Source organism: Cebidichthys violaceus, unplaced genomic scaffold, assembly GCF_023349555.1.
Source record: "Cebidichthys violaceus isolate CVI_PGR_0920_01 unplaced genomic scaffold, fCebVio1.0.p SCAF_24, whole genome shotgun sequence".
Taxonomy (NCBI): domain Eukaryota; kingdom Metazoa; phylum Chordata; class Actinopteri; order Perciformes; family Stichaeidae; genus Cebidichthys; species Cebidichthys violaceus.
In genome coordinates, this window is record NW_027176417.1 from 7,801,529 (window position 1) to 7,861,528 (window position 60,000).

The window sequence follows — 60,000 nt, forward strand, 5'->3', positions numbered from 1 at the left end:
TTACAAATCAGGTATTTGTCACTTTTAATGAACGTTGCTTCACACCTGGCACCGGGACAATCTGCCGTACAGATGTACGGTGTTTCTGCTGCAGCTTGTGTTTGGAAGATTGAAAAAGGTGTTATTTTGTTAGAGCGGGATATATTTTTAACACCAACAGACCATCAATAAGCTGAAGATGTAAGAGTGAGAAGATGGGAGGAAAACAGTTACTGTATCAGATTCATCGGACGGAAACGTAATTAACTGCAAATGAACTGATGCCTGATGCTTCAAATACAACCAAAGCAGCACTTTGAAATCCTTACTTTGTTATCTGCCGTCTTTTCTGCTGATTATTCATTTAAAAAACTTATTTATTCAATTCATCTTTAAAAAGACAAAACATTTTCCTTTCAATACACATATTTTTAACTGGTATCAACATCCGATTGAAGCAACGGAAAAACATGTCAACAACAAAAACACGCCTCGACTGTCCTACTTTATGGCTCCTTTTTACAATTAAGGATAAATTATTTCACTCTATTGTGTTTTGCATTGCGGAGTCGGGTGAACTTCTTAACCACGGCGGTGAGATATCTAACGAGCATCGCATGGATTGCCGTAAAAATTTGGTCGGGATATTAATTAAGCAAAACCCAAATAACTTTATTGACCTATTTATTTTTGAAACGCAGCGGTAACGTTGACATGATGACGCTTGTTACCAATGGATTCATAAGGATTCAAACAAACCTTGGACCTCAACTTTTATTCATTTCTCCATTTGTTTTGCTCTGCTCTGAGAGTATCTAGACCTAATTACTCCACTTATTGCACTGTTCATCATTCTTGTTTGTAGGGGAACATTCATGGCGAACTGAAAACCTTGTCCAGAGCCACAGCAGTGAGCACCGGCGCTCAAAGCCCGCTCTGTGCCGGGGCGCGGGGGAGTTTCCTCTCCTGGAGCCAGAGGCGGAATACAAACAGCGGCCGTCCATCCATCAGTGCTGAGCGGATGAATCGGTCCGATTCTGGTGAAGGGTTTTGGGGGATAGGAGGTGGCGAGAGCCGGGCCTCTTTAGATTCTTTGATAACGTACGGCCGGCAGATTAAAACAAATAGACCCAAACGAGTAATCAGGCCCTCGCTTCCCCCTTTACGTCCCCCACAGAAGCACTGTTCCGCTGAGAGAGTGTGCAGACGCGGTAGTCTGGCTGTGAGGTAATGCGAGCTTGTTTTTGGGGGGTGGTGGGAGTGGGGGGGGGGGTGCTGGCTGTGTAATTTGTTCTGTCTGGCGGAGGTATGTCGTGTTGATGAGGATGGAGGCCTTTGTACACTTGCTCCCAGTACGGTTCCAGTCTGGGGTTTGCGGGGCCCCGGGTGACCGTAACATACCCACATCCCTCTCCCCTGTGAGCAGAGCGAGGCCTCCACCGGTAGTCCTGGGTGTGAGATGCATAGATAACACACACACACACACACACACACACACACACACACACACACACACACACACCCACCGAGCAAACAATGCTGCCTTCACTCACAGTTAAACATTTTTTTGTGACAAGTCGGAGAGGTATTCCCCACACCCCCCCTTCGCCTTTGCAACCTGGGCTATTTCCTCAAACCGGCCCCCGGCCCCCGGCCCCCGGCCCCCGGCCCCGGATGGTGTCAGTTATTTCACGGTGACGGGGGGAGTTAGGCCTCTGCCTCCCTGCAGTGGAGCCCGGCGGGGCTGCGGCTGATGAGAACAGACAGCCAAGGTAGATCCACAAGCACGATAGCAGGCGGCGGAGGATTTCTAGCTTCTCGGAGGGTTTCGTCAGTGGAGGATTTCTGGGTCCCTCAAAGTGTTACATCACCCCCACTGCAGTGATGTACAGCAATAGATTGAGTGCCCGTGTAGAGGTAATCAATACAGGTACAGGTTTTGTGTTGTATAGTACTGGATTTCTCTTTATTTGAACAATACTTTTGTTGATTAAAAGAAAGAGTTTTCTTTCAGTTTCAGGACAATAAAGATCCCTCAACATAGCTGTGACTCTTTAATGTAACCCTAACGTCCCGTATCGGTGACGTTCCCCATCACCGGCGCTGGTTGGCTCCACTTCCCTCCAAAGGACTAACGTCTGACTTCTCACAGAGGAATGAAATGATCCACAGAGAACAATCACACTCATGCTTGTATACGTTTCAGTGCACGTTCCATAGTTCGGTGCTTTTCCTTCCTCGTGTTGTTATGTGAGTCACGGCTGTTCAGTAGAATGTCTTGCAAGTGGACACATTTTGGAACATGAAGGGGGTCCAAAGGGGGGCTGGGAGGCTTGCAGGTGTGAACTCAAAGCAGGGCTTTGCTGGAGGAAAGTTCACCTTTGACTTTTCCTTGGATAAATAAAGGTTAAAAAGAAGTAGCGTGTGTGTTGTGTGTGTGTGTGTGTGTGTGTGGTGTGTGTGTGTGTGTGTGTGTTGTTGGTGCACTTGTCTGTTTGATGCGCTGTGTCTTTTGAAGGCGGCCTGCCTGTGAGCTGTCAGAGGGTCCCGGGGTGGGAGGCGGCAGGGACGAGGTTAAGTGCAGCGCTTTACGCGGCGAGGAAGAGGGAGAGGAAGAGGGCAGCGGTGGTGGCCCGGTGCCTAGGATGAACTGAAATGTGTCGTGTGTGTGTGTGTGTGGGGGGGGGGGGGGGGGGGGGGGGGTGTGTAGCCAGCAGCAAGGTTAATGCAGAGATCCTCTCACACACAGCTGCTTTTTCTTTGTCTGTCTCAAAGAGGTAGATGTAAAGAGACACACACACACACACCACACACACACACACACACACACACACACCATAGGTTCAAAGCTGAATCCTGTATTTGAAGTGAAGGCCGTATTCTGGGCTTCATTGGGCTGGACATTCAGTTTTCACTGTAGTGTGCCGCCTTTGTTACTTCAAAACTTTGACGGATCACATGGTGTCCATTTTGTCACATGTATGGTAAAAGCCCTCACACAGAGGCGGCTCTTTCATGCTAAACAAATGCATAAACACATTGTGTCTTGTTTTCAATGTCCATATCTGGTTCTGTATTACCATACCGCGCACCGACAGCTCGTCAAAACTTCCTTTACGCGTTTCACGGCACCGCAAGTTAAAGTGACACAGAAAAGAAATCACACGCTTATTGTTGCGTCTCATCAACACGCAACATTTGTCACGGAGTTGTGGGCCGGAGTGTCTGACGGCGTACAACAGGCGGTCCTTCAGGAAGCCATCTCCATCATCCCCGCTCGTCGTTAACAGCCTGTTCACCGAGAAGTCCGCACGCCGGCTCAGAGATGACACGGTCTTGATTGTCCCTGTGATTTGTGATATCATCGCTCTCGATGTCTCATCCGGCACCCTCCCCCGTCTGTGGGTGTGTGTGTGTGTGTGTGTTGTGTGTGTGTGTTTGTGGGTGCGTGGGTGTGCCGGAGAGATGCTGGGCTGCGCTGAACACACAGCTGTTGTTGGTGCCTTTTGCGTGTCTGCATCCAATTAGTTGTTTGGCGGTGTGTTTGTCTTCTTTCCGTGGAGATCAGGATGGATGATGTGACGGTTTTTTTGTCGGTGTTTAGGGCCATTCACCCAAACTCCAGCCAGGTCTTTTTGATGGATCTGCTGTAATCAATCCTTCGGTGCTCGAGCAGGCAAAGTGAATATGTGCCGAGTTCCATGTTGGTGTTTCTTCGACACAAATGTGAACTCTTTTTACAACTGGAATCCATGGGGGAGTCCAGGGGGTGTTGTGGTTTGTGCATCTTGTTTTGAATCAAGTTTAACTTACTGCAAACATTCACTGTGTCACCAAGTGTCTCCTACTCTACCTTTCTGACCCGCTGCTGTCTGTCTTCTGTTACAGCGCTCGTCTGTCCCACCCTGAGCTGACCGGGACGTCCTGTGGAAAGTAGGAAACACCAACTAAAGGTAACATGTCACAGAAAAACGCCGTGTCTTTATATTCATGTCCTGGTATGTGATACTTCAGTACACAGCGTCAGCCATCTCATCCCAGCAATGATTAGAACATTCATATCAATCTAAAATATTAAAAAAGGGACAAACAACAAGTGCAGTAAGGAAATAAACAATGCACACATTTAAAATCAACCTTGGCCTTGATGTGTCTTGTGCTTTTAGTGTGATTTGTGTCCTTTATGGATGTGCTTTTCAAGGAGATCAATTTCCCCACAAAGCCCTTTATTTAGCCATTCGGCTGGATTATGAACAATGTATTAATTAAAATAAGAGCCTTCTGGATGGCACCGCGTCACTTAAACAGATCAAAACATGATATTTATCGGTGACGCTCGCGCGGAACGCAGAAGATAAAGTTGATCTGACATCACCTTGATTGCAGGCGAAAACTCAAACGGATAAAGTTTGTGAGTTACGATCAAAGTCTTGATAGCGGCGCCATCAATCAGAGAGCCGACGGCTTCGCTTTCCGTCACCCGGCACAGCTGATGAGATGCTGACGTATTGGCGTCAAGGTGAGCTCTCTGCGCTGGCTGAGCCCGGCGTGCTCGCCGTCTGCAGTTGTGTATTTTATGTGTGACTAAGACAGATAGAAGCTCCTGGAAGAAGGAGGTTAAAAGTTTTTATATTACACTTCAGGGTGTGGAAAAATCATCTTTCATCTTCTGTTTGATTAGGAGAGCTTCAGCATGAGATGTTTTCTGATATACAAAAAGAAGGATTCCTGTTTCAGTCCAGCCTGACGCACACTTTCCTAAACACCGCTGGAGCAGCGAGTTTACTCTGAGCGTCTCATTTACAATGATTGATTAACGTTACAATTAAAATTCCTAGCTGAGGTTGTTTTGATTAATATTCCCTTCTTGTCTTGATTCTAAACCACCCATGATGACATGGAAATAAATAAACACACACCGGAGCAGGGGCGGCATTCTCCGAGAGACGAACAACATCTACCCAGGATCTTTGGAGAGAGGGAGGGGGAGAGAGAGGGGGAGAGAGAGGGGGAGAGAGAGAGAGCACTTCCCATATTTCTGCTGCTGATTGACAAGGCTGACATATGGAATAGTTCACCTATTCCCCAGTGAGGAGGAGATGGGGGAGAGGCGGGGAGCGGCGGGTAAACTTGCCTGCGAGGCTGAGCACATTTTCTTCCCTTTTTCAGTGCTGCTGATCAAAAGGACTCGTATCTCCCCGACTAAATTTAGCACCAGTGGCAATTAGTGGCGGAGTCACACAGCCACTCCAGGAGCAGCTGACAAATGGTACCTTAACAAGTCGGAGATGTACGCCACAGTTTGATGGATTTGTGTGTGCACAGCTGAGAGGAACATACTGCGGTGTTTTTCTTTCCGTGTGTGTGTGTGTGTGTGTGTGTGTGTGTGTGAGAGTGGGCTGGGTGGTGGAGACGTGCTCATCAGCTGCTCCTGTTGGTCCCTGAGCTTCAGCTCAATACATCTTTTAATGTGCGTTTGATTTGTCAATAGGCGGAATATTGATCAACAGCAATTTCGATAAATGCAAATTAGAGAGTTTATCTGGGATATTATGAGTTTGAGCTGTTTATTATGACGGCGTATTAGAATGATCCAGATTAATGGTTGTGAATTTACGAAAAACTTAAATTGGTAAATTTAGGAGAATTTGAATATCCTCTGAGATTATGAAGTCATACATCTGAATTGCGTTGCTCCTTAAGTGACGTTTTTCGTCTTTCTGTGTCCTCCTATGGACATGAATAAATACTACTACAGGTGATGTATTCTGCACTCGGCAGGCTCCTGTTGCTGCAGTGTCGTGGCACAAATGTGGTTCCTTGCCCAAAAACAACACTGTCTTTCTCGTGTATTTGTGACTTCATGATCTCAGAGAATATTTTTTATTTGTTCTGACTCTTCCCTCCATCCTCCGTCTCTGTATTTAGTACCACAGGCCCTGATACACCGCCGTGCTTTAGTATGAACACTTCCTGCTCCTCCTCTCTAAACGTGGACACGGCATGATGTCCTGAAGAAAACACAACGTCTGATTCCTGCTTAAACGTCCGTTTAAACAACAAAAACAACCCAAACCGGCACATCCACACCTGCATCCTCACTATGACGACTTCATAATTACAACAAATGATGCTGCTGTCAAAACACACAGATGTGATCACTTGAAACGGACGGAAACAGAAGGAGGGCCAGACAGACGGACAGACTCACCGAGAGACAGCCGGCTGAAGCAGACACCATATTGCTGACAGAGAGGACGGAATGACATCATGGCTCATTTGAGTCACTTCCCAGTTAATGCAGAGACGTGGTGATATCAACAGAGCAGCATTTCCTGCAAACTGACGGAACAACCACAAACATAAACACAGAACCGGGGCGGAGGAATTCACTTCCACCGCGCATTTGTTACCTATTTAAATTTGTATTTCCTGCAAATATCTGTGTTATTTACCTGAAAGAGCAGTTGTGTTCGCAATGAACTGTTCTTACATCATCCTCACTTACTCAGGAGAGTCTGCTGTCTCCAACACACACACACACACACACACACACACACACACACACACACACACACACACACACTCTCTCTTCACATGGCTAGCCAACCTCCTGAGAAGGAGAAGTCAGCTAACCGTCTCAGTAGAGGAAATGAGCTATCTGCTCCACTTCTCTGAGACACACACTTTCCTCAGCACACACACACACACACACACACACACACATGCAGTTCCCCCTGACATTTTTAGGCAATCTGTACTCCTTGCAGATCTTCAGTTTGTTTGTATCTGTTCGTGAATACATGCATGTGTGTGTGTGTGTGTGTGTGTGTGTGTGTGTGTGAGAGCGTTGAGTGAGTTTGACCTTAAGCTTCTCCTCCCTGTTTACAGTCTCAGCTCTTGTGTATGTTTCCTGGGCCCCCAAGATATGAGAGGGGAAAATATCTGCCGACAGCCCATCACAGTTCACGGCTCTTTGTTTATCCATTAATAATTGAGCATAGCTGAAGACAATACAAGGTGTGTGTGTGTGTGTGTGTGTGTGTGTGTGTGTGTGTGTGTGTGTGTGAGAGAGCAGGTGTGTTTTAGCTGGGATGGAGAAGGGTGTCTCTGAGGTGTGAGGGCGTGAGCATGCATGTGTGTTACTGCAGTTTGCCACAAGATAATGTGAAATGAATTATGATTTTTGTAAAGTGTGGGTGACCATCTAGACGTGACCCGTCATTTAAAACCTGAGTCAGACGAGTATCAGTCGGCAAGACCCTCCTTTAAAGAAGTAGTTATTTGTTTTTGGCCACTTGGGGGCAGCAAAACAAACACTGACATATTATCGCTGTATACAGTAGACATGGCTAACGCGTTAGCGAACAGCTGTCCTTTTTTATCTTCCATTCGATGTTCTTTGTGTTTCCATTAATAAGAAGAAATTGTCTTTACTTGAATCTTTTTTTTATCTCCTGGAGGAAATGTGTCTTTTTGACTGCTTAGTGTGGCACACCCAAACATGTGACCACATTGATGTTCATTTATGATTTAATTTGTCAGTTTATTTTGAATGATTTAATATGTTAACATGTTATTGAATTATTAAATGTAATTAGAACATATGGACCGTACAAAAGGACAGTTAAGCATTGCAGCGCCTCAGGAGGAACTGTTGACACCGGAGCAGTTGCGCGCAGGTTACTATAGGGTGTGACTCCCGCGCGATCCTCAGAGGTACTCTGGAGAAAGAACCGACGGCCTCTTGTCCTCATTTCTGCCGAACGTCACCTGTGTCCTACAGGTTAGTACTGGTGAAAACGGCCAATGTTCACTCTTGGGAAACAAGACTGTATGTGCGCGCTCATTGTGTACGGCTTTGTGACGTTATTGTGAAAGTGTAAATATGTAGCTTAGAAATCCGCGACGGTCTCGAGCCGTTAGCTTTAGCAGGTAAGCTAGCTGCTTGCCGCGCTAAAACAGGTTGTTTTTACCTGAGTATTGTCTTGCAGGGATGTCGCTAACGTGATCTACATTCACACAGTAATTATTTGGGCTCTCACACCGCTGTTAGTTACAGAAAGTGTTAATATGTTTCAGTGCCTTGTGAACAAGTATATTTTGAACAGTCAGTTAATATGAAATGTTACCTTGTGTATGTAGGAAAAATGAATGTTGTAGATTGAGAGTTTTGGTTACTACACTGAAGATGAGTTAAAAACGCGTGTGTACAATGTGAGTAATTTTAGTTCAGAACAAGTGCCTTGAGTCTCAGAACAGGGGTAAAGACAGAATTGCACATTAGTTAATGGTTAATGACAGTTAATAGAGCTTAAAGCTGAACATGCTGCTGTTTAAACGCTCTTTAGTGACATTGTTTTGTATCTGTGTGATGTGCAGGTCCATCATAAGTGTCCAGGTCAAATCTATTTTCAGACAGTTTAATATAGCTTGTTATAAATACAGTTTGCTGTAAATTGCACTGTATCTTTACAGTTGCCCTGAATCACTTGTGCACAGGTGATCGCACATAGTGGTGTTACATTGAATGTTGTTTTGAAGTAAAGAACGAGACGTACTCTGGAGAAAGAACCGACTGCCTCTTGTCCTCATTTCTGCCGAACGTTACCCGTGTCCTACAGGATATTCATTTTGTTGCTGTGGTACCATTCCTGGGACCCTGTAACATTAGCGCGCCGCTAACAGCTAGCGGCTAACTGTGTGTTTCTGTTGATTGATGCTCAGAAGCTCGTGGCTGTTTGTCTGAAAGCAGCAGCCTGTTGCATGAACAATGAGGTTGTGGGTTGTAAAACCAAAACAGTCACAGTGCACACTGCAGGTAATAACTCCCCACGACCAACTCTTGTTAATATAAGAATATTGATCAGTGAATCTTAAAATTCAGTAAGTGTGTCTCTGTCCTCCACTCGGCTCCAAACGCCTTGTGTATTCCACAACACAATCAATTGAGTCGACTGGAAATACAAGCCGTGGAGGTACAGGAGCCGGGATGTGCCGGAGGAATCGCTGTGTCTTCTGGGTATTGATCCTGAAAGAATGCACGGCGGCGGCGTCTCGTGGACTTGATGTTTGGGAAGGACGAGGCATAAAAATGTAAATGACCAAAGTTATTCCACCGTTTTAAAGGGGTAGGGTCGGGTCCAAAAGCACTGGAGCCTACACTTCCCATCATGCAACCCGCTATTGCTCCTGCTCAAACGCAATTGGTCGATACGACTCGGACTACAAACAGAAATCAGATACCAGTCTTGTTTCCGGGGTGCTGGCGTCGATACGTGGCAGTGAAAAGTGATGCTGACTTGATTTACAGGATCTGTCTTTACCTCTCACTCCCTCCTCTAATTACGAGGGCCTTTTCAGACGTCCCCCCCCCCCCCCTCAGAGAGCTCAACACCAGAACAAAGTCTAAAATGTTTCCCCCTCTGAGGCGGGCCCTCGAGTGAGAGTCTCCCGACGAGAGGCGAAGGCTCCGGTCCTCTGGGGGATTCCAGCATGGATGTGAATCTACAAAAAAAAAAGACGCACGGAGAGAAATGAGAGTAATGAACGAGAGATTGCCGCGGATACCGCTCCATATGTGGTGGCACGTATGATGGGAGAAATAAAAAATGTAGGCTTGTGATCAGACAACACTGTAACACCGGGAGTGAATCCCCTCTGGTCATGAAAACGAGCATGTTGGTCCCAGGAAGCGAGGTCCCCTCCTTCTCTGTTTTCTGACAAGTAGGTAAAGTGTTGATTAGCATATCGCACTTAGGTTGAGAACGTGTCCATTACAGAGACCTGTACATCTCTGGACCGAACAACAAGTCACTACGCAGTGTCCGTCTACACGGCTCACAGTCGCGTAAAAGTCAAGCAGATGTGAGGAAGTAGTCGTCGGTGTGAGACTCCAAGCTATCAGTAGACCAGATCGTCTCTGGCCGGCGCTAAATTGAGCGAGGGGTGTGAGCGCTGAGCTGATAAACAAACAGAAGGGGGGGGGGGGGCGTCCACTGCACCTCATTACACCGTGCCGCTGGGCTGCCTGTCACCTGCCGGCACAGAAATAGGAGGCGGGATCAGCTGATGATCAGACAGCAGCAAGTGGAGGGAACACTTCTAAAAACTCTCTGTGTTTTATCATGCTGTGGTCTTATTCTGACTTTAGTCGCCACATTGAAGTAGGGCTGCACAATTATGGCTAAAACAATAATCACGACTATTATTATTCATAATTTTTAGGGACAGTTTTTCTTGCACGTTGACATTTAAATGAACGGAGCTCCATGTTTCGCTTGGCGGGTGACTGTGTCAGTTTAGGAAGCGCTTGATTTGATATGGCGGAGAACGTGGGTCTGACACACTTCCACAAACACTGCTGTTTGTTCGGCTGCATGTGACGGTCGGCGCCTAAAACAGACAGATAACGTTGAGGAATCCTCGGGTTGTAAGAGAACTCTCCTCTCTCTTTCTACAGCTGCTGCTGAGCAGATGAGCTGCTGCAATGGAGCTGCTGCTCAGCGTGTCAACACACACGTGTGTGTAAGTATCTGGTTCTGTCAGCAAGATGCACAAAGACCATGATGTAAATGTGACTATAGTTGAAAAAGTAATGCGCTCTTTCATCTGAAATGTGTTCCTATAAGTCCTTCCTTAGCTAACATGCCTACATGTATTATAATGCAGTGTCATCTTGTCTGTACTGCTTGTACTTTTTTGTTCTGTTTATTGTCTGTGAGTATTCACCGTCTCTGTCTTCCTCTGTGCAGCTTCTCCAACCGTCCATCACGTGTCTATAGAAGTCCACCCATCGACATGCCGGTAGACAGCCGTGGATGCCACTTCCTTTGATATGGTAAAGCAATATTGCACTTCATCTTTCGTTTTTATTTGCCCACTTGCGAATGAGATGCCATTAGCGGCGTATTGTGCTCCTCTGGCGCGGGGAGAAAAAAAACCAAAAAAAAAAAACCTTCTCCAAAACGATAGTCGGCGGCGGCGGCTGCTCGCATCCTGCAACGCCTCATTAGTGCATTGCCTTCGAACAAACGTATCAACAATGTTCTGAGCTAATAAGCTTTTATATTCCCGGGCTATATGATGTAGAAAGAGGCAGAGCTGAAGGTCACGGGTGCGTTTGAACGCATCAAGTGGCTCCGCGAGGGAACGATTTATCTGGAATTATTGCCGCGCTTTGCTCTAGAGAGTTGGCTTTTGATGTGTGCGGTTGAAATGGCTTCTTGAAGAGGGGAGATAGGGAGCTGTCATCGGCTGGACACAGGCTCTCCCCTGTTCTCCATCAGACGTGTAGCACACACACACACACACGCGCATGGAAAGGCAGCGTATACGTTACAGAAAACTGTCCTGCGACCGCAACGTTGTGCGGTCAAGGTGTACTTTACAGCAACAATACGCCCTGAAACACAGACAATGTCACATTGAGACATCTACCATGGATTATTCTTTCAAATATCAAAAACATCGTTAGATTTAGATCAAATTTCCCTTTAGTATGAAAGAGCAAGGGCACCTTTGGCCGTTTCCCAGTGATGTTTAACTATTATAAAGGCACTAATTCATCATAGAGGAGGAAGAGTTACCGGTCTCACCGTCAGCCGGCCATAATTAAATCCAGCCACAGCACATGTTGCATTTTGACAGTGCAGCGCCTGGAAAAATGTGCATCGCTATCGCTCTCCCCCGCCTACACATTTAACCCCCCCGGCTGACAGCAACAAGTCTACGTCCATTCTCTGGAAGTTGTCGAAAAGGCACGCTGGAAAATGTATAAAATCATTAACCGGAGTAGATTTAGATATTTCACCACGGATGGGGGGGGGGAATCCGGCTTCCAAAAATGCAAATTGTTCTACAAAATAACTGTTGGAATACGTTCAAAACACCCACAGATTAATGCCGTTCTATTCTGTGAGCATTTTGTTTTCCATAAGAGTTACTGTGTGTTTGAGTAAGTTCCTGTAACTCTACCTCCTCGCTCAATGCAAGCCACTGTAAATAAGGCAGCTTCTATAAATATATAATGTGTATAATATACATGTCTACATGCATGAAGCGACATAGAGGCACACATAAACATAACAAACATGCTCCCGATCGTTTGGAATCCACATTAAAATGCAATAACGAGCGAGGTAACAAACTAATTATCCCAATTAGCTCACTGTTCATGCAAGCGAGCTCAACTGTATTTGTTATCATCCCACCATTCCAAAGGCGTCCTCTGGGGACTGCAGACTGCCGGTGCACACGCCCCACACAGTCATGACCACTTTCCCAGAAAACATCTGGCCAAAATGTTCCTGTTTCTTATTCTCTGTCTTTATAGTTTTGAGAGGTTTACCTCAGCGCTTGCTTCTCTCTGCTACCAGGAGCTCTGTTTTCTTGAAGTTGTGTCGGCTTTCAGGCATCTCCCCCCCCCCCCCCCCTTGTGTTGATTTGAGTGTTTGAATCCTGGTGGGATTGTGGGAGTCGGAGTACTGTCAGATCTAATTGCCGTGTGGTGTTTGGTAGGGAGACGGGCCTGATTAGGGAGGAGGTGAGGGAAAACATCATGTCCCCACTCTCTTCTCTCAGTGTCTCACCCGTTTTCTGTCTTCCCAGCTCCTTCCGTCCCCCTTTTCTCCCCCCTCTCTGACTCTCTACATGACTACACAGAATGATGGCGGTCCTGCATGGCTCATTAACGGGCAGAGAGAGAGAGACGGACAGACACAAAAGGATAGGAAAAGAGAGAGGGGATGTAGAGAGGGCAGCTCACAGACTTCTCAAACACAGGTTACCACGGCGCTCGCCTGGCGTCTGCCGACTACACCAAAGCCTTTGGATGCCAGTCGAGGGGCAACGCGAGCTGCCAAATGAGCTCGGAGTACAGAAGGATCAGTGGGAGGAGGTTCTTGCAAGGACTAAATGAGTTTTATATGTTTAATTTCTCTCATTCTTTTAACCTTTTGTCTGTTTTACAGCCTCTGCTTTTAATTTTCTAAATTTGCCAGTGATTTGTTACAGCAGGAGCCCAGTTGCTCCGTGTTCATTTAGGGCAGTCAACTAATAACAGAACAGCTGTAGTTGTTACCAAAACATCACTTCGTGAAGATGCTTCACAATAAATTAGGTTTATTGTGATGTTAGTGGAGGGCTTTAAACACAGGAAGTATGGACGATGCTTTTAAGGGTTGCAAACAAACGCTTGCGTCATTTTATTGCCTTCTATGCAGATGATACAACACTGTTTTCCATATTGAAAGGCTACTAATAGTTGTTCAATAGGCTTCACGGTGAGGATGCCCTGGAGAGACAAAGCAGCTTCCTGTCCAGTGCTTTGTAAACCTCTTCCTAGATGAGAAGAAGCAAGAGAACCCGCGAAGATGATATCAGCACACTCGTGAAATAATCATCACAAGATCTTTTCCTGTTCTGAGTCACGGGGTGAAGGATAACGAGAGAGAGAGAGAGAGAGAGAGAGAGAGAGAGAGAGAGAGAGAGAGAGAGAGAGAGAGAGAGAGAGAGAGAGAGAGAGAGAGAGAGAGAGAGAGAGAGAGAGAGAGAGAGAGAGAGAGAGAGAGAGAGCAGGGACTAAGGGTGAAAGTCTAAATCTTTCATCCCTGCTCTGGGTTCAGAACGAGAGGAGAATTGTAGGTTGGATTATTGATGCTAAGCTGCAAAAATAGCTTAACTTCAGCTCTTCTCCTATGTCCTGAAGACAGCCAGGCTATCTACCTGACTCACTGCCAGACAGAGGAATCTGCACTCATGACTCACCGGCCTCTGAATGGAGTTATTGTGGACCCCAGGGTCATCTAATTTGCCATTTCATTTCCTCCTTGAATATAATAATACTGAGTCAATTCCTCCTGATGACCAACAGCAGCATCGCTAACGCTGACCTCAGTCAGACAAGCATTTGTAGAAGCTGATCATCTGATTTTTTTTTTTTTTGTGCAGTACATTCCAACTGGCTGCCATCTCCGCTCCTTCAGCCCCTTCCCGTCTCCGCCGGCTCGTTATTCAGTTGGGAGATTCAACACGAGTCCCGGAGAAAACACTTGAAACGCTATTAAGCCTGTAGTGGGTCTTGTGTGTGCCAGTTGTAAGCCTCCTCTTGTCAACACGACTGTAGGATGCAGACAAGTGCACTGACTGGATGGAGAGGGAGATACTCTGCAAAAAATACCAGTTCCAACAAGCCGCTTAGTCACACGATCGGTCTTCAAATCACATTTTTCTTTAATCGAGTGAGAAATTGAGTAAATAGTTTTGTTCTTACCACTGAAAATTTTATTATTTCTTTATTTTAGGAGAAAAATTGGCAGTTTTAGGGCAATAATGTTCAATGATATCGTGAAAAAAAGCAGATTGTCATGTTGTTATCAAGATATTTGTGCTTTCTTGATAATACATCATTTAAACATTTACATTAAAGTGACCTTTGCTCACTTTGTAGGCAGGTTTCCTGCTCGTTTTGAAGAAAATCATGAATCTGTTACCCAGTGCTGGATGCAATGATTGCCGTGCTGGATCTTTCTTGCAGTGGTGGTGGGTGAGATTGAGTTAGAGATTGCTTGTCAGGGCCCTGATTTCACCGTTCTCCGCTGATGACGATAATAATAACCATTCGCAGGAGTGGCAGCAAATGGGGAAGAGAGAGAGCATGGACGTCTTTTTAAAGAGGCGTACACGCAGTTACTTTCTGCAATCAAAACACAGATTTCTGAAGACGAGTTGGAGCAGAAAGCACACACACACACACACACACACACACACACACACACACACAGAACCCAGCCATAGATTGCAGTGCACACATCCTGTTGTTTGCCATCGACAGAGAATATTAGCCTGGTATTTGTGCACAGTAATCAGTAGGCCCTTGACAGACTAGTCTCTGAACAGAGACATCTGAGGACGGATTGTCTGGTAATCAGGGTATGCGGTTTCAGGCGGGGGACTTGTGGAGGAAAACCTCGTAACTCCAATTACGCCGATCGTTGTGTTTCAGCGTTGTGAGGTGAAGCAGCCGGCAGTTGGGGAAACCTTTTTGATATACGTCTAAAAAAATGTTTAATACTTTTAGTTTCTATGTGGCAACAGCGATATGCAATTACCAGCCAGGACGGTTGTATACAGTGTGGTGTTTACTGCCCCCCCCCCTCTCTGTGCAGTCCATATGTCACCAATCATCATGTTGTCTGCTGGAGGGAAACAACACCCTGTTATTATCTGTCAAGCAGCAACGAATGTGGGTTTCTACCTGTGTCTGCTCTGTGCTGCATGTGTGTGTTTTCATGTCCGGTGTGTGTAACTGTACAGCACAAACTGCATCTTTACCTTCATCCTGTTGCCTTCAGATACCCCCCCCTCCCCCTCTCCTCCTCTCTTGATTTTTTTCTTCCCCCGACATTGTCATATGCGTGATCACTCCCTCCCCCTTCTCTCCTGCTCACTCTGCATCCCTCTCCTCCCGCTATTCCCCCTCGACGCTTTTAATCTCGGGTTGATGGTACTTGGTGGAAGCACTTAAGTTCCTGCGCCAGGTGTCTCCCCGTGCTTAACATCCCGGGCTTAGCCCCTCGTGTCTCCGGCTCCTTCGCCTCTTTCCCCTGACTCCTACACACACACACACACACACACATACATAGTGTGTGTGTGTGTGTGTGTGTGTGTGTGTGTGTGTGTGTGTGTGTGTGTGTGTGTGTGTGCACGTACCGGGTGTGTGCTGTACATACACGTGCATGCGTGGAAGCACACACACAGATACATGCATGCATTCAAACATGCGGACAGCAAGCTTTTGCACGCTTTTTCTAAAACGCACTCGTATCTCTGAAATATTGGCATATTCAAGTCTTTAAATTGTATAAAACTGGATGAAATAGTGTGACTCCGGTGTCAGATTTCACTTGTTTTAAGGATTCAATGAGACGTTTTAGTGTCGGGGTCTCGAGGGTGTCTTTATAAACACGATACTCTCAAAAAGTTTAGCTGCACATTGAAGCGTTTGTAATGACAGTGCAGTGACATGGATACATCAAATCCCCGAGCTACAGTAACGCTCGCTGAGTCATATGGATCTCGATTTGCATCGACTGTACAAAATGCTGTTTTGCGGCCGCCGTGCCGTCATTGAGATGTAGGCGATGTGTGGAGAACTCGTGTGCTGAAGGAGTTTGCTTAGCGTTGCTTTGTTCTTTAAAGACACCAGAGGAGAGGAAGGAGACGGAGGAATGAAACGGAGGAGGCAGAAAGATAAAGAGAGAGATAGCTCTCATGTGTTTATCATATGTTTGTTTGTGTTGCCGCGGGGACCTCCTTTCTTCACCCCCCCGCTTCCTCTCCCTCTTTTTTTTTTTTTTAGTCACCGTCTGAATGTTTTTTTTTCTCTTTCCGTCATGTATCTGCCGCCTGTCCAGGCAGCGCTCTCTGTTTCACTCTCGTCTGATGTCTCAATTAAAATTAATGTGTTCAGTCTGCTCAGATAAAGAAGAAAGAGGAGGAAAAAGCCTTTCCGCGAACAATGGCAGCTCCTTGCACATTGGTAACCAATCCTTCCTCGTCTGGGCCCACGCTAACGCTTCACAATATTGACAGCTCTGACGGCGCGGCTCCTCTGAAGGGCGTTTCTTTAAACCAGAGGCCAAAGGCATTGGATTGCGTACTGATTTCAGGTGGAGTTTTACTCTGAGGTAGACGGTTTTGGGTAGTCGGACGGACTGGCGGGTTGTGTGTGGTCATCCTAGGGAGTAGATGCCCCCCCCCCCCCCCCCCCCCCCCCCCCACCCTTCTCCATCCTCCTCCCCACGTTTCCTTGTCCTTGAGACGTCTTCATCCCCGGGCTTGGCGGTGGCTCTCCTCTGCCCCTTCATCAGTACAGAATGCCGGTGTCAGCACTGCCGCTCCTTTCCCCCTCCCCCTCTTTCTCTCCCGACCTCCTCCACCTTTGCCTTTATCTGTCGCTTCTTCTAAAGATGCTCTCTCCATCCCCGGTACCCCAGGGGTCAACTTGGTGGAAGAACGGGGGGGGAGGGAGAAAAAAAAGAAAGGGGGGAGGGAGGGAGGGGAGCACCTGACTCGAAGGCAGAGAGATAATTTCGGCCGGGCGGCTCTGTTTAAGGTTAAAGCCTGATTTGCATTTCAAAAGCGGCGGCCGGCCGCGTCGCCACCTCAGGGACGCCGTCGGACCAACCGGCGTGTCATTTAATGTCAGCAGGCACCGGGGCCTTGATGAAATTAATAGAGCAGCCTGTGATTGATAACGGCGCCGCTCGTCAACGCCGCCGCCACGACTGTCCGCCCGTTCCCCCCCGTCCCCCCGTCGTCTCAGGTGTCCACCACGGCACTTTTCAAAGGTCCTATCAGATGCAGCCCTTCCCCTCTCACATCTGAGCGCTCCTCGTCTCCCGGCGGCGTCTCGGCGGAGAGATCCTCTTCTTCTGTTCCCCAACAGGACAATGTAAAAATAAATATCTGAGCGCTGCGGTGCTTTAAGGTAACCAGGGCAACCTCAGCAGCTGTCATGGCTGGATTACCTCCAGTGGATGAAGCGAATCTGCCTTAAGGCACCAGATGACCATGAGCCCCGAAAGCTCCGGCTCTGTGAAGAAATGTTTAAAATCTCACCGTACAGAGAAAACCATGTGAGTCTAGAGAACATCGAGAAACCTCGCACTGGAACAACATGATGTGTTGACAGTACGAAAGGTGTAGGTGAACAAATCGGGTCATACCGACCCGATACCAGCGTTCAAGCTCCACTCAGGTACTAAGACACTTTGACATTTGATTTGAAACAAAATTAATTTGGACATAAGGGGACTGTTTGAATAGTACTTTGGAAAATACTTATTTATTTTGAACGCTGCTTTAAATACTCACATTAAAATTAAAATAAAACCTCTAGGAGAGATCGGATGATAAGTCACATTGAAATGACCAGAATCACCTCAACCTATAACTGTAGACACGCCCCTTTATTCTGGATGTCAGTCACAGCAGTCTCCCCTGACACTGGGAGTGTTTCACAGCGATAAAGACGTGAACCTGAAGCGCAGAGAGTTGCGATTCAAGGCCGTCTGGAAAGGGGGGGGGGGGTCGGAGATGGAGAGGCCCAGCGGGAGGTGTCGGCGCTGGGCAGGGATGAAGCCGTTGGCTCCCACTAATGGATGTCCTGATCCTGGAGGTTGGTGGTCACCGGGGTCAGACTCGGCACACATTACACCTTCTAGACGAGCCTCCCAGGCCTCTGAGTGTGGACAGAAGACGGACAAATGAAGAGATGAAAGAAGACAAATAGAAAGGCAAGATTGGGAGTGTTTTCAAAAGAAAGGCCCAGGCGAGAGAGACGAGAGTGAGAGATCTGCTGGTCCTGAAACGACTTGATGTGTTCTTGTCGGTCTTAATCTCTGGGTGTTGTGGAGGAACGGGTGCGAGGGAGGCGCTCAGTAATCTCCTTCACAAGCGACGGACAGAGCTTCGCCGTTTCCACAGCCCGCATTCACTTCCACCGTTATTTCCAATCCACTTCACAAGAGCCCGTTATTTTGCACACATCTCTGTTCTAGAGCGGCGGCGTGCACTTGAAAAGAGAAAAGAAGAAGCCGAGGAAGAGGGTGATTCACATCCTCTCTCTCTATTCCCCTTTCTCTCATTCACTCATTTACATCAGCCATTATCTGTGTATATTGAAAGCGGCGAGATAAAGAGACGGGGAGAAAAAAAACAAGTGCCAGGAGGAGAAAAAAGAACAATAAAAGGAGGCAGTGGAGGCGCAGCGACGTTTGAATCAATTACATCCTAAAGAATCTTTCATTTGCATCCGTATCTGTTCAAAACCTGAACAAATGCCAGATGCCTTTGTGTGTCCAGTTATTTATAGTGGGTGTTTTTTCCTCCCGTAATTGTGCAGGAAATATCAAATTTGCATAGAGTGATTATTGTTGATTGTTTATCTAGCCGTCAGGACGTTTCAATATTCGAAGGCTGACAGGTTGTCAAGTACTTAAAACTCATTTATTTGGGGAAATTTGCATGTAATTTGGCGGTAATGAGGGGGACGTCTGTGGTCATGGATTAGATGCCGGAGATGCTGCAGGGAAAAGAGGGATTCTGGCTGACTGGCATTCCTCCACTTGAAACACACGCTTTATCCTCGGCTCGGCTGCCGGGGTGATGCTAACGCTACCTAGCGCTGCGCACCCAAAACAACAGAGGATTGTGCACAAGCGCTTGGCATGGCTGTGGACTTAATAACAGAAGCAGGAGCGAGCCAGCAGTACAAGAAGAACTGTGTTCAGTGCTGTTCCGTCACCCTGCAGGCCCGCTGTCTCCGGCGAATAAAACGCGCTTGTAAACAGAGTACTTACAGTATTTCTCAGCACAGCAGATGCTAGCTTGTCTTGCCCATGCATATATTTTCTTATGCTTAAAATGCTCAAATAAAAGGCTTTTTCAAAAGAGTCCCAAGCAGCAGAAACCTAAGAACAGCAGGTAAAAGACAAAAGAGGCGAGTGAATGGTGCACACTCAGCGTAATATGAGAATACAGAATACTATACATATTAGCTTTACTGTACAGTGTTGTTACACTGTAAGCAAGGCGATGTATTGACATTTTTAAAGTCTAATTTTAGGAAAACTGTGATAAAGGACACACCAACGTATGCATAAAGTCTGCAAAACAAAGTCATGTTTTTGTCTGCAATCAGGACAAACCACCTACATTGACACAAACCTGCAGAAACAGTTGGTCTCCCCCAAACCGCCCAGCTGATCCCATCTGAAAGTCTGATTCACAGTGTGGTAAAGACGAGCACAGAGCAGACTCCACCCGTTCCAGCGCCGAGGACCAGGGGACCGGGCTCCCGGCGGGGCTTTGTGCGCGCCGTTTGTTGCCGTTAACTGCATTGTCTTTCATTATCTGTCCTCGGCTTCGTCTTTCATCCGGCGAGGTGCTGGACGCGGCCAGCTAATGAGTAAACATAGCTGGGGGGCGAACCGGGAAAACACAAACGCAGAAGCCCGACTTTGATGAGTCGCCTGTTTGTTTCTCTCCGCTTGAATTCTGAATTCCGCCGGTCTGGTTCACCTGTCGCAGAGAGGCTCAGACCTTGAGAGGACCGGCTCTCCGACTGGGAGGAGATACAAGGCTCCAATGTCATCTTCAAAAAGAAGACTCGGCAAAGCCGTCCCTTAGTTCTCGGCTCACTGACTCACTGGCAGAGAGAACATACAGCAGAAAAGAGCTCGCCGGCACCCACAAAAGCAGCTCCCACACCTCCGTGACTCACTCAGAGTCACCTCAGCTGCAAGGTTAAACGCTCGCTGCATCCCCTCTTAAATATAGATCTGTCCCTGAGTCGGGGCTGTAGCCTCTGCAAATACGAGCCTCTTGGCGGATGTATCTAGTGTGTGTGTGTGTGTGTGTGTGTGTGTGTGTGTGTGTGTGTGTGTGTGTGTGTGTGTGTGTGTGTGTGTGTGTGTGTGTGTGTGTGTGTGTGTGTGTGTGTGTGTGTGTGTGTGTGCCACTCTCTCACTCTCTAATGCGCTTATATCTCTATGTGAGTGTGTGTGTGTGTGTTCGTATGACTTTTTTAAAAGGGTGAGTGAGGATAATCGGCCCCCTAGCGCACCGGACTAAAAGGCCGGGTCAGAGTTTTAAAGAGAAGCTATGTATTTCCCATCCCTGGATAACGGCGATGAAGTGGGCCCTTGTGACTCAACCTGAGAGCGTGGAAAGGGCCTCAGAGGGGACCCGCCATCGCCGGCCCTCTCTTTATTGTCCTAACGGCTGCCTGAGCTCTCTCCCCCAACCGAGGAGAGAGACAGAGCGGAGTGGTGGAGGGCTCTCAGTGCTCTACCTACCCGGCAGCCACTCTCCGCCATGAAAGCCCAGGTAATGTCCCCTGTTTCATAGAACACCAACCTTGGTGTGTGTGTGTGTGTGTGTGTGTGTGTGTGTGTGTGTGTGTGTGTGTGTGTGTGTGTGTGTGTGTGTGTGTGTGTGTGTGTGTGTGTGTGTGAGACCTGTTATATGCTGCCATTATTGCTGTGAAGTCGGAGCTTCATGTGTTAAAGCTGCATTCTCTCTAGTGTCCACCAGGGGGCGACTCCTCTGGTCGTATAGAAGTCTAGTCTAAAGTGACTCTACTTCTCTCTTGATGTATTCCCTCAGTAAACATTGTGAACATGAGTTTATGCTCTGAATCTCTAGTAAATAATAGAAACGGGTTTGCAGACGAGGACTGTTTGTTTGTCTTCAGCTTCTGTGTCTTTGCTGTGCAACTGTTGCTAATAATCTAATCCCGCTGCCGTTTGTGTCTGTGGGGAGTTTATGGTAAAATAACATTGTGCTTTATTCTTAATCTGCTTGTCATCTGGCGAGTCCCGTTGAATCTCATTTCAGCACCAGGAGCTGTCCGCGGTGTGAACCGTTAATCACCACAGAGGGCTTTGAATGGGTTTAAGGCAACGATACGACGTCAGTCGCTCCAGATAAAGGAACCGCTGTAACTCAAGGAGCCACTTTGTTTTTGTAAAGGACGGGATTTGGCTCATATGTGGCTGATTTGTTGTCCCCAGCAAGTGCAGACCAACTGTGTCCTGCTGCTGTGGACGGTGAAATACCAGCATCACCATGCATACTGATGAGCAACCAGGTGTTCTGTCGCTGTATATCCAGGTAGCAGCTATCCAAACCCAGGCCTTTTGGAAAACAATGCTCCGCGGTGTTGTTTCATGTCTTTTTATAAAATGTGATTATTGTCAGTTTCCCTTTCTTGTCCCGTAAAACGCACTCAGCGGCTATCTGGGCTCTCGTGGGACAGTCGGCCGAGTCAGTAGAACGCTGCTACCGGTCGGTCCGTCTCGGCGCTTGTCAGCGTCACGGCGTTATTAATTCTCATCGCCGTACAGTGTGTTGACAGCAGAGACAGCAAAATATGTAAAAGTTGACATGGCTGACATCGTGACAGGCTGACAGACATATGAAGCAGAGGTTTATATGTGCTTCACAGATGATCTATAAATAAGTGGTTTGGATGGGATCTATAAAGAGTGTGTACCCCATTAGTTTGTTCCCTCGTTTTCTTATTTTCTGGGTTCTGCCTTGCTATTTATTGTATCACCTCTTCTCATTTTTGACTACACCTCCCTCCCTCCCTCCCTCCCTCCCTCCCTCCCCCAGCATCTCTCTCTCTCTCTGGATGGCTGCCTACCTCTGTGCCTGTGTCTGGGAGTTGGCTGGGGCAGAAATAAACCACAGTAATGGCTTTGCTTTGCTGCTAATCTTGTCATAAGAAGGTGCGGCCCTGAGAGGATAGCTCCTCGCGTGTGATATCCTAATTTAAACATCAAAAGATTCCATCATTAGGAAGCGTGCGTCTAGCCCCAGTTTTCAAGGGGAATTATTACATCTCGCCGCCGCAAAAGTGTAATGCAGGAAGACGTTTCTGTCAAGCACACACACACACACACACACACACACACACACACACACACACACACACACACAGAAACCTCACCGGACTGGATGTTTGTGCACTTGAAGAAAAACATCATCATTAGCAGCTTTCTCCTGTGATAGACGGAGCGATGGCTTCTTGTGTCACAGCGCACCGTGGGCTCTGAAGATGGCCTTCATTTGGAGTCGCTGCCTGCCGTTAGAGATTTGAGACGGGGACGGGATCCGCTAAGTGGGATCCGGCCCGGCCCGGCTTCTGACAGCTCCTCTGGTGGGTCTCCCAGTGCTTCAGAGCCGTCGCGCTGAATCTGATGTATGTCGTGCAACACGGGGCCATCGGGAACTACCGCAGCTGGCTAATATTGTCATAGACTGCGTGGCAGCTGCAAATCCACACGGGAGAGAAGTGTGTGTGTGTGTGGAGACACAGCATACCTGCAGAGACACTCGGGTCATGACTTTGTGTTTATGGGACATTGCTGGAGTTCTGTGTTTGAATACAAATGTACAGAAGTGATGAAATGTCGTCTGCAGGCCCGGACTGAACACCTCTTCAGCTTCATATGTTGGAGAACGATTAAACGTGCATCTTCTGAAAGAATCCACACTGTCTCACTTTTAACAAGCTTTCCTTTTGCACTGTTTCAACTAAATATGCGCGGCCCCACCATATCAAACGTAATCTGTTAATTTGAGACGTTCTAGCAATAAAATCGGCACTTTGAATCAAAGTCTGGAGTCGGTTAATAGGCTCTCCAACTGTTTGGCTCCCGTAATTTGAGTGCTCACGGGGGACGGCGCCGGGTGCATGTGATCTATCGCTTCACAGCGAGCACTTACGTCGAGTTATTAGCTTGACTGATGATGGATTTAAGAGTGAATCAAGAAATACCATGTTCCATAAGAGAGCGCCATCAAAAGACCAAAGAGGTGTTTGCTCTCTCCGTTTCACTTTCAACTCGCTTTAAGTCTCTCGCTCTCCTCGGCGCCGTCTCTGCGTCTTTGTCTCTCTCTCTCTCCCTTCCTCTTCAGGAACAGCACTACAGTAGGTTTCAGTTGCCGTATGATTTATTCATTGTTGTGTTTTTCCCCTTCTCCTTGAATGTTTGGTGGAGAGGACAGGAAACTTTGAACCAGAGTACAAAGCAATGTATATTTGGGTCACACATTTCTTCTGAGAGCTGCGTGTGCGCGCTCTCTCTCTCCTTACTTTGTCTCCTTCCCTCTCTTGTCTGGTGACTGGGTCGACTCCTCTCCTCTCCGCCACGTTCGTCCTTGAAGTGAGAATCAGCGGGGTGCCCCCGATCCGAGGGGAGGCTGGCAGCGAGGGAGGGAGGGAGGGAGGGAGGGAGGGAGGCGAACAGGGCAGAGAGGTTGGGAGCTAAATAATGGATGATTTCTTATTGAAATAAGGCCTGGTGAAAACAGAGGGAGCGAGCGTGTCATTACCGGGGAAACGGAGCCGAATGCTTAATCCTACGCACCACGCAGAGAACCGGGCCACGCCGAAGCCCGGAGATGTGAGATTCACTGTGATACGGTGTGCTAGGTGTCATCACAAGCACTGCAACACCTCGCAGCGCTACGTCACCACGTCGGTGTGAAGGAGGAGCAGCATGACCGCCCCCTCCCTTTTATCTTTTATGTACCCCCCCCCACACACACACACACCGTGACTTTGACCTAACACCATCTCGTCTTGCGCTGATTGACTCAGCAGTCATTATCTCCCCCCCCCCCCCTCGTCCCCTCCACCACACCCAGACAAAACTTGTCTGGCCCTCAGCCAAGCTGGTAAAATACGAGGCGGCGCTGAACCCACGACACCGCTTCTTCTTCCCAGATACATTAGCAGCGCTTCCCGAGCCTCACCGTCAAACCTCGAGCACGAAATCAACGTGTTCACACCTGAGGGGAGCGGTGCGTTGGTCTCAGGTGTGAAAGTTGATCAATTCCGGCGTCTAGGAAGTCAAATGAAATCTTCAGTCGGATCGGGATCGGACTGTTTTTGCCAAAAGCTAACGAAGGCTTCTTTTTTGAATTTATGCCGTTCCAGTGTCAGATGTGTGAATTTTTTTTTCCCGTTGCAGTGACTTAATTATTCCAGCCCCACATTTTCTGACGGTATTTTGAATTATGAATTCAGAAAAAAGCAGGAAACGGCAAAACAAAATCAGGCTAACGATGTTAGCTGTAATTAAAATGGAGAAGTAGCAGGCTGCCACGCTATTGGCTTGGAGAGAGATGTATTAGCCAGGCATATGGTTATGATAATTAATCCCAGGACTACAGAGAAACAAATAAACACACGCTAAACAAACAGGGGGGACCAGCTGAGGGCTGCAGGAATGGATTCTTCTGGGGAGGAACCCAAAAAGAAAAAAAACGCAGATCCTTATCGTCATTGCAAGAGCATGAGTCACACACACACACACACACACACACACACACACACACACACACACACACACACACACACACAGATGATGGAGCAGAAAGAGGAGGAGAAAAGAGAGCTGGGATGAAGACCACGAGATCAGCCCCTTAAGGAACGCCCTCGCATTAGAATTCATCTCACATCTCATCTGTTTCCCCTTAAATAAAAAAGTCCTGGACGACACCGTGCACAACGTTTATCTCTTAAGCTGTAGCGGGAAACTTAACCTTTGCAATAATGTGCCACTTCACGCCAATGGCGTATCATTGAGTCACTAATGTGAAGCTATCGGTGTTGACGACATTATCCCTGTTTTTGCTTTCCACAATACAAACGAGCACAAAAGAGCCTCATCTTCTTACAGGCTCTGAAATTAACAGCCAGCCCTTTGAATGGGCTTATAAATAACTGGAAATGCTTTCCTGTTTTGTCCCCCGTCTTCTTAGTGTGATTCAGGGCTAAGACTGTGAAAGAAGAGGAAGGGAGAGGAGACGGAGAAGTGGGGCCATCCAGGCCCAGTGGCGTGTGAATAGACATGGCGAGGGTTTGTGGCGGAGCGGAAGAAGAGGCGCTGGGATAAAGCTCTCTCTCTCTCCTTCTATCTGCTCCCAGTTGGAGGATGAGGGAGACAGAAGGGAATAGCTGCTAATAAGGCGTTGGGTGAAAGGCTTTGGGAAAGCTCCCCGCGGTGCCGGTCTGTAATGGAGATAAGCGTCGCCGTGTTGTTGTCTCACAAAAATCAACAAAGGGAACATGCGATGGCAGATTTGCGGCCGCGTCCCCAGTGGAAAGCGGGGCTTTCACGGCGCCGTAATGTTTAGCGGCATTAGAAATCATTAGGCCCAACACCGAGGGGAGAGCGCGCCAGACGCCCCGTGCCCCAGTTAACGCGGTTTTCAAAAGCCCCTAATCCATTCCTTAAACTTGCTGCGCCCCATTCACCTTCAGATGTGGGCAAATCTGATGGGAGGCAAAAAAAAAGGACGAGCTCTCTGTGTTTGTTTGTTTGTTTGAGGTGAAGATTCAGCCAATCTACATCCCTGCGCCTTGTGATCTGCAGCAGCGATAAGGCCGCGGCCAGGCTTTAGTTAGGCTAGCAGCAGGTGCCTTGCCAGGCCGTGGGGGGGGGGGGGGGGGGATACGGAGGATGCTGATAAATGGGGCCAGTTTCCCCCGCATAAAGCAACGGCGCCCTATGGAGGGAGGAGAGATAATATATGCAGAGTTCACAGGCGCTGTGGGTTGCTGCTGCGGGGCGGGCGGACATCTTTGGAGCAAAATGATAGCGGCGTAGAGATGAGGAGACTTCCAGGAGGTTATTTCGGCCGAGTTGTGCACTCGCTGGGAATGGACTCCTGTGGTCTGCGGCGCCATGGCTGCACGTCTGCTTTGCTCTGATGAGAGGAGGCGGAGCGAGACGGGAGTGGTCAGGAATAGCAGCGTTTTTCTCCATAACATGTAAAGGCCAGTATTGTAGAGTGTGGTCCTAAAGGAGGAAACCGGTCAGGTTTATCCAGGGTTTACCTCGTTTATTTACAACGGCTTCAAAGCTGTTCATCGTCCGGCAGTGTCACTTGTATTCTGTAGCTGGTCCCAGCGTCTCATTGAAGCTCTATGACGTTTCCACCGAGTACAATCCTCAGAAGCGACGACTCGCGTCTTCTGATGGCTGCAACGTTCCATAATGGAGACATCTTACATGTGCACAGTTGCAGACGCATGCGCCTCAAAGGTTGGTGTCTTTGGGATCGTGTTGTGTTCATTTGGAGAATATTTGGACCGTCAATGAGGTCCAATCAAACTATTTCTCTATTTGCATGCATTGTCCATGTTCCTAATACCTTGTTGCTCCTGCAGTGTGCATTGTCTCAAACAGCAGCAGCAGTAATGAAATCTAACAGAGGTCTTTAAGCTTTAACCTCTAACCGCCGTTAACTAGCCAGAGCTAGCCGCGCTAGCACTAGCTGCTAACCAGCTGATAATGAATGCACTGAGCCTGTGAGGTCAAGCCTGGTAGTCTGGGGACCCATTAGCGAGGCGAGTGAGCCCCCTCCCCCCCCCAGCCCCGCGCCCTCTCCTTCCCTCCCTCCCTGCACGGGCCCTCTGGCCTGCAGGCTCCAGCCAGGGGCCAGGCCAAGCTCTGCCCAGGGACCCCACCTCCGTGAACTGTCATTTGTCTCGGCCGTCCTGCCGGCACCGCGGGCTACATTAAGCCTTGATCTATGGGGCGGGCCAGACTGCTTGGCCCCGGGATTCAAACCGCCGTATCTGCTGCAAAACCTGCACGGAGTCGGACTCGCGTTCGGTGGTATCTTCCGCATGGTGTGTCGATGTGGACTTGTTTAAAAAAATACCACTTTTTCTCTCCCTAATCACAGTCATTTTTCATGAAAGCGCTCCGCTACATTTCACCCTCGGCACAACAGTATCTTGTGAATCTGACAAAGCTGTCGAGTGAAGGCCTTTCTCTGCCTGCTGGTTACTGTATCTCCGATCTACTGTGTGCTGGCTCTGGTGTTAAGTGTCTCTCCAAAGGGTCTGTGTTGCTGTCGGCACTCACACGTTCACTTTTCAGCGCCGGACTCCTTCAGATGGCCTCCTCGCTCTCCCTCCCCTTTCGCCTTATCGCGGGGCTTCTTAACACGGCTGTTAAGCTGCGTGTGATGAAATGAGATCCGGGGTTTGGCCCGGCTTGACCGCACCCCTTCTCGAGTTGTCGGCGGCGACTGCTTTGCTTCCCTGTACCTGGACTGCGGCGGTGTACGCGTCTCTTCGCGTACAGCGTCCCTGGAGCCCGGCCGATCGCCAGGCCTCGACGAGAGCTGTCAAACCCAATTCTGCCAATGGCGGGTGTTGAAAGCTGGCATGGTAGACATTGAAGAAAAGCCGGCGTGCTGCTGTCACATTACTCCTCAGTTGTGTGTGTGTGTGTGAGTGGGGGGGGGGGGGGAGTTGCAGAAACACATCAAGATGAGGGACCGCAGTTTCTGGAAATAGGCAGTGGGCATTTGCATGTTTCTTTCTAAGGCAGTCTATTCATTAGATTAGTGTTGTGCTAATGTGAAGACTAGCCAGACTTAAATGCAGGATGTCATAAATCATAATGTTCATTTTAAGCTCATCCGCATACAAACACCCGCACACACACACACACACACACACACACAATAATCGCACACTCACGCAATTACACACTTAAAACCAGCCCAGTGTTTGTGTTGGGCACATGTCGGAGGTGGACATCTTCCCGTCTCTGCAGCTTTTCTGTGGGGCTCCCATGAATCATTGCCTCTTATTCCTTTCTCAGCGCGGGGGAAATCACATTAAGTGGAGCGCCGTGTTTGGCTCACACCAGTCTTGTCTTAATAGCTGTAATTTGGAGAGGAGAGAAAGAAAGGGAAAGAATGGAGAAGAAAGCTCGCTCACAACACTAATTCCAGTCAACAAAAACACCCCTCTCCGATCCCACCACATTCATTTGCATTAAAATATCCAACAGCTAAATATGTAAAGACAAAATAGTGGCGTGCTATTTATACCCGGGCAACATCTCTGTGGCAGCAGCTGTGTGTGTGTGTGTGTGTGTGTGTGTGTGTGTGTGTGTGTGTGTGTGTGTGTGTGTGTGTGTGTGTGTGTGTGTGTGTGTGTGTGTGTGTGTGTGTGTGTGTGTGTGTGTGTGTGTGCGAACAGACCTCCCACACCAGCACGGTTTACCAGTCCACCTTCACACAAGTCTGCAGGAGTGAGAAACGCCGTGCGGAAAGGGAAACATTCCGGCCACCTGTTCTTTCTGTGAGAGGAATTGTCCGGCTGAATCGACTGGAAAGGAATAGATGCAGTACAAGAGGATCTGTCTGTGTATTTGAATGCCGTGGTGACGGCCGCAGTGTTCCTGCAGCGTGATGTCATGCATGTTTAGGACCTGAGGCGTCGTAGTTTGAAGCATACCAAGCATCGGTATTTGACAAGCCTCCACCTTCATGTGTGGCCAGTAGATATCGCATCTACTCACACCTATAGGAACGAACCAAACACCATCTAAGGACGTGTAATGTGGAATGCATGGAGGGGGAGAGCGTTGTCTGGCGCTGCCGTGTTTCTACGTGTTTGATCATCCTCTGTTAAATACCTGTTTACCCGACAAGACGGGAAAACGTGATGACTTATAATTCGAAGATTTACCGTCAACTTTTGAGTCTCTCTATCTGGATCTCATCTCTTTGGGTATAATGCAATGATTTTATGGCGATTCTCCGCTGCCGAATCCGTGGAATTATCCATGCTAATGCTTCTTTCTATCACACTGATAATAGCGTTATCTAATCCTGCCGGTGAGCGTTTGCACCTCTAGCTGTTGCAGCCGTGATCCACATAATTCCACTAACTAATGCTCCAGTCACGTCCCGACCGCTCCGCTGCACAGACGAGCACCGCTCCTGATCGCGAGTTCTCCCACAGCACCCGGAATCAATAGCCGGGCCCCCGTTCACGGTCTGGCTGCAGGGCGCTCTCTCGCTTTATCTTCACGATAAAATATGAAATGCATCGCAACGAAAGATGGAACAACAGACAAATTAAAATCAATGACATTACGTTGAAAAATGTCCCCTGTTGAGTCTGTAGCAAAGAGACACATTCATACGGTTTTGCTGGATCTGGAACACTTATAAACTCCACTGGAAACATTCAGTACCACAACTGGCACAGTGGTTCGTTGATAGCACACACCTACCCCACCCGAACCTCCGCTTCCCTGTGACTGCCACCCACCTCCAGCGTGTCCACGGCGGCTGCAGTAATCGCTGGCTTCCCTCGTCGGCGGTCGGCTGTGCAAACAGCACAATCTTGGACAGAGGCTCCCCTCTCTCTTATGTACGGAGGTGAGGGAAGGTGAGAGAGATGGGTGGGATCGGAGAGGAGGAGGGTCTGGACGTCCCGTTCAGATTAACCGAGGCAGCTAAATCAACAACACAATAGTTAGTCTGTGTTGAGGTGAAGCACCTTCAGTACAATGTCCCTCATACTGGGCCCACGGGGAAGACAGGATCTTAGCTTTTCTCTTGCTCATTGAACGCAACACTTCTTTAGTGATTTCCGTGGCCTTGTTTGGAGCAGACGTCCTCATCTTTCACTCCTGTTCATCTGTTTTAAACCTGCTGCTGATCCAATACATTCTAGCACAGGTAACGTCATGTTTTATAGATGAAGAGCGAGCGATTCCTGTTAACTCCATTTAGGAGATGTCCTTTCAGTACATAAAGGCCTCTATAGTCACGCAGGACGCCTGGGGACTGCATGGAGAAGTCCTTCCCCTCTGCCAGCCCTGGATCCATGGCCCTACGTGTTTGGCTAGCCATTTCCTGGTGCAGCACTTGCTATTTGATTTGGCCCGCTTCAGCCTCAAGGATAGGGGGACGGTTGTCTCCCCCCCCCCCCCCTCCCACCCCCCCGCCACTGCAGAGCCCGGAGAATTTCCTTGCTTACTTTTCCTCTGCTCTGTGGGAGGAGAAAGTCCGAATGAGGAGAGGTTTTGAGTTATTAGTGAAGAGTAGGAGGCAGGGAGATGAAGAGGAGTAGAGGCTGAACGGGAGGGAACCGCCTTGTGTTTGGTTTGTTTTCTGCTTCCTCTCCTCTGCACACCGAGTTCTCACCTCTCAATACTTCTTGTACCGGCAGCATTTGGCTGACACCAGCGATCCATCCCAAAAAAAAAAGGCCCTGCAATCTAAACAGACCCATACACCCACACAATATTTACCCACAAAGCTTTCTATGCGGCAGCATTCGATGGGAAGACGAGCTGAAAGAAATTGCAGGGCGAAGGACAAAACTATCTTGTGGGGGTGGGGGGGGGGGGGGGGGGGCACTGAAGGAGGCGCAGTCTGCAGGTGGAATTGCAAGGCAGAGACACATTCTCACATTATGCTCAGGTGTTTGTTTGCTTTTGGCCCCGGACGAGTAAAGTGTGTGTAATTTCTGTGCTCTCCGGCCCGTGGCCCATTCGCAGCGATAGTTTTGGCTGAGTTCCCTCCAGGTGGACGGGAGGACACTCAGAAAGACATAGAGGGAGAGACGCACCTGGCTCTCCACCGCACCTGGGAGCAGAGCGCGACATTGCGGGCCGACGGTGTGGGTTTAAAGCTGGCTAAACACGGCGAGCAGCACGCCCTGTCCCTGGATGGCCTGTGGGTGGTGGGTCCACGCCGCAGAATATTCCAGAGACGCCTTCGTCTCCTCCGCTGGAATGAAACGTCCACACGCACACACATTCCCAGACATCTGAAGCTGTCGCGTGGAGAATTTTAACCCCCAATGAATTAAAAAAAAAACACATTTTGGGGGACATCAGTACACAGCGTTACTCTGTGGTTTGTGGAGCAGAGAGAAAGAAGCCTCTGTTCTCCCAGAGCATGTCCAGCTATCCCTGAGAAAGTCTTTTCAAAATAAGATCCTCTGAGGAACAGAAAACAGCAGGGTTTGTGGGAAATGTAGTGCTAAATGTCCCGGTCTTAAAAGTCTAAGCTACGGTCTTTGACGATGATGAATCCAGACGCTAGTGATCAGACTTCTATCAAAACAATAATGATCGTGATTCTCGTTTATGCTCGTTTATCTACACATGGCAGCTACAGTGACGTGTGCCGTTAGGAACTGTTGGGAAAGATCATGGTTCCAAACTAGCCTCATGCATGAAGGTCCTTGTTCTCCGCCTCACTGCATATAGTTCAGACTACTTTCTGCATCGCCGCTGAACTAATTCCTGTGAAGCTGGGCTGGTGGGGGAATCTCTCATTGAGCGTTTCTTTCATTAATCTTAATGAACAAGTGAAAGATGCATTTTACTAGATATTCTAAGACGCTTTGGTACCGAGGGCTTTCATTAGAATCTGATAAAGCTGCAGCTCCCCTATTAGGTCTGCCACTAACGGGGGACTCTCTGAGGTCCCAGGTAGTTTTTGTGACTAAATTGTGGACTTTACCGCCATCGACAGAGGAGATACAGATACTGAGATGTTAAACTGCCCACTGCTGTTTGACGGACGCGCGATCGGAGGACGATGGCGCTAAAAAGCTTAGCGCTCGATGTCAACACGCACTGGAATCCTGCAAACGATCACTCTAAAAGTCAAATTTAGCAATAAAAGCCTTTCCATTTCCACGCATAAGTCCGTTTTACACATTTGCGCTTTTTATAAGTCGGCAGTGTACAGTAGCTCCTTCTCTCCTCACCCTCATCCAGCTTTACCACAGCGTTCCTTATCCCTGTCTAATGTAGCTGATCCCCCCCCCCCCCCACACTCCCTCTCCCTCTCTCCATCCTTCCTCCCTGGCTTTTGTGAGAAGGAGAGGTGAGGGGATATGTGTCTTTAACTGAGCTGGAGCTCTGCTGCAGCTTACCTCTTACTGCTAAGATAGGATATGTGCTCTGCTTTGTTACTGCTAACCTGCTTGTTTGGGGGGGTGAGGTGTGTGTGTGTGTGTGTGTGTGTGTGTGTGTGTGTGTGTGTGTGTGTGTGTGTGTGTGTGTGTGTGTGTGTGTGTGTGTGTGTGTGTGTGTGTGTGTGTGTGAGCAGAGTAGGAGTACTGAGAAATCCCATTATGGAGCCAAGTTGCTGCCACGCTTTCCCCGTACACACTGTGAACCCGGTGTAATCCACTCACACACTCACCATGCATCCTTGTTTGTGTGTGTGTGTGTGTGTGTGTGTGTGTGTGTTGTGTGTGTGTGTGTGTGTGTGTGTGTGTGTGTGTGTGCGCGCTCACACACAAACACATTTCCCCCGTAGACTCGGCGGTGAGCCGTGTATCCCTATGCACTGTTGTGTTACCCACCGTGAAACATGACAGCTAATGATATCCAAGGCTTTTTTTAAAGGTGTGTGTGTGTGTGTGTGTGAGAGAGAGTGTGAGAGAGAGAGAGAGAGAGAAAGCGAGAGAGAGAGAGAGACAGAGAGAGAGAGAGAGCTGGATTTCTTCCAGACTGACATCGATTAGCAGTGAAAGAGCATTGGCTCAGAGTGAAAGCTACAAAGTCAAAAGCTATGCTTTCATGTATTCAATTAATTGAATTCTACGCCTTTTTTTACCCTCATATACCTATATGTCACTTTTCAAAAGCTCATATTTACTGATATATCTGATCATTCTCTTTGGTGGAATCTATCCAATAAAGCTAGAGGTATTTAAAGTTAACCGGGAGACCTGGGGACGTTGTTGAAACCACACCAATGTGTCAAACAATGAACTCTTCCCGTATTTGGGCCTCAACAAACACAGTCTGTGTTCGTCACGAAGGAGCTTGTTGTTAAGCAGTGTGGCTCATATGTGTTAAATATCAACAGCAGGGTCGAGATTACGACGTATCGGGCTCTGACTTCACAGACGATACTTGTCAGGAGCGTCGATGCTCATGGGATTTGTGAAGATCTACAATTTGAGGGGAAACAATGGCCACATGTGACCACAACCTGCTTTAACCTAGATGAGTAGATCCACTCGCTATATATGTTTGGCTAAAGATTATGTGGCTTATTCCCTGTTTTGTTTTTTTTGCAAATGTCATTATAGGTGAACACTAGTGCACCCACTGAGGGGTTTTCCGCTCTTCTCCTATAACTTCCTCCAGGCCGAGCGTAGGGGGCGCTGCACACACTGCATTGCACCTGTGAGACGGGCACAGAGGGGAGCCTATTTGTCACCAGCTCTCTGCCTTCCATTGAGTGCTCACTCACTCTGTGTGTGTGTGTGTGTGTGTGTGTGTGTGTGTGTGTGTGTGTGTGTGTGTGTGTGTGTGTGTGTGTGTGAGACACACACACACACACACACACACACACTCTCTCTCTCCATCCTGTCCTCCTCGACTCTCTCCTTCTCTCTCCCCCCTGACCCCAGCGCCATCTTCTCTGTCTCATCCTTTATGCATACTGACAGCGAGCCCCTCCGTTTATGGCACTGCATAACGCTCCCTCATTACCGCCCAGGACTCAGAAACCCAAACGAAGCGAGGAGGGAGAGGAGGGGGAGGAGGGAGGGAGGAGGGAGAGAGGAGGGAGAGGAGGGGGAGGAGGGAGAGAGGAGGGGGAGACGGGGAGGGGAGTGATATAGAGAGGTGGAGGAAGATGGGAGAAGTACCAATGATGACATTCGCTTTGGCTAATATTAATCTGATTCATTTGGCATGCCAGGAAGCATCACTTTAACTGTTTCTTTGCTGCTGGGCCGCTTCTCCATGCACACTGATGATGGGTGTGTGTGTGTGTGTGTGTGTGTGTGTGTGTGGGTGTGGGTGTGTGTGTCAGTCAGCAAAGAGGGCACACATGCAACCTGCAATTAAAAAAACATACACTTTGAGATTGAAAGCAGATGCAGACGAACAGAAAAGATGCACTCATCGAGCAATTTGTTGCACAAAATAGGCATACATTTGACATGTGCACACGGACGCATGATTACACACTACATGCCCACGTGTTGCAGTAACACATGCACACACACACACACTAGATACATTTATTATGTTGTTAATGCTAACACATAATTACATGCACACACGTCACTTAGTCTCCTGATACATAAATCCCTACAGTACACACACACACACACACACACACACACACACACACACACACACACACACACACAGAGCGCTGGTATACACATCAGCTGGTGCAGAGCGGCCAGGGTGCAGCAGCTTGTGTTGGCTGTAAACAGCGGTGCAGTCGCTGTGGAGAGCGGCGGCGTGAGCCGGGCCGGCCAGCCAATCAACCCCTGGATCTCCTGTCCCTGCCCTTCCATTGATCCCCATTAAAATGCTTAGCAGATGCTTGGCTTGAGAGAGACGGAGCTATTTTCATTTGTATGCTCCTTACCGCCGGCCCACAGTCTGGAATAGTCATTTTGCCAACTGGGATACCGGCCCACTCTAGACAGTACAGTAGCATCCATTCAGACACAGCAGACTGTTCTGAACCAGCAGACGTTTCAATGTGGAATGTTTGACGGACTGACGGATAAACACCTGCGTTGTTTTTGTCTCGTCGGAACGTCGCTATCGTTCATTCATGATTCATTTGATTCCAGTTTCATATCATTTGGACCTTGTCTCTGCAGTGGTAGCCAGTCATGATATTGGTAATAAGAACGTTGTAGTCGCTGAGTTTATCGCCTGTCATCAAATTATTTCCCAAACTTTTCTGTCCCCGTCACACAACAGTTTTGACTACTTTGTGTGAATTTAGTGTTGAATAATGGCTGGTGAGGCACACTCATATACACATACATGTACATAATACTACTGTAGGCCATTCCCCCTCTCTCTCACCCTTGGACACACTCTCACACACACACACACACACACACACACACACACACACACACACACACACTGTAAACGTCTCATTTGTGACATAATCCTGTAAGCAGCGCGTGTCTGGTGATGTGGGGCAAAGTATACCAGGATCAGGACTGGCTTGTGTTGTTATGCCAGCAAGTCAAAGAAAGCAGCTAGTGTGTGTGTGTGTGTGTGTGTGTGTGTGTGTGTGTGTGTGTGTGTGTGTGTGTGTGTGTGTGTGTGTGTGTGTGTGCATGTATGTGTGCATCCTACTCCACAGCATGCGTCTGTCTTGTGCAGAGGACGAGCGTCTTTTGTTTTTGCACCTCGGACGTTGTGCGTCTTTTCGAGAAGCCGCGCGGTAACTGAACCCGCCGTCTTCCTGTTACTGTGTCTGTGTGTGGCACTGGCCTCTGAGTACAGGCGGCGTACACTAGCGGGCTTTGTCTGTGCACCGGGGGGGGGGGGGCTGCCGTGCGTCCGTGGAAGAAGCCCTCCGCTTCGGGCCGCGGCTATGAAAGAGAGGCTCTGTTCTCGCGGCCTGCCAATCACTCCCCGGCTCGTCGAAGGGGAGGAGAGGATGTCCAGGCCTCCTTCAAGCGTGGAGGAAATGCAGATTTTCTATCCCGACCTGTCTCGTGTGATGACAAAGCAGGACAGAGCGGAAAAACAGGGAGAAACCGCACCGCTTTGGTTCAGGAAGCCGACTGGAAAGTTGAGTTAGGAAGGATTTGAAGGATGGTTGTACGTCATGAAAACAACCTGATGAGGTCAATACCATCCAGACAGACATCCATCCATCCATTCAGACAGACAGACAGACAGACAGACAGACAGACAGACAGACAGACAGACAGACAGGCTCAAGGAGTGCCAAGACAGTAGAGGGGCTCTGAAATGATACAGGAAAGAAATAGAAAACATGTTCTGACTTTGACATCTAAAAACTGTTGATATGAAACGATGTGAAAAGGAACTGAAGTGCTCACAGCCACAACCATCCAGTAGATGGACCGGAGCAACAGAAACTTGAAGCGCCACACAGCCAACAGTTAAAATGAAGAATGCAGACCACATACGAATCTCATCAAGAAGAGCCAAAACAACTAGAAAAATAAATGAAACCGGTTGCGAACAAAGAGGGAAGCTGTGACTTTAAAATGATCTTCAGGCAAATTTAATTAATTTTTCAACATATCAAACAAACAATTAATGAATAAACTTTCTCCTGAATGAAATAAGTGTTCTATAAAACCTCCTCTGCCTTACCTTAGCAGACACACACACAAATACAGTGCAAGTAACACACACACACACACACACACACACACACACACACACTTCTCTGTTCCCATAACCGTCACAGTGAAGAGACACATTGACAGCGCTCCATTTAGTCGACAGGACACCTCTGACAACAACAGCTCCAAACGGTGCGCTGGGAGTTGCAGAGACGCACAGACGATACGATAAGGGGTGAGGAATGCTCGGTGGGGAGAGGGGAGGGAGGAGGGAGGGGGGGGAGGCAGGAGCTGAATTTGCGATGTCATGCGGCCGATTAGGCAGCTAGTCTATCTCGCCGGCGTCAGGGGGCCTCTGACGGCAGCTATACGCCGTCCCGCCAGCACATCGTATCCATCACCCTCCCTCCTCACACACACACACACACACACACACACACACACACACACACACACACACACACCTTCCCTGTTCGCGTCAGGATACATCATTCCCTTCTGTGTCACCTGCTCGGACCAGGAGCATGAAAAATGGCTGTCACGCCGACGCCCAAAAATGATTGCTGAAAACAAGAGGAGAGGGAAAATAAAAGTGGAGGGAAAGCGGGGGAGGATGGGGCGGCGGGGAAGGTGAAATTGGAGGAAACTCTTGCCAGATTAGGTGCGGGTTAAGAGAATATTGATCTGTGTGCCGAGGACTGTTGATCTCTCTTAGCAGCACAAGACAAATGGCAGCAAACAGAAAATCGAGCGCTCGCCTCCTCTCCAAGGACGGGCTCAGCCTCCCTCTGCCGCTCTCTTCTTCTTCCTCCCATTCCTCCCTCCCGATTTGGAGCACTCCTTAAAACCCAGCGTCACGGAACATGAGAGTGAAATGTTTAAATGAAGTATTGCATTTTGCAAGCCAATCGTAGATAATCTACCAAACGGAATGACGACGTCTTTGCTTGTATCTTAGATTCGCTGGGGGATTTTCCCTCCAGCACCGGCACACAACCTCGTTACAGAACCAGACACACACCTATCAGCAACGCGGTAAGAAGCAGGAGTTTGTGTCAATGTTAGATGCCGCTGAGTGATTCTGAAGGTTGCCTCGATAATTAGTCTTTTTCTCCCATTTGGAGTGTACGAGGGGGTCCGTGGAGGAACCGTGTTTGATTAGGGCCACAGCCTTGGCCCGGCACCCCAGCCGGGGTGTTTGATGATGGGGAGCGAACTCTGGGCGGGGGCTGAGGTTCATCGGCGCCGGCTCAACATCAAACAGCCGGGAGCAAAGGACTCCAGCCCTGGGGGACCCCTCCAGCACCGCTGCCTGGATAGGTAGATGCACTCCCAGTCGGATGAAGAGGGGGGAAGGAGGGAGAAGGAAGGTAAAAAGAAAATCAAGAAAGGGAAAGGGAAAGGGAAAGGGGGGTGTGGGAGGAGGGGGGGAGGCGCAGAGGTAGATGAAGAAAGAGGAAGACGGAGGGAGAAGTTGCAATGTATCACTGTGGAAAAGCTGAGAGGAAACCAAGTATTTCCTCAAAAGTTTGTACACTATAGGTGCAGAAAGGAGGTTCCAGTGCCTCTCCTCCCCTCTCTTGCCTCTCTTGCTCTGAGGTGGAAGGGGGTGTGTGTGTGGGCGGGGGGTGGGGGGTGGGGGGGTCTCACCCTTCACCAGTCATTTTTCATTACAAGGCTTCGGTCTGCCTGTCTATCTCGATGTGTGTGACGCTACAAGGTTAACCCGGGCAGGGCGTTCAGCGGCAGTTGAAGGGTTAACGTGTCATCGTTCTGATCATGGGGGTTCAGAGGGAAGCTTTATGTGATGTGGCAACACACACAACTCCAGATGCAAAGTCCTCTGTTTGTATGCTACACCAGCAGGAATGTTTCTCCTTTGAAAGCCATGAGCTCTGCTCTGCTGCTGTCACAGCCTCTCTGCTCTTCTAGAGACTCTCTGCACACTTTGTGGAACTCGGCTGCAGGGATTTAGTCCCATTCAGCCACGAGCACATGTTTTAGTGAGCTTTAACGCTGGCTTGTAGTCGGCTCATCCCAAAGGTGTTGGATGGGGTGAGGGCTCTGTGCAGGCTGGGAAAGTTCTTCCACACCAAACTTTAGTTGGGTGTCTTCTTCAGCATGTTGTCAGCCTGACGGACGATATTTGTCTTATTTTTAAGTAGGAATAAAACACACGGTTATGTGAACATACTTTTGTCCATCCAGTGCATCACTTTCATATCTCTAATTGCAATATTTTAAGATGTTTGGCGATCTTAGTGTTCATCAAAGCAAAAGAAAAAGCACAAAAAAAAAAAGAAATCAATGCTGGCAGGGATGTGCTGCAGCTAAGACAGTAGCCCACGTAATGAGATGCACCGGGCTGGATGCTCCTCAATTAGCAGAGCAAAACTCTGGAGGATATTTACAGTAATCAATGTACAATCGTCAAGTCAACATTTTATAATTAATTCTCTTCAGCAATTAACTCCCTCAATGAAAGAGAACACCCACAAAAGAAGACCTCTCTTTGTGACACGGGTCGTCTCATTACCCTTCTTGGCTGAAACAAACGACTGTGTGTTTTCAGCCTGTCGGCACTCGTGGCTAAAAAAAAAACAACAACTTTTCTCTTCTCGGTGTGTATTCGCTATTCGCTCACCGCCGATGGATTCCTGAGATAAAATGGGTCAAACTCGATATTAAGTTTTCGACTGCAGGGATCGCGTCGCCTACCTCTCCTCCCACCGTCCATATGGGCTCATGCATATTCATGCTCTGGACAGGTACGGCCCAAAAATGTGATTTTTTTTTTTTTCTTCTTCTTCTTCTTCTCTTTGTTATCCTAGATTCACCGTCTTTTGACTCTCGCGGTAATGAATTCCACGGCGGCGGCAGAGGGAGACGTGGGAGACGCTCGCCATATTCTGTGGACGGCGGGAACAAATGGAATCATATCAGGAGTTCATATCAGTCGGAGGGAAACAATAATCCGGGGCTACATTTGTCGTCGCCCCGCAAATGATCGTAGCAATTACGCTCACATTGTGCAGCAAGCAAACAGAATTACAGAGAGATTTTCTGTGTGATTGGGGTGTCACCCCCCCCCCCCCCCCCCCCATTATTGTTGTGCCTCCTGATTGATCCTCTCTCTCTCTCAAATACTCTCCTCCCTGCCTGTCTTGTTTCATCTTTTCCTTTGTCTCTCTCTCTCCCTCCACCTCTCTCTCTCTCTCTCTCTCTCTCTCTCTCCGGCTCGTTCCCCCGGCTAATGAATCTGAAGCCGGGGGGGAATAGTCTGGCCCGGTGAGACCTCCGGCCTTATTTCCTCCTCCGCGATGTCTTCCCAGCCCGGTCAGCCGGGGGAATGCAGCTGTCCATCACTCTTCCTCAGTTCCCCCAGCTAACACTTTTACTACCTTTTTAAATTAGCCGCTGTCACCGCCAACCATGCCTCGGCGTCCCGCGTATCCAGATGTTGCGGGCTGCTTTTTTACAAAGGCTGCCGCTGTAAATCTTTCCTCGGAAAAAAAGTGGAAAGGCAGGCGAAGAATGGCCTGGAGGACGAGCACGGCTCACCCACCCCCCCACCCCCCATCTGTTGGCTCAGGCAGCCGTCGCACAAAGTCTCCCTCGTTTCCAGCGGTGCGTCAGACGGTGCATGTACTGTGCTCCTGACATTCAGCAGGTCTGTCCCTGTGCGTATGTGTGAAACTGAGCCCTGGACTCCCGACTGCTGGTTCAAACATCTTAAACCAAACATCTGGGGGGAGACGTCAAAGAGCATTTATCAGCGCCTTTATTCCTGTTTACAATCGTTCACATGCTGTGTGAAGACGTGAGGAACGGAGAGAATAGGTAGAGGTCTGTGCTGGTGCCCCTAGATGACAAAAGTTAGACTCACCAGTGCAACCAAATGCAGAAGTTGGTCTGGAGCCCTGCCAGGTTCTTGTTCTTTAAGTCTGCTATAATTCAACTCGGCTCAACTTTCATTATCTGCTGCTTGGTTTGTTTTTTTTCTCCCAAAATAAGTAAAATAAACAGATTCTTAAGAAAAGAAAGCTTCATCTCCTCCATGGCGAGGACGGATTGTGACCCGCCTGCTCTTCGGACTGATATCCACCTACTGGTGTTCTTGGTTGGAGGCCGGTTCATAGGTTATCCTACGCCTCGGCGCTGTATTAGGAGCCGCCGCTCTCTACGCGGTTGCATTGGGAGATTTATTGTTTTTTTTGGCAGTGAACAAAACATAATGTACCACCGCGATGGATGGCTGCGAGGGTCGGAAAGAAGCAGCCATGCCGTCGGGGCTGCTCTTCCCAGATGCAGCCCATCAGCTGGGCAGTTCCCACTTGTTGCTGCAACGCCGCCGTGTTCTACAGAGATGAAGCCATCAACTCAACGTGTCAGCGTAGCTGTGGGCGCCCGACATGAGGTCGGCGTCTGTACGTACCGCAGGGAGCGTCTCGCGTGCTTTCTAGATTATCATCCCAGGAATGTGCCCAAATTAACAGCCTCTGTCTAAAGTCTTATCATCTGAATGGAAAGTGACTTTTCTAAAGGAGCATGTATGGACAAGAGGTTTAAAGTAACCCATCGAATGACCTCATAACGCTCATCTGCATCTCCTTTTCTTTCTTATCTCCTTTCCTTCTCCCTTCATCCTCATTCTCTTCCGTCCTCGTGTTCCTGCCTCTCTCTCCTCTGAAGCTCCTTCCCTCCCCTGCGTCCATTCATCCAATTAACAACAGCCCTTCAGTTGTGTGTAATTTAGAACAGAACGCAGCGGTTGTGGACGTTATTAGAAGCAGCATCAATCAGTCCCGGGACAGTAAGGAGACATCCCTAATGCCCCGTCGCAGAGCTCGGCTCCCGTATTTACGACCAGGGGCCTCTACTGCACGGCTGGCATCACCCAGCCATCATATAATAAAATAAATCAAAACATAAGAGTTTTGTCTATTTGCAATTTCCTTTCGGGGGTCTTTCAAATATGAAACCAGATGTTTCCGGTATCCTGAAGATTCTTTTCATCCGCTCTTCTTTTCCTTTCTTTCCTCTGTCTGTCTCTCTCTCTCTCTCTCTCTCTCTCTCTCTCTCTCTCTGTCTCTCTCTCTCTCTCTCTCTCTCTCTCTCTCTCTCTCTCTCTCTCTCTCTCTGTCTCTGCCTCCCCTCTGCTTTCAAAATTAATGTAAGCCCACAAAAAAAAAAAAAAAAACTGTCCTCTTTGCCCAAGGAAGTAGTCTGTTTTGCATTGATAGAGAGGCGCAGGCAGCCCCTGGCCATCTGAGCCTGAGCCTGTTTTTCCTCTGCGATATCCTGCCGCCACATCTCTGCCTCTCGAGTGCACCTCCGAGTAAAACGGGCGGGTCAAAGCAACAGCGCTCAGCCGCCTCCCTCCCTCCCTACCTACCCACCCCCCCTTTCTCCAATCCTCTAATTGGAGGTGCTCAGGTTAAAGAATGTCCCGGTTATCGCAAAGCCAGCAGAGAAACACAATTCAGCACTATAATTCCGCTGATGAGTGACTTGCATTTTCAAACATTTAGCGCGGCTGTTTACACAAGCCGTGTGTCATTATCTCATTCATGCACATTCAAACGTTGACATGAGTTTATACAGGAGAATTAATTCCAATGGGATTTTGAATAGATTCTGGTTCTGTGTATGGGAGTTGGTGAGCGTCTCCATTGACGGCGTGTCGGTGCAGTGAGTGTGCTCCCGGTCATCTCCGTGTCTGTGTTGTGCTTCTGGCCTCTGTTCATTTAGACAAACCCTGCATGCTTTCTGCCAGTCACTTCCAGGCAACCACAGTTACAATAAACACCGGCAGCCATTTTATTTTTTTTCCTTTCTTTCTCCAGCTCGAGGTCCACGTTTGATCCCGAGCAGAACCCAAGCCAGCTCACTTCCTCCTGGGGCTTGAAAGAAGGGGGCCGAGCCCCAAACCAAACAGGAAGTCCAGCATGCACGGCGGCTCCCCGTGAGCCCTGCACCTGCATAGTGTTACGCCGGACTTAACGGCTCCAGGTTTAGCCGGTCAGCGTTTTTCTGTTTGCAAGCCGCCGAGATGATTCACAGGCCATCGCTACGGCGGTGCTGTTGGTTTTTGAATTCCTGTTTTGAAGAGAGACCCAGGTGACTGTCCCAGCAGAAACACTCCTGAATAAAAGGAGCTCAGCTGTGTTCTTTTAATCTTCTGCGACGGTGTCTTGAATGCCAGCACAGGCAGAAGGGAAGAGAAAAGACTTTGATTAGTAACGATCCTTAGTGCCTCGTTTGCTGTGCGAGCGGGTCTTAAAAGTCTTGACATTTCCACTCAGCTACTAAAGGCGACAAAAACATCCCTTAAGTCCACAGAAATGAAAAGAACTCCTTTTCAGGGAAAATGTAACCGCTGACAACCAACAGCGTTTTACGCCTACTGTTAAATACACCAGTCCAATTACGGTCGTCCTCGTTAACGTGACAGGATGTCAAACAAGCACTTCCTGTTAACTGCCTCTTATCTTAATTGGTCTAGTCTCTGTGCCGGCTCTGGCCACAGAGCCTGCCTCTCGTCTGGCTCAACCTAACACAGTCTCATTTTGTTGTCATCCAAAGCACTTCGAAACGTCTGACTTTAAACCCGTGTGCCAGGTGTGCAAACATCAGGAGGTATCTGGGCCGGAGTTTTGATTTTAACTGCAGGGAAAGTCAAATCATTTTCAGACATAAGGATGCTGCGGCACACATCTGAAAATCATAACGTAATGACAGTTACCCGTTAAAAATGGTATAAAGTCCGACGCCTCTGTCCTCTGCGTTCACTGCTAACCGTCACTCAGACTAAGCCCCGCCTCCTCTTTGGGGTTCTTCACTACGACCGAGAGCAGCGCTCTTAATAACACCCAAACGCAATCTCCCTCTAACCCCAACGAGATGGAGGGGTCTGCTCGGCTCCCCCATAATGCACTATTCATGCTTTTTATTAATCTCCTTTTCCTCCAGCCGTTTTTCAAATCACTTCTTTTGTTTACTCATGAATATTTGTCTGCCTTGTTGAGAGAGAGAGAGAGAGAGAGAGAGAGAGAGAGAGAGAGAGACCATAAGCACGGTGTCGGAATGGGCTGGTGGCGCTCCATCTGTGGGTAATTTGTGGCGGGGAAGCCTTGTATTTCATCACGGGGTAATCTAACCTTAGAGGTGTTTTACAGACTGCCTCCGAGCCCAAAATAGGTCACTTAAGCAGGCTTAGCGGGCGAGGCCAGCCTGATACCAGGGCCCTGCACCCCAGGGACACCTAGCCACGGTAATTGGTGGTTATGGCCCAGGGTTTTTATAGGCGATGAACAAAGTTGGACATCTAATGTCACATTTAGGACGACGGCGTGCTCACACCACCAGTCATAGCATGGGCTCATTAACAAGCTCCTAATTACAGAGTGGAAAACGGCTCATTTCATCCTTTTTTTTGGGGGGGGGGGGGGGGGGGGGGGCAGATTTGCAGCGCCTCACTCTGTGTGTTTGATGCAGAGGGGTAGTGATCATATTAGGCGGTCTACAAAAGGTACCCAGCATTAGGCTAATCTGTCACCCATTTCCATTTTTTCTCATTTTTTGAGAGGGGAAGCGTGAGGTTGTGTGCGCAGGGGAGGGGCGGCGTAATGAAAAGGGCCTAAATGACAGTGGGTTGACAGTGGGATTGGCTGGTAAATGACTGCGGAGTGGCTTGCCTGCGGAGAGGGGATGGAGGAGGCTCCCAGTAGGCCTGATTAATTCCACTCTCGCCGGCTGCCAGGGGAGAGCCGGGGTTAGCGGCTGCTCGAAGAGGAGCCTATTACCAGTCCGCCGCCGAAACTGATATAATCAGCTGCACAGCGACCCGGCCTTCCCCGAGACAAACTTTTCCAGGGCTCGCTCCACGCGGGGACTTAAATACAACAGTGGGGGGAGGAGGGGGCGCGGGGGGGTTAAGGTGAGGGAGGGCGTCAGGTGTGGATGAGGGGTACAAAGGATTTTCTTTTTTGAGAGATGGTTAGGGGAGCTTTGTAAGAAATCCTCTCTGCTAGTTCTGACTCCTCTCTCGACTGTACCGCTGTATCTCTTCATCCCTATCTCTCTCTCTCGCTGGCTGATTTCCTGCAGCTTTGATAGCGACAGACCCTCCCCTGTGGCAGCAGCTTTAAGTCCGGTCAGATATGAATATGTCACAGCTCTTAATCCCAGACGCTTCTCTCGCAGCTCCGCAAAAACGCAGCGAGTACGGCGCCTTTTTTTTAAATTTTTTATCTGATGTGGGCTTTACAACGTTCTCCTGAACCCTGCTCCTTGTGTTTTCTGTGGGATTGACCTAGATAGAATATTAATTGGGATAGCATGACATTATCCAAGTGACACGTATTCATCTAAGTTCTAGGTACGCCTCGTACTGCAGCTGGAGCTACGTCATTCCAGATGACATGCCCGGTGAGGATTAAAGGATTTGTGAGAGGTGTTTGCTTGCATTTCCTGACTGTGTTCCGATTCCAGATTTACAAAAAAAAAAACACCTTTTCTCTGCAAACCTCTTTTAAAACATCTCTGCCTCCACAGCCGGGGGTGAGGTGGATTCTGGTTGTGGCGCTCAAAGCATTGTGTCTTCTGATAATACTTTGGACCTCAACTGCATTGGGACTACTTTCTACCAAAGAAGTAGTCCCATTTTAAAATCTGCAGGGTTGAGGATTATGTAGAGCAGACTTCATCTCTTTCTTTTCATTCTAATATTTTCACTGTCATTTTTGATTGCAACCTGACCAATCGGAGCAGTGATGGAGACGTGTTTTGTTGTATTTCGGGTGAACCAACCATTTAACCATGTGCCTCTTGGCCCGTGGATGTGCTCCTGCAGTCACACACCCACACATGTGTACACACACACACACACACACACACACACCATTTTCATTTGTGTCCATTACACAGTCCTATTCATGTCCCAGATGGAGCAGGCCTCAGTCTGAAAAATGTCAGCCCTCTCCTCCATACATCCACCCGGCGCTGCCTCCCTCCATGCTGATAAAGGTCGTGAATAATACATATAAAGCGCTGTACTGAAGGCCGTAACCGAACTGTTAAAATATTGATCTTGGCCAATCATAATAAAGAGAAATTACTGAAAGCGATCCATCACCATAAGCCAAGTGTCTGCTCCTACTCCAGGCTTAACTTGCTCAATTTCCCCCCTCTGTGTAGCGCCACATTATGGCTCAATAATAATAAAGATGATATCAGCGCCGCAATTGCCGCCGTGTGCGCGCCGAAAGGTAGTGTGTTGTCATGCAAATTAAGCGACAACAAATCCATAACGACACTAAATATATTTGGAGGATTACGTGCCGTTCATCTGTGGAGAGAAATAAATACTTTCAATATTTGCCAGCGCTCGCTCATCTCTGCTCTCCAGAATCCAAATGGTGCATGACATTTGGGTTGGGACGTGTGTGTGTGTGTGTGTGTGTTAGATGTGCACAAGGAGGAGTGTTTGCATGTGTTTTTGTGTGTGTGTGTGTGTGTGTGTGTGTGTGTGTGTGTGTGTGTGCGCGGAGAATCTGCGAGTAATTCCTCACACTGCATGACGATGTTGTTTTGTACATGCAGACACTTTGCTTGTATCAGAGTGTGTGAAGAGGGATGTTTTTTGTGTGATTCCAGATTGTGTATAATATTGCATTGAGTAAGCTGTGTGTGTCTGTTTATATATACCGTATGTGTGTGATTCCAAATAGTGCATGATGTTTGCTATGAATGCATGTCAGCAATAGGTTTCCTGCACAGGCACGTGTGTGTATTTAAGTGTGTGTGTGTGTATGGCGGTGCTTGTGTGTTCGTGGGTTTACCGTGTGTGTAGGCAAGTATATATATATATATATATATATTTATTTTTTTTATGAGGAAAAGCAGCAAACTGGAGGCTGGAGTCAACTCAAAGCTGATCAGATGAGCCGCTCCACCTCCAGCCTGAAACTCACCCTGACATTTCCCGCGGCCATTAACAGCACCTAAAGGTGAACATACAAGGCCGCCTGGCCGGCGAAGCGCGCTTAATGAGTTCTTAAATATTAAAAGCAGCGCACATCGTCGTCACTACGGTGAGCTCTTAATTTACCAAGCAATTAGGCGCGGGCCCTCATTTATCAGCGCGTGTTCATTTGCTGGAAACCTAGTCACTTTTTATTAATCGATGCCGTAGAAGCGGCGAGGTGAAATTAATGTGCGCCCAGCGGAGGTCATGCCAGCCGTGCCACAGCTAGCTGCGGCTCAGCGAGACGGGAGATAAATAGGAAGCGTGCTCCGCTGACGCCGGAGACGTGTCGAGGCGTCGGCGCGGCGATCGCCGGGGGGGACCGGCCTCTGCAGCGGGGGGGGGGGGGGGACGACGAGGAGAAACGCTGCTCGGCTTTATTGTAACAATCTGTGTTTGTTTGTTTTTTTATTCCATGCCGGAGGAAAATTAACCGAATGCCTTTTAAAGGAAAAACAATTATAGTTTTAACCTTACCGCATCGGTGATGTTCCTGCTTTCACACTACCAGGACTTCTATTCATATAGAAAAGAGGGAATGAATCAGAAGTATGTTTCACGCTCCATCCTATATATATTCATGTCTAATGGCTGCTGATGGTCCATTCAGCGTATGCTTGTGGTACTACCACATACTCCACAGGCTGGCACACGGGGGTGAATACGAGGCCTTTGTGCAGGGAAAACGATCGAAGCGCGGCCGCTGCTGATACGTGATGAGACGTTTACAGCGGCATGCTAATGTTAGCTCCACCCTGGGATAGCTATCTGCTGTGATGTGCACAGGTGTTGTTTGCCGCCGCCGCTGTGCTGTCTGTCAGACCGGCCAATGTGGGATTCCTTAATCTCGCCGCCGCCGCCGCGGGAGTGAGCAAACACACTGCACGCCTGCAAGATAATGCCACGGCCTCGTGTTGACCGAGCGGCTCTCCTCTGGTAGCCTGGCGCCAGGAAGTGGGATATGCACGACTTTTGGCCACATGCAAGTCGGACAAAAGCATCCGATGTGACACGCATGGAACGAGATGGTTTATAGGCTGATATTTGAGTTCAGAACTCACGTTTGTGTGCAGTATGAATAGTGTTCAATAAACTTTTTCAACGGCTTAGAAACAATTCTGAGTTCATAATCACGTGACGATGCTGGCTTTGTGGGTAAATCTGGATCCATTTCTCCACATTCACCGCCATCTCCACCGTCGCTGCAGACCCCTCCCCCCTTCCGCCCCCTTGTGTGCCCCTGATCCACGACCCCCAAGGGTGTTTGCAGCAGACTGCGATGCGGCTGTGCCAGGTTGTTGCTGCTGCAGCCTCGGCCCCAGCCCGTCCCAGGCCCGGGCCCGGCACTGCGCTAATATGTTCCCATTCCTCATCCAGACAGTCCGTAAAGCACTGGGGCAAAATATTCTGTCTCCCTGAGCAGCTCCTAATAAATTGTCCTTTCATCGACGCGCAAGACAAATTTTGCCTTCCCTCCCTCCTCTCTCCTCCCTCTCTCTCTCTCTCTCTCTCTCCTCCCTCACTACACCTTCTCACTTCCACTACATGCTCTGGAGCTCCCTCTCTCCCAGCTCCTCTGCTCCCTGTGGTTTCGTGAAACTGGCACACTCGCTCTGCCTCTCAATAAACTACACGGGTGCCGCTCAGTCGGCCGGAGACCTCTGCAAGAACAGGGTGATGGAAAGGAAGAGAGAAAGAGGAGGCAGATGGGGGAAGCGGGGAGGATTAACAAGGTAGAGGAACAAGATCAGAAAGACCAAAAGAGAGGGATGTTATTGTGCACAATCCACTCCTCTCTTTGCTTCCCTGTCTGTGTCCTCCCCACGCTGCCACATCGCGGCACCGCTTCCGCTTTGTAATTGCGCAATTAGTGCCACAGCCTGGTTTTCATATATCACAAATGGCTAGCTGCTGCTATTAAAGCAGCCCCAGCGCCGGGCTAGGGGGCATGGCTAGCCGAGGTGCATTAAGGGCAGCGTTTTGTAAAATGTGAGCCAATTTATCATGATCTGTTTTTCGCTCCCACCCACTGCTAAAACGCCCCTACTCCCTTGTCTTTGAGCCTGACCTTGTGCTGGGCTTGTGTGTGTGTGTGTGTGTGTGTGTGTGTGTGTGTGTGTGTGTGTGTGTGTGTGTGTGTGTGTGTGTGTGTGTGTGTGTGTGTGTGTGTGTGCGGAGGTTCAATTTGCTCATTGTTACTTGCTTGCATAATTTCAGGCGGCTGGCTGGGCACAGAGCCTCACACTGACGCCACGCACACGCCCGCAGTCACGCACACACACACACACACACGCCGTCCACGTGCACACACACACACACACACACACACACACCTCCGCAAAACACGCCGGCCACTGATTGCTTGCGCCGCCACTTTGCCTTCCTCTGTCTCTCATTCCACTGCTCTCTTTTCGTTCCCTTTTCCTCTCCAAGCAAAATCCACTCATTTATATGCCGAGGCTAAACGGTATTCATTTGTAAGATGGCAAGCGGTATAACACTGGTAATTCCTCCTCACCAATTTCCAGCGCACTTTCCCCTTTAGCTGTCATGAGCAGTGCATTAAGTGAGTGAGGCAAATCCGCTCCCCATCTCTCCCTCTCTCTCCTTCCATCACCCACTCGTCACCCTCCCTTCTCCACGGTTGCATGTTGCTGCTGTGAAGATTTACAACGTGCGCCTATTCACTCAGCCCCCCCCCCGCCCTCTCTCTCTCATTCCTTTCATTTCGCCGGGTTGGTGGAAGCTGAAGATGACACCCTGAGCTCATCAGAACCCTGCCGGCTTTTCACCCCCGAGAGCCGCCCTGAGCGTCAGGCGCGGCGCGCTGCACTGCAGATACCTGCCCTACCCCCCTGCTGGGTAGCCTGTAGCCCAGGGAGAGGCTGAGCCAGAGGGGGGGAGGATGAGGCTCGGGGTGGGGCTGGAGGAGGCTGGATGAAGGGATTTGAAGGTGGGGTTAAAGCTGGGGAAGGAGGGGGGGACGGAGCTGGAAGAGTTGGAGCGGTTTTGAGGCTGGAGGTGCGGAAGTGCAGTCAGATGGACTTACTACAGGCTGGATTGCGGGTTAGCTTGAATTAGCCATGGTGTGCACCGAGACGGGGAACACATTCTTGAATTTGTGTTGCTCTGGCTTCAATAGAAGGTGTGAGGCCTGGAGAAGGAGTCGGGGTGCTGGAGGTTCAGCTGGTATGAAAGGGCTGGAGGCAAGAAGAGGTCTGACTCTACTCTCCTTCTGTCTGTCGCTCTCATCACCACTCCCGGGTTTCCTTCCTCCTCTTTCATCCTCGACCGGGTTCTCTGAGCTTGTCCTGGAGGCCCTTGCTCCCTGGATGAGGATGGAGGGCAGAACTAGAGTACATGAGATCCTACCCGCCACCCCAGCTCTGGTTCCTGCCGCGAGCCGGTCCTAATCACCGCTCCACCAAATGAAGGAACGCTGTGCTGACGGCCCCTCCATCATGTCATCTTAACTCACCAAACCGTTTCAGTGTCTCTGTTTGAAGACAGTTGTGTTGCTGACAGCCTAATTATCAGGTAGTTAGTGTTATTTGCAGATAACAGGTTTTAAAGTGGTCAGATGAACACGTTTTCACCGTGCTCACAGCCAGCATCAAAAGCAAAATGGTGCTCAAACATGCGCTGACCAACCCTCTGCCACTGAGCTACCGTTTCTCCCACCTTGGCGTTAATGCGTTTTGCCGCTACTTGTCAAACACCCACTTGTTTTGAATTTTCCACAAGAGTCTTGGCACCGCCGCCTCGCAGCGCCGGCAATACGGACAAGAGAGCAATCATTGTTTTGTTGTTTAGAGTGCCACGCGAGCTGCTAACTTTTTTTTTGGAGTGCTTGGCAGTGGTCCCTCTTTTTTTCTGCCTCACCCCCCATTTCGATGATAAGTGGCTCCGAACGAGGTCAACGCAGGCTAACGGACTCAACCATTTCCCCCTCAGACAGGGGTGCGGAGTGAGCGACCGTAGCTGTTGCAGCCATACGTCTACTCGCAGATTCAAATTGATCCCAAACTTAATTTACATGCGGGGAACATAAAGGCAGTTTGTCCTCTGTGATGTCCAGCAGACAGAGCTCAGTCTCTGTGGTCTCATGCGTGTCAGAGGGTTGTATAAACGGGTGTTTGGCTCCACCAGACATCGTTTTTTGAGACTATTAGCAATAATTATATGATTGCAATGTTTTTGTTGGTATTCCAGATCTTAAAATTGGATAATTCTAGCCTCTGAGCACTGAGAATATTTGGATTTCACATTATCCAGCCGTTCGTTTCTGGTCATGTTGAAACAGGGAAAAATGGTGAAAGAGTTGAAGGCAAAGTCTAAAGTACCGCATGGTGCACCATTAGGATTTGGAACAAACCATGAACAACAGCCCACGATAAGAAAGGTACACAGATGCAGGTGACACCTACTGATGAATATTCAATGAGCCTTTAGTTTGACGTCTCATTGCTTCAACGCGACCCTGTGTAAGTCAACCTATACGGGCGGCAGTGAGTCAGGCGCCCTGACCTGTTAGACGACAGCGCATCATTATTCTGCTCTCGCTCGGTTCCACCAGGAGAGCAGAGGTCAGCCGTCGGACCGGTCGCCCCGCTAAACACACTTCCATGCTGGGACTGCCTTTATCTGTGTGTGGGTGAACTGTGGAGATTGTTATTGTGTCTCTGCGCCGGTTCAATCTGTCACAGCGGTTTCCACATTTAGACGGCAGATTGACGAGATTTTCAATTACTTTCAAGGTCCCGTTTGGTGGCATTTAATGACTCAAGTTTAGTTGAGTTTTGCAGTAAGTTTACCTTCACTGATGTTAATCTAGTGTCGCTAACAAACGGGCCACTGAGTGGACTCGAAGCTACAGCACCTCCAAATACATCAGACTGAGAACAAGTTGCTTTAGTTTAGGAACAAAACGGTCCCGTTTCAGAGATGCAAACCGAACGACTGAGCTTGTTGGTTTGTACGATTGTGTCCAGAGACACACAAACACCGTACCTGAGGCTGATCGACAACGTCACACCTCTCACATACCTGCTAGAAAACACAAGAGACACACCTCAGAAAGTGACACAGCAGGTAATTGAAATTTATTCCCAATTATACCACACAGCAAACAACCCTCCCCGGTGTTCCGGTCCTCCTCCAGCTCTCACGGTCGAGGAGCGCCGATAGCGCGGCGCTGCTTCCTGTGGGAGGACTTGTGCCGCGGCGCTGAGGTGTGATAGCAGAGAGAGTTAATGTAGCTTAAACAGCCAAACTAATTGTCCCTGTCTCTGTGTCATATTTGTCTAGTCGAACACTCCTAAATACCACAGCGATTAATTACCTCGCAGCCAGGTCCTCAGCTCTGTGTGTGTGTGTGTGTGTGTGTGTGTGTGTGTGTGTGTGTGTGTGTGTGTGTGTGTGTGTGTGTGTGTGTGTGTGTGTGTGTGTGTGTGTGTGTGTAGTCAGGCGAGGGTTTGTCCCTCCCTACTTGTTTTTAAGTCAGAGGAGATGTTTGATGCCACCCTCGTTCTGATCCTTGTTTTTACTGAAGCGGATATTTAGAGAGCCCAAGTCATGACATCACTTCCTGTCTAGCATCTGTTCCGATTGTTTTTTTTAACCGTGGACTTGGGCAAGTCCTCTCCTCCAACCGCCTCTCTTGAATGCAGTCCTTCACAGATAGGAAGCAGATGGATGATGATGGATGGGATGTTTTTGTATTGACACCGTTTTTGCTGCTTTCTTTACTTTGCGTCAGACTGAATGGAAATAAATGATGTAGCATCTGCGCCGCTGACTTCTGTTTGTGAGTATTTTGTCGGTGTGTGTGTGTGTGTGTGTGTGTGTGTGTGTGTGTGTGTGTGTGTGTGTGTGTTTGTGTACAGGTGTGCAGCGACCGTGCCTACGTGTCGGGGCTTGTTTGCCAAGATCAGAGGCAGGCGCCCCGGGTGTGTGAAGTGTTCCCATCATGCATCGCTCCATGCCTGGGCAGCCCACGCCCACTCATCATCCCCACATTAGCGCTCGTCTCTCTCCCGCTATATCTCTCCCGCGCATGCTTGCTCTTTTCTTCTTTCCTCATCCTCTCTGTGTTTCCCTCATCCTCTCTGTGATCTCTCTGTTTATGTTTGACCTTTTTGCCGTTCTGCACCAGCTAATGATGGTACAGGGATAGCAGGTGTGCCGCATTAGCCGACTTCTGCCGTGGCGGAACAAATTAGAGGTCCGCCGCCACCGAAGGCCAACCTTTCACCGCCGACGCTCCCCCGTTAGTGGGAGACACACCCGCAGATGCCCGCGCGCTCTCACACAACACACAGGCCGATATGCAAACGCACTGTGTGCAACACACACACACACACACACACACATGCACGCACTCGCGTCAGGCGTGTGAAATTTGAGCGAAATGACACAACCGAGCCACATAATCTTCTCACCTGGAAAAATGGGGAAAGCAGGACGGGGAGAGCGGCTGTGCAGCAATGCTTTGTTTGAACAGCTAGCCCGGGTTTACAAATACGATACTCTGCTGATTTTGCATAACTAGACGACAGGGTTGCTTTTTTTTTTATTCCCCCTGCAGGGTCGTGCTGTGTGCAGAATGTGAAGAGAGATCGAAAGACAGATACTCAGAGGGAGAGATTACTGCCTCTCTCTCTCACACACACACACACACACACACACACACACACACATCCTTCCCTACATTATAATACGCCGCCTCGTCTCCCAACAACCCTCCAACTAGCCGCTCTCCACTCTGACTTTGCAGAGCCAAATCCAAACAAGCCTCCCCTGAACATATCAAAGGGGAACATCAGCTTGATTTGGACCCCTGCTGCTGCTGAGGATTTGTTTGAGCGTGTTTGTAGGTTTTCATGGATGCAGATATATGCACGTGTTTGTTGTCTGAGGACAGCGGAGGAAATAGCGGAATGTGCTGCTCTGTGTGGGTTTGGTTGTAAAAAAGTAAACAAGGAAAGACTTGAGCTGCATTAATTTAGTTCATTAATTTAGGCTAGCTGTTCCGAATAAACTGGCAACATCTCTATTCATGGCTTTGAAGTGGGGGGGGGGGGGGGGCATCTAGCTTTTTTTTGCGTTGTCGGCAACGTTCTATGACCGTAATACCTGGCTGAGCCTTTATCAAGCCAACTGTACTGTGGTGGGGGGACAGGTGTAAAAAAGGAAACGTCTACGCTCGCTTTTATACGACCACAAGTTCTGACAAGACAAAGATTTGTTTAAGAATTACCAGCGACGGCAGAAGGAAGGCCTCCAGCACCGCAATTGCACGACCGAGTGAGACGTTAACAGCAATTGTAGCCTTCACAAACAAGCGGCCCAGAGAGACGAGTAGAACGGGGGCAAGGAAAATTAAACATACACTTGATGGGAGGGAAATTGCCCCCCGCTTGCGGTGTCGTAACCGTTTCACCTCCACAAATGAGCACCTTTGAAAAAAACAAACTGTAAATCTGTTTCCTTATTTCCTTTTCTGTCAACCTTGGCCAAAGTGCCCTTCTGTCCGTCTGTCATCGGGCCGCCTCTATTACTGTCATTACGGCAATCGGCCCCGGTGCTTAGCGCGTTTGTCTCCGCAGGCGAGTCGTGCGGCGGGATTGCCTTTTGGTTTGGAGGGAGATGGGGAGCCGTGCCCTCTTCCTCTTAATCAGACGCGTTTGATGGATCCGCCCCCCCGCCGCTTCCCGCGCTCACACTTTCTGCTGACTGACACGCGACGAAACACCTCTCCGACCCCCGCAATCCTCTCGTAATAGCTGTAAAGATGTGTTCACTCGTAACGCCGAGCGGCGAGGACGACTGCGGCTTGACAGGCCCGACTCTTGACCTTAATGGGCAAACGCGCATCGCGGGCATCTCTATTCTGAGCGCGACTCTGAACCGCAGCACCTTGTGGGCCTGGAGATGAAAGGCAAACAGCAAAGACGGGCTTCAGGGGGAGTCTTCTACTACTTTTAGTGGGGGGGACACTCTGCCTCCGGAGAGTGTTCGCAATAAAAGTGCAAGAATTATCTGCCCAAGGCTTCTTCTCATTCCTCGGAAAGTTGATTCCAAGCAGACATAAGACGCTGCCCACACTGTGAGAGGGATGGTGTGTGGGGAATCCAGTCCCCGAGGACTCCAGGGTTTTCCAGGCAGACAAGTGGGCTTTCCACAGATTTGTATGTGCACAAGTGTGTGTGTGTGTGTGTGTGTGTGTGTGTGTGTGTGTGTGTGTGTGTGTGTGTGCGGCGTTGGGGGGGGGGATATTTTTCATCCACGCTGGCCTCAGGATGCGGTGCTCTGGCCGGGGATCAGCAGCGCTCCTCTATGGGAGCAGTGTTTGGCCGACGCAGCGAGTGTCTCACACACACACACACACACACACACACACACACACACACGCGCTTCGTTTCAGTTGCCACTTCACGTCCGTACACATTCAAACTCACGCGTAAACACAATGATGGACATATGCACACACACACACACACACACACACACACACACACACACACACACACGCAGCCTGACCACAAACCATATATCACATTACAGCGCCTCAAATCTGGTCTGAGCCTCTCCAGAGGACAGAAGCATATGTGATCTGGGCACAGGTTAGCATGAGGGCCTCTAACATAACATATCAAACGGCTAACTGCTGCAGCAGTGACAGGATATACAATGCTGTGAATGATGAAGACGCACAATGATTGTGTGTGTAACTCCGCCATAAACATTACAATAATTAATAATGATTCTGGACGACATCCAATCGGTTCACTCCAGAGAACAGTGTGTGTTGCATGTCAGTCCAACAGCGGCAACAAATCAATCCCATCCTCACTTTGGAGAGAATCATGCAAAGTGGCAGCGTGAGAAAACACACAAAGAATCAAAGAAAATATAGGTGAAATATACGAGTGTGGACAACATGCACTTACGCTCAAAGCAATACCCATGTTTGTTTTGAAGTTGAAGAGAGCAATTTTTCTGTGACGCTCATCGAGTCTATAATAACACGGCCCCAATATCGATACCACACAACTGATTTTAATGAAAACGTATCAGACGCAGCTGCAGCGCCGCATTCGTCCACCTCAAGCGAGACGAACCCAAGCCGAGCGAGCGCTTTGAAATCAAGCGCTGCGCTTTGTTTTTGCGGCGCGAACGCATCACACCTGATTGTGTGTTTGCTCATGTGTGCTGAAGACGCGGCTAATGAGGCATTACCGGCGAGGGGGGAAACCCAATCGATGGCGTGCTGTCGCCGGACAATGCTGATCAATTGTACTGTATTGACTGCATTTCCCCCTCATTAGCTCTGATGAGGTGTGTGTGTGTGTGTGTGTGTGTGTGTGTGTGTGTGTGTGTGTGTGAGAGAGAAGCGGGGGAGGTGGCGCGTGTTTCGGGTAAACACACTCAGGTGGCGGAGCAGGCTTGTGCCATGTCTCTGCTGTGCTATGTAGGCTGGTAGCAGGCATGGAGGGGGGGGGGCACTGATTACTCTTATTAACACGGAGGGTGTCAGGCGTCGGTCCAAATGGCGCCACAGCGACTGTTAGCGCGCGCACACACACACACACACACACACACATTCGCTGAGCCCGCTCGAGTCAGGAGCCGGAGCCAAGAGTCCCAGCTGAAGCCTGCCGTCAGGCCCGCTGTGCTGCCATGAGCTCAGGAGGAGATCTTTGTAGTGAGCCGTCAGAGTTTATACTCACGTGTTGCTCTGAAGCTGTTGTGTCCGATGCCGTTCCAAAAAAAAAACACCTGCTTTTTGCCGAATCCTGTAAGGAATACCGCAGTTGAGCTCCCCCTTTTTTCATATTTTTGGTTAGCGCTCTTCCCTCCTCCCTTTTTTTTTACCCTCCATCCTCATCCCCACCCACAGCTGACCGTTCAAGAACCGACCCATGAAGCCGTTTAGAGGCTTTTTGGTCCACGGCCAAGTTTCTCAAAATGCTTTCAACTCTGAATTCACAATGTAGCACTCAGCCCGGCAGACACGGAGCCAGGGTTCACGCATTCACACCGCTCATTGTGTTGATTTCTTTATTATTTTTCATAACTGGAGGGTTGAAGAGTGCATCGCTTCGTCCTCCCTGATCTCTGCTCTAACTTTTGCGCCGTGATTTAAACAGCTACACAACACAGCTGAGTTCCCTTTTGTTTCATCAGGGTTTAGGAGGTGATGGTGCTTCATGCCAGTCCTCCAGCGTGGCCACATGGCCCCCAGATGATATTTATTAACTTCTGTCCACAGCTCCTTCCTCCAGAACCAGTCGCTGTCCTAAACTCTGTCTTCTGGCTCTTTATACAGGTCAGAGCTGATGGACATTAGATTTAAATCATATTAAACTAACAATTACAAGACATACTTCCAGTTACAGTAAATGTTGACACCAGTAAATATGTCATTGCAGATGGTGGTGCTATATGCGGCACGAATCACTCCACGGTAATGGACCCCATCACCAGACGTGTTGTCACACCACATAGAAAGGATTAGCTTGAATTAGCTGTTAGCGAAATTAGCAGTCCAGATGTTCCTTTTCTTCCTTTGTTTTCGGGAGCTAAGTGTATCGCTAAGTGTTACCGTTATCGGTGTCAGGATTGAGATTATTCTCTTCCGCGTTTGTTCTCTTCTTCAGGCGCTTCTGGGTCATCATTACCTCGGTGTGAACTTTATTACGAAGTCGGGAACTGGTGATTGTGGGGACTTCCATATGGCATGAGTGTGGCACAGGGCTTCTTTGTGGAGCCACAGTTTAAGGGGGACTCCCTTACAGACCGGTATGTAGCTTCCTACTTATACTTCCAAATAACCTGCAGCTGGTGCAACAAGTCCCGGCACATTGATTGTTTTTGAAAGGCACTCTGGGAAATGTAGGAAATCACCAGCTCAAGGAGAGCAAAGTAGGTAGATTACACTTCCTCACAAACAGAACAGCAGCAGGAAGTGTGTGTGCATCTGAGAGGGTTCCTCAAAACCCGGCGTTGCATCGCTCAGCAGACGTCGCAGAGAAAAACACCAGCATAAGATGCGACGCTCGCTGCCTGCTGCATGTTGGATCCATAGCGCGAGCATCACGAGAGCCCAGCTCCCCGACTGTAAGATGATTGGCTTCCACAGAACTTATTAAACATAATTGCAAACTAATTAGTACAGCGATGGCTTGGCACCTCCGTCTAGTGCCAGACACTCAATGTGGGTTTACAACATGCATTTAAATTTTACACTAATTACCAATCCCTGATTAATTCATGACTGGGGTGTGCTTTGTAATAGTTATTAATAGGGCTGTATAGATTAGATTAAGAATTAATTTCCAAATAAAAACCTGGCATTACATGCATGGGGAAAGCCATGTGTTGCAGAGAGACCTGTGCACGCTGATGTATGTGTTGTGTCACAATGCGTTGCCAAAGCACTTTGATTTAACAATCTGCTTTGCTTTTGTGCAGCGGCAATTTGTATGGAATCACTTGATCTAATGAGGATTTGCTTCAAACTGCTCGTCTAATGAGCGTTACTGCTGAATCTGCCATGGAGGCAACTGACTGCACCCGCAAAAAACATCGCTAATAACGCGAGCGCATTCTTCACGCTACCTGCAACGGACCAACTAATTATGAAAACACGACACATCGCTCTCCTCCGCCCTCGTTAGTGTCAAAAACCAAAAAGCCCTCCTGGATGGGGACCTGCGAGGTTCTCCGTCCTGCTCCTGAGGGATTAGTCCTGGCCCACTCTCCCTGTGCTTCTCTCCAGCAGCTAATGGTCACAGCATGGACCTCACAATGCTTCCCTAATTTCCACTAATTGAATGGTCGTTAGCAGCCACGGGCCTTGGCACCAGAGCGTGCGTGGGTGTGTGTTTGTACGAGCGGACAGCACGCATGCGTCTTCGTCCACACGTTCGCCTCCACGCGTATCGGAGTGTATTTGCTCTGCTTCAAATGGCCTGGCACCGTTCGGAGGGCGTGCAGGGCACCGGTGGCACAGGGAGATCATTAATTCGCCCTGCCTCTCTGCACGGCTTATTTTGATGTTTTTGTAATGAGCGCCTGCTAGGGAGGGTAAACAGCGAGACTCGTCGCGGCCCCTTTGATCGCAAATGATGTGAGAGGCGACGAGGGTGGAAAAGGCGTGGAGGAGCAGGTCTCAGGAAGGAGTGGATGCTGAGAGGCCCGTGAGGAGCCGCGGAGATGATGAGAAATCGCTCCTGGGTCGAGTGGCTGCTGGTGATTTCCTGTCACGCACACACACACACACACACACACGGGGAGGTGTGAAGAAAATGAGTCGTGTGTGTGTGTGTGTGTGTGTGTGTGTGTGTGTGTGTGTGTGTGTGTGTGTGTGTGTGTGTGCTCGTCATGGTCTTAGGAGTATAAGTGTGTGTCTGTGTGAGCTCTGGCTTCGTGCCCGCTCAAACTAAAGGAGCCCCGAGATGTGTCGAAGCTCCCGCATTTGGAATGAACAGTTAGGTCTTCAGTTGCTTTTTAATTGTAAAATATGAGATCAGCAGATGAAGACCATGTGATGCGGTTGTAATGCCCTGAAAAAACGTTGCAAGTGGACCTTGAGTTGAGACGGTTGACTTGATATGAAACGATCACAAGAAGGTAAATCTATGGGAAAATATGTGAAAATTAGTTTTAGGAGATATGCAGACAGGCATTGTGGGTAGTATGGATGCAGGTTTTTATTCATGCCAACTGTTCTCAAAAGAGTAATCATAGATATATGGTACATAAGAGTGTGCCGTGTGTGTCTAAAGACGGCCTCCTCTGTCACATGTGTCGTATGTGTCTGCAGGTGTCGCGTGAACACTCGTCAAATGGATGCGTTGCCGAGTCCACGCACGTCCTCGCTCAATAAATACAAAGTTCCAGGTGAAATTGCATCGTGCGCCTCCGAACTCTTCAAGTAAACAGCTGCAGGGTGAGCGATGATGATTACTCAGAGGGACACATTTTCTAATGTTAAATTTGTTTCATCCCTTTCTGCCCCAGACTTGCATCGTCAAGCGTCTCGGTGGAGTTTAATTTTAGGTCGGAACACATCGGCGGGTGAAGTGGGCTCTTGAGGCCGGGGTGACTCAGGAGGCTCGTGAGACTCGGATCTCCTTTCAATCACTCGCCTCTCCAGCCAAACGCTCCTTCCCTCAGACGGTTTGCTCCTCGCTCCTCCCTTTGTCAAGCGTTCTAGTGTTTTCACTCGGTCCACTTGTGTCTTTTCGTCCCCCGTCTCCCTCTCCTCTTTCTCCTCGTCCTAACTGTGCCACCGCCGACCACAATTAGACCCCTCCTCCTCCGGCCGAGGGTGACATCTTGACAGTTTCCTGTTGTACCGTAAACAAAAGGACCCTTTTTTGAATGATGAGCCGTTATTATGTAAATGGCCTCTGACTGATACTGTCTCAGCGCGGCAGAGGCCCGGAGTCCAGTGGACGGCGGCGGAGGCTGATGCCGTGATAGCGATCATTTTCATGATTGCCGGGGCCTCGGAGAGGGG

General features: G+C 48.9%; 1 long non-coding RNA gene across 2 annotated transcripts; it reads left to right on the forward strand.

The window, feature by feature from the left end:
• Positions 1-7,712: 7,712 nt before the first annotated feature.
• LOC137879044 (uncharacterized) lies at positions 7,713-39,444 on the forward strand. 2 transcript variants are annotated; one of them, XR_011103696.1, is made up of 4 exons: positions 7,713-7,765; positions 10,442-10,506; positions 10,734-10,819; positions 39,277-39,444. It is a non-coding gene; the product is annotated as an uncharacterized lncRNA (long non-coding RNA). The 2 variants fall into 2 exon arrangements; XR_011103695.1 differs by lacking the exon at positions 39,277-39,444 and having other exon boundaries at positions 10,734-10,951.
• Positions 39,445-60,000: the final 20,556 nt, after the last annotated feature.